A 72,089-nucleotide genomic window follows, 5' to 3' on the forward strand; every position below is an offset into this window, starting at 1 on the left:
TGTTTTCTGGAGTTATTCATCCAAGCTTTCATCCTTTTTCTCTCTTATTTGGGGCATGTAAATGAGATTTGACACACTTCCCTTTACATATTTTCTGTAAAACTACATTATACTCTGGAGAATGTCATTTTGATTAAACTTGTGCTAGATGTGGAAAAAAAAATCACTCAAAGGTTAAAATTATATGGTTGCATAATTCTTTAGTGTCCCTTGTGATGAAGTTGTTTTTTCTTCTTTCCCTTAAAACGTTCTTGTTTTTAATGATCAGCTACCTTTTGGGGGATGTTATAAGCCTTGGTTTGTTGCTGTCATTCCTGGAAGTTCTATCTTCTCAAGTTATGTAAACATTCAGCTAAATGGCTGTATAACATTTGAATATACATTGGTATACTTAATCTGTTATTAAGCAACAATTTACTAATAATTTTGCCATTCCCATTAATGTTGTAATAAACATTTTTGAGAATATATTTTTTATAGCATTCAAGATTATTTTTCAGGATTGGTTCCCCAAATTGGAAATATACACATATTTATGAAGCTTTTGTAATATATTGCAAATCAGTTTACTAGAAAGGTTATACCAACTTAGATCTCTACTGGCACTCTAAAGTTTGTCTGGCTCCCCTTGTGTATTATCACTTAATTTATCCTGTTTTGAGACAGGAAGCTTGTTTAAATGCTTTTTAGCCCTCTGCATTTTCTCTTTCAGGCTTTTATTTGAAATGAAAAAATAAAAGAGTTTATAATCTTCAGAGTATAATAGATTTTAGAAAACATATTAAATTGTTAGGGATTTCCACCATGAGTCTTTTATTTGTGTTAAGTTGCACAAATGGGAGAAAAAAAGTATCTTAATAGGGATGTCTTTCATGGTTGTCCGCAACAGTTCTAGCGTACTAATTCTATTGAGGCTAGCCAGCCGCCTGAGAGCTCTAAGCAAAGATAGACAAGACAGCTTCATTTGTAACTTCATCAACTCTGGCTGCTGCCCACACAGTTTCTTAGAAGTTCTTTAAGGGTTTATATTTCCCTGGAGGGGAGAAATTTACTTTTCATCAAAGGTTCATTTAGTAATACATATTTCCTTTATGGTCTACATGGTCAGTTATAGCTCTTACCTGGGGTATCTTTTCAAGATATAAATTTAAATAGGTGTGCATTTGTGACGAGATGTTTAAGTGACTTAGGAATATGTACAAACACATGCTCATGGTATTTAATCAAAAGTATAAATGAAGTGGAATTTAGAAACAGTGGTCTTAGGGCTAAGACTGAACATTACTTATTTTCAGTTGAGCGAAGAAAATTGAACTACTTATGGCCATGCTATTATTTGCCCTGGTGATTTAATCCTACAAATATTTTATGAAATAACATAAATAGAAGCATATGTCCAGTGTGGGCAACTGGAACCATGTCACATTCTCTAAATAACCACGAATTGATGAGTAAAAAAAAAATCTTATATGCTTTATAATCTCTAAAAATGGAATTCAAGTATAATATATATATTTTTTAAACTAAGAAACAAGTCTTTTGGCAATAATAATTTCTCTCTATTGAATCAAATGAATTCATGTGTGTAAAAGGCTATTATAAAGCCATCAATTGCTAGACAAATGCTGGTTGTCACCATTACTAATGTTTAATAAGGACTTTCCAAAGAGAGAATGGGGGTGGCTCTGTAACACAAGCCCAGGGAGGTGTGGGTACAGATGCTGAGGGACTCTTACAGGAACACTATCACCTGGCATCTTTTTAAAAAAAAATATATTTTTATTGATTTCAGAGAGGAAGGGAGAGGGAGAGAGAGATAGAAACATCAATGATGAGAGAGAATCATTGATTGGCTGCCTCCTGCACACCCCTCACTGGGAATCGAACCCTGACCGCCTGGTTCATAGGTTGACACTCAACCACTGAGCCATGCCGGCCGGGCTGCATCTTGAGAACCGTACTCAAGTGGGGGCAAAAGGAGTTTTCATGATGAATATTTACAACATCTTGTTAAAAGGTTGAGTTAATAAATGACTTTAAAAATTTCTATGCAAAAAATTTCATGCTTGTGGGTACTCTTATTTATTAAACACGTAATTATGGAGCCTTGCTGTGCTAGACAGTGTTGTAGGTGCTTGGGACATAGAGATGGATAAAATCAGAAAGATCCCTGCCCTGGTCAGTGTGTGTACCCTGAGGAGGAGAGAGAGAAGATGAACAAGAAACATGATTGATAAGCCAGTTGTAATACGTATTGGAAGGTTAAGTGCTATGGACAGAAGACAGTTTGGAGGAGGGAAAGGGAATTAGGGGCTTGTTGGGATGGTGAGTGGGAGAACTTTTAAGTAAAGACTTCAAAGAGCCCTGGCCAGTGTTGCTTAGTGGGTTGGGCTAGTCTCCTGCATTGAAAAGTTGCTGGTTTGATTCCTGGTCAGGGCATATGCTTGGGCTGTGTGTATGTTCCTCCAGTAGGGGATGTGCAGGAGGCAGCCAATCGATGTTTTCCTCTCACATTGGTGTTTCTCTCTCTCTCTTTCTCCCCTAAATAAAATTCAATAAAAAAATTATAAAAAGCTTTAAAGAGGTGAGGGGGTTGGTCAGGAGGTTATGTGAGGAAAGAGTCCTGAGAGGAGAAGAAGAGCTGGGGAAAGCCTAACTTGGGAGGGAGCATGCTGGAACCAGTGAGGCAGTCCCTGCCTGAGGGAGTGGCCAGAGGGCAGTGAAGAGGCAGGTACATTCAGGGAGCTAGTGGGGAAAGGGAGCTGGCACAGGGCCTTACTAGCTGCCAAAAGGACTTCGGGTTTTACTCAGAGTGAGATGGGCGGCAATGCAGATTCAATCAGAGGAGTGAGTTGAGGCCACTTGCATTTTAAAAGGATATTTCTAGTTTCGGCATCAGGTTAAAAATCCAGGCAGAAAACGAGTTGAATGAGGTAAGTAATGGCCAGATTACAAATATACTTTGAAGGGCGAACCAATGGGATTTGACACTTTGTAGGGTGAGATATGTGAGGAGTGGTCTCCAGATCGCTAGATCGTTCCTTGGACTCTAAGCTTTTAACTTTGTTCTTGGTGCAGAGGCCTCCTGACATCCTGTTGGGTTTGAGTCTTTGTCTGTGGTCATCCTTGGTTTCAAAGACTCATGTTTGTCTGCCTAGTATTGATGTCCCTTCCCTTGGTATCACTCACCTGGGTTCAGATGCCCCACTCCCTCCAGCCCCCCATCGTGCCCATGGTCAGCCTTTTTGTCCTCAGATCCATATCCTGGAATTTGTTGCTAGCTGCCACCTATGGTGTAAGTGCTAGCGATCATTGCAATTATTCCTAATTTATCAGTTAAGCCACAATGAAGAGCATGGGCCAAGAGTTATTCAGGACTTTTAAAAAGCAAGGGAATGTCATTTTATCAATCCCTCGCTAAACAAGACCCTTTCTTGGCAACACTTAAAGTGGAATAAATTATCTCTGGAAAATAAGCTAATTCAAGAAGGTTTTCAATACTTACGCCATCCTTTCCCTTATATGAGACTAAAGCATCTACTTGGTTATGGAAATAATGATGAGTTAAAATTCTTTAAATAAAAGGCATTTTGAAATTCAGTTGTTTTGTAATTTGGTTAGTGGATAATTGAGATATTTAAAGTTTCAAGTAAAATAAAAATAAACTATTGATGAAAAGTAGCTATTGTGTAACAATGTTTTGTAATATACAGAGGTGGGGGGGAGTTTTAGGCTTGCTCCATTCACACAATTTACTAGTACAATCTCATTTGAACTCCATTTGACCTCGTCTTACTTGAAATGGACTATATAGGAAAGCAGCAAAATACCTTCAAATAAACATCTCCTAAAATGCATTTTAACCTTGGATCTGGAAATCTACAAAAAATACTTTTTTTCCTAGTATGTTGATAACACGGAGAGAATTCCTTACAGCTGAAAATTATGGTATTTAAAGGTTTCAGTATGCCTTTCCAGGTTTTGAGTTGGCAGCAAGCCAATGACTGAATGGCTGTGTTTTAAAAGCCCATCTTGCCTCCACTTTTTTCGACTTTCTAATTTTTCACAGCCAGTGCCTCCTCCCAGAAAATACTTCATACATTCTTTAAAGTTCATTCGTTTTCCTATTACTCCAGATACAAACTCCCCCTCAGAAAAATCTTCAAAGAATAAGTAACAGACATAACAGGTCCCTGAAAATCTCAGAGAACCTGACCATCTTTAAATGTATAAGCACAGGCGTTTTGGCTTACTTCCTTATAAAACTTAAATAAATGTTTACGTAAGCATCTTAGTATTGTATCATTATTTTCAGATCAACTTCTAAACTGGTTTGTAACGAACACACCTTTTGTGTGTGTGTGCGTGTGGCTTGCTAAGCAATCTTAGTGGTTTAAGCATCTGTGTTACATGTAATTTAAATACCTTTGAATTCTCCTCCCATAAACCATTGATTGACCGCATAATGGGGGACTTCCAAGCCCCATTCCTTTGGCTAGTGCTCCGTATCTAGTGTGTGCACTGAAACATGGCATGCTCTCCCCAGCGGAGGGTTTCGCTGGAGAACCACAGGGAAGACGCAGTGGGAAAGCCCTGAGAATCTTCACACAAAAGAAAGGGAGCCATATTTGTAACACTTCCCCCAAATGCTTTTTTGTTGTTGTGTCTGAGTAGTGCCCTTCCAGAATCGATGAATTTTTACTTTACTGTCAGCTCTTGGAGAAGATAAAACACACACACCTTGATTGTTGTTTCTTAGACTGTCCAAGAATTTTTATGACTGTGAAAGAACTTGCCTCTCGTGGTCCTTTGCAAATTAAATCTATTGCAGAGGATATGGGTATAAACCTGCCTGGGGACCATTTATGTAAAAGTTAATAAAGTGTATTTACTGGCCTTGTGGCCTGCAGCAAGCAGAATCAGAGGTAACTGGAGAACATTTAAAAATGAGGAAAAACGGGACAGTAAAAAGAACAAAAATATCAGGTGCTTTAGAAATTGAGGTCACCTTAGTATAAGGCAGTGGTTCTCAACCTGTGGGTCGCGACCCCTTTGGGGGTCGAACGACCCTTTCACAGGGGTCGCCTAAGACCATCAGAAAACACATATATAATTACATATTGTTTTTGTGATGAATCACTATGCTTTAATTATGTTCAATTTGTAACAATGAAATACATCCTGCATATCAGATATTTACATTACGATTCATAACAGTAGCAAAATTACAGTTATGAAGTAGCAATGAAAATAATTTTATGGTTGGGGGTCACCACAACATGAGGAACTGTATTAAAGGGTCGCGGCATTAGGAAGGTTGAGAACCACTGAAATAAGGGAATATTTATGTCCAAAATTAGGGGAATGCACACCCAAGAAAACCCAGTGCTTGCGTTTTGTGTTAGATTTAGTTTGTATTTATAGGTAGTTACCACACTCCTGTTAGGTTACCGACCTAAGGGCTGGACTGATGTCTCTTTGTTTTCACACATCTTTCTTTGCTTAGGAAAGCATTTTCTCCTCATGTATGCCAGTTCTTGCCCTATTTTAAAATCTGGCTTAATTTTTCCTCTTAAAATATCCATAAGCGATTACCTCCCATCCAGCGCATGCTTTATTAATGGGGCTCAGCTCTCATCTCTTTTCTGGTCACTGCACATTTTGTATGATGTAGCACATAGATGCTGTTGGGGCAGAAGGTATCTCTCAATTTTCTTCTGTTATTTTTTTAAAAATAACCCAGAACAATACCCTCCCCCTAGTAGGAATATTTAACTCTGGTGTTCACTATGCTAGAGAATTCAAGCAGGCATATTATTTCTCAGTGGAGCTCTATGGGCTTTGGATAGGATATATCTTCTACCCCTGCACCCTCAAATTGCAAGATTTGTAACATCGTTGGCCTCAGTACTACATGCCAATAATCCCTCAAGACACCTGACAACCCATTTTGTCTCCTAGGAAGTTCCTATTGCCCCAGTTGAGATTCAGTTTCTTCCCTAATAGAACAATTAGGAATTATCGATTGGCTGTTTTATTGGTCCACCACCCACACTGGAGTGAAACTTCAAGAGTGTGGGTACTGCTTTCTTCTGTCATTCCTTGAATTCCCGGTGCTGAGTACAATGCCTGGCACAGAGGAAAGTCTCAATAATTTATAGAATAAATGTGAGCATAGGCCATTCTATATCTATGAGGTTTTTGTAAACTATTTTTGGCACAAGCCAATAATTGTAGCAACAACTTATCCAATGGTCTGTTGATGATCTGAGTTAAAACAGCATCCACTAGTTCCAAACAGAGATTAGTTCAGATATTGGCAGAACGTGGCTTTCATTAAATTTTACCACTTAACGTACTAGGAAACCTTGCAAGAGCTAGAGATTCTTTTTATATTTGGTTTCTCTTACTATGTAATATGATAATTAGTACCACTTGCCTTTTACCTGTGATGGTGACTGTTAGGCCAACAGTGATAATTTGTATCAAGATACTAGGAGGAGAAGCATTGTGTATGTAATGAAGAGAAACTTAAATGGTTATTCCCATTTAACAATGTCTAATATTACCATCTTTTGCTTTTGAAACAATAGAGGCATCCTGATCACGTTCACCCAATTAAGTTTCCCACTAGTTAAGGTCGGGGCTTACAGGGGAAAGGTTATAAGCAGATGTGTTACAATCACTAACCAAGTATAATACTGATGGTTATCAATTGTGCACATCTATACTAATTAAAGGGTAATATGCTAATTAGACCGGACATCTTCTGGACATCTTCCAAACGTCCTTCTGGACAAAGCCACGGTGGCAGGGGCCGAGGCAGAGGTGGTTAGGGGCTATCAGGCCAGCAGGGGGGAGCAGTTAGGGGGTGATCAGGCTGACAGGGGAGGGCAGTTAGGGGTGATCAGGCCAGCAGGGGAGGGCAGTTAGGGGTGATCAGGCTGGCAGGGGAGTAGTTAGGGGCATCAGGTCGGCAGGCAGAGGTGGTTAGAGGCTATCAGGCAGGCAGGCAGGCGAGTGGTTTGGAGTGGTCCCGGATTGCAGTCGGACATCCCTTGAGGGGTCCTGAATTGGAAAGGGTGCAGGATGGGCTGAAGGTCCCCCCCCACCACATGCACAAATTTTGTGCACCAGGCCTCTAGTATGTTATATTTGGCCATTTTTTTGATAACCAATTTCTCAAATATCTAGAATCTATGCTGAGGAGTTAAATTGACATTACCCCTTCTTTTCATCACCTGTGTCACTTTGAAGGATTCAAAAGTTTTGTCTACAATTCCTTTTCAAAGATTTATCCGAATGTAAATCTTTTGATTTTTCTGAAGCAGGACTCAAAACCTTGTCCAAGGTCAGAATTCATTTAAGATGCCTCAATCTCCTTTGGAACATTCGTTTAATTTCCACCAGTTGTGCGGCTTCGAGGAGGAGTAGCTGTTTGAGTTTGTTGGTAGCTTGGCAGCATTATTTCCAGTGTTTTATTGGGCTTACTATTTTGCTGAAGGCTTAACAGGCTCATTTTCAGATTCTTAATCAAGAACAAGTTTAATGATTGAAGGTAATTATCTCCAGATTAGAAGGGCTTTTAAAAATTTATCAGCATTCCAACATTTAACAAATAGCTCTCTGATAATCTAATTAAAATCTGACTTTTGCTGCCAGACTATTTCAAGCCAATTTCTCATTCAACCTCTTGTAGCAAACCATTATCCCTTTAAGCCGTTCCTGACAATTCGGACACAGAAGTTGGCCTGTGTTAATAACACTCATGTTGTCCCCCGGAGGGTGGCGATCCGCAATGCCCAGGCCTGCCTTCTTGTGGAGCTTGAAAGGGAGAGAATCTTAGTTTTCTCGAGTTACTAAGGGGCTGTCTCTGACCCTGAAGTAGAGTCACTGGCTCTGTACTGTCCCTATGTGTGCAGAGCAGACACTATTATTCCCAGCAGCAAATCAGAATCAGCTGCTTCACATCATAATGAAAGGTTTTTCACTTTCCATTAGGTTTGCACCTAAAATGGTAATTAAATTTGGGAACCATGTTGTAAAGGAATTTGGTCTAGTTTAGAACTATGGAATTTTGATGGATAATTAAACACATACAGAAAATCCCATACTGTTCCTGGGAGCTGTTTATATAAGCTGGGGGCAAAATCATTTTTTCATAGTTCTGAAAATAATTTGGACTTCTTCAATAAGCCGTGTTTACCCAATAATGTACCGTAACTTGTTAGTAACTAGCAGTTTTAGGAGTCACTTAAATATTGAATTCTGACAGTGGAGTTTCTCTGGCATCAAACAACCAGACAGGTTAAACGAAGGCTCCAGAAACACAATTTGTCACGCAGTCGTGTTATTTGTTTTCAGTTCTATTGCTCCCAGAAAGATTTTTTTGTTCGTCTTTCCTTCCTGCTTCCTCCTTTGTCAGGGGATTTGGTGGCAGCATTGAAAGTGGACGAGGCTGTGAGACCGGCCACAGAAGGCCAAGCAGGAGTTTTGGGCCTCGACCTCTCTATGTACAAATTTATGTGCTTCCAATTATCAACGTGTGGGAGTTTTGTCAAAAAGCTGGGCGTGCGGTCCCTTTTGTTCTTCAGTGTCTATTGTGGTTTATGTTTTAAATGGGATGCAAATGTGATTTACAGTGCATGGCATGAGGCACTTAGCGAGAACTGGGCTTTGCAAGGCCATGCAGACTAGAGCAGGGAAGGGCTGCACGTGAGCAGCATGTCCTTGTGGGGGAGGGAGGAACAATCCCCTGTGGCTTGGAGTGAGACCAGGGAGTAAACGACATGTGAAAGTTTGCTCTGCACAAGGAAGATGGCTCCCTTCCCTGTGGTCTGGGAGCACAGAGCTAACGCCATGTCTTAAACACGTTGAAGGAGCTGTCAAGTAGCATTCCCGTGCTATTGAGGGAAGAGCATAGATAATAGCAATGTTTCCCCATCAGACCTAAGAAGTTCATCGTCACCATTCCAGACAGCCACATGGTTGCTATATCCCCATTAGCACTTCTTGATGCCATGTTGTGGAGGACTTTTCGATCCAATGGCCATGATGTAGGAGCAGCAAATTGTGCAGGCTGAGCGCCCTTAATAAGCAGATTCCAGTGGAATCAATGTGCCAACTTCAAGTTCCCACAGATATTTTTGATGTGAACTCAAATTATTGAAACATAATTCATTCTGTCACTCAACAAATCTATGTTGAGTACTCTGCTGAGACAAAATAAATATGCATCCAAATGGCAAAAAATGAAAATAATTAGCATCCTTTTGATTTTAAAAGCAGCACGGGCCTGGATCAAAGAGCTGAGTCTTGTTATACTCTTGTAAGCCTTGTTTCCACAATGCAGATATATTGCGACTTCCAGTCTTTGAAAGCACATTCAACACACATTTCAAATAGCCATGTTTCTTATAACACATTGTTATATATTTAGCGCATTCATTTTTAAGTTGTAGAATGAGGAAATTGGATTAGGACTGGCTCTTGGGGAAGTAGCTGGGTTTCAGATCCCACTAGTGCCACTTAATCTTTGTGGGAGGTTTGAAAAATTATTTAGTTTCTCTAATTTTCTGTTTGTCCATCTTCAAAATAGCACCTACTCCATTGGGCTGTTGTATGCATATTAATGCATGTGAACTGCTTAGAGTAAGTGTCCTAAGCTCATCTTAGCTGAGCCTTATCCCAATGCCCCTTTTTAATGCCAACTTAGACTGGTATTGGGGCCCTAGTGACTAATTGTCATGGTTCCCTACACTCTGGATCTGAATCTGTGGGTTGGAAGACTATTCAAACTGTGCAAGGGCCATGGCCATTTGTCAGGGAAGAGAGCACTTCATGTTTGGCTCTTTACTAGTTTCGGTTCCTTTGGATTCAGCATGCAGCAAGCCAACACCTACCTGGATGCTCTGTCATCAGGAAGCAGCTGGAGCAGGCCTGGAGGAAAAGGGACTAGGAACAAGGACATGCAGCAACACTGTGGAGGAAAACAAGTTTCCAGAAAAACACCAAGTCTACCATGAACACATGGTTTTACAGGCACTGAGCACTGAAGGAAAAGGTCAAGATATCTGACTGTTGTGCATGAAGAAGTAAGACAAGAAGAGAACAAGCAATCACTCTGCCTAGTGACAGGGATGCAGATCACGGGAGTTAGGGTGGGACCAGTGAGTCACCAATGAGGCACAGGAAGGGGAAGTGCCTGGAGCAAGTTTCATTTACTTCCAAGTTTTGCCTCTGGTCCCTTCCTCCCTAGAGACTCTTCTCAGCTCTACTGTTTTTCCCTTTTCCCTGTGTGGAGATATGAGTCAGGGGAGCGATGGCCTTAGTTAGCAGATTCCACTGTGTCCCTGAAACAAAGAAGGGGACAGGCTGGTGACCCAGCTTGTTGGCTCACTGGGCACTCTGCAGGGGGATCAGCAGGCAGTGGAGCTCAAAGCAGATGCCACCTGTGTGTCTGTCTTCTACATCTGAGTCAGCTACCTCACCTTGGTGCAAAAGGCAGCCATTATATCCAGTTTTATTTTAAAAGATTCTGTCATACCAACCCTGGTTAGGTTAGGAGAATTTTACTGAAGTTTTATAGTGGGGGAGGGAGTATGGGGTCAGCGGTGAGCTGAGCAGGGTGTGTCTGTGGGGTTGCTGACAGGAAGGAATCATAGAGCAATAGACGGGATCCTGATGGATTAGCCAGGGTTCTCTAGGGGGATGGAACCAATAGGAGGGAGATTTCAGTCTGAGTCCAAAGGCCTGAGAACCAGGGGAGCCAGTGATGTAAATCCAAGTCCAAGGGAGGGGAGTGAGATGTCCCAGTTCATTCATTAGGGATGCAGGAAAAGGAAAAAAAATTATTCTTTCCTCCACCTTTTGTTTCTACTCAGGCTCTCAAGGGATTAGATGAGGCCCAACTACATTGGGGAGGTCAGTCTACCAAGTCCATTGATTCAAATGCAAATTTCCCAGAAACTCCCAGAAACAGTGTTTAATCTGGGCACTTGTGGCCCACTCAAGTTGATACATAAGGTTAACCATCACACTCACCATCTTACTTGGTTCTTTATTTCATATATTTCCCTCTCCTTTTTCTCTCTCACCTAGAATGGAAATTTATCTTCTAGGCTTAGGTACAGTTATTTACCAACTATCTTTTGATATTTTTAAATAATATCTACCAAGTAAATATTGAGTTTATTGGTGAGTCATTGTTTCTACAAAATAATCATTTAGCTCTCACAAAGGTAAAGGTTTTTTTAAGTAACTTTCTTTACATCTACTTACCCTTATAAAAAGATAGTGAGTCTTCCTTTAACACATATCACACAGGACATATTCCAGATTAGTGAATATTTGGTTGTAATCATGAGTTAAATTCAACTCTAATAAAATCTACATTAAGCACATGCTGAATGATAAAAATGACATGATTGTTGATTTCCTGATGGTGTTTTCTTGAAAATGTTCTATAATTAAATGCTAGTATGAAAGAAATGTGTTTGTTTGCTAAAGGAGAAGATAATAATAGGATAGTCATTTCCTGCCTAATGCTTATTGTAATGACTTTTAAATGGTGACTTCTAACTTGTGTGTTACTGACTATATGTTTTGGAACTGGTAATTGAAAAGCAATAGGCATTGGTCAAGGGCACTAACACCACAGAGATGAGCTATGATAAAAACCAGAGTCACTGGAATGCAACCAAGAAGAAAAGACATGAAGAGCAGTTTCATAAACAGCGTTCCCATAGAGGATACTGTTTAACTGTTTCTACAGGGAAAGCTGATAACTTAAGGAATACAACTAATTTTTCCTACTTTTTCTTCAGCTTTTTTTGTATCTATTTTTCTTCTCATTATAAAATAAGATTATCCTCTGATTATAAAAGAAGCTCACATTGATTTTACTGCATTTAGAAAACTTAGAAAGTTTTAAAGGAAAAATCAAAGTCTATAGTCATCTTTTGCTGTGTAACATACCAAATCCCAAATCTATAATGGCCCCAAACCCCGATTATGTTAGTCAGTCACTAATCTGAAGGCTGGTTGGCTTATTTCTGTTCCAGGCTGAAATGGTCAGCTGGCAGTTCATATGGTGACTGGTCGTGGGTGGCTTCAATCACATGTCTGGTGGTTGGCTGGCTGTTTGGTCTAGGGGTCCTCATCTGGGATGGATTATCTCTTGTTTACATACCTCCCACTTTCCTCCAAGCTTCTTTGCATGGTGGTCTCAGGGCTCCAGAAAGCAGCATGAGGGCAAACTCCCACATGGAGTATTTGATAAGTCTTTGCTTGCTTCAGGTTAGCTAATGCCCAATTGACCAAGCTGAGTCCGATGGGTGGATAGGACTCAAGGAGTCAATAGGAAAGACACAATTGTAGCCATTATTGCAAGCAACATGAAAAGCAATTTGGGCCATAATTTATATTCAGCTTATATCTTGCATTATTTATTTACAAAAATAACCATATGAGAATATACCTACTAAACAGTCTTTAGAAATATGATTCTTAGTGAGTAAGTAATATGAAAATACTAGAGGCCCAGTGCATGAAATTCGTGCACTTGGGGGCGGGGGTGGTCCCTCAGCCCGGCCTGTGCCCTCTCACAGTCTGGGAGCCCTCGGGGGATGTCCGACTGATGGCTCCCCTGTGGGGAGCGAGCCTAAGCCTTCAGTCAGACATCCTTAGCGCTGCTGCGGAGGCAGGAGAGGCTCCCGCCACCGCTGTTCTACTCGTCTGCTGTGAGCCCGACTTCTGGCTGAGCGGTGCTCCCCCTGTGGAAGTGCATTGACTACCAGGGGGCAGCTCCTGCATTGAGCGTCTGCCCCCTGGTGGTCAGTGCATGTCATAGCGACCAGTTGTTCTGCTGTTTGGTCGATTTGCATATGAGCCTGTTATATAGGATGTGTTTGTACAGAATTTGTTTACACATTTTCCTATAAGAAATAGTAAGCAGCTTTTAATATTTCTTTATTCTAAAAAAAACCCCCAATATACAACCTTTATGATTTTGGTGCATATTATTCAATTGATTGGTATAGTATAAGTTTTGAATCTCTTGATAAAGATTGACAAAGTGCCACTCCCAGTCCCCTGCCAAAAACCTGAAGCAGTTATATTCTCAATAGCACTGTTTGAGAATATCAAATTTACAACCATGTTGTGGACCAGCATAATATATATTTTGACAATCTTTGTCAATTTGTAGGTAAAAAGGTATATTTAAAAAATTATGATTTTTATTGTCTCAAACATTAAACACTTAAAAAGATAAGATGACATTTTCTTCTGTAAGCCATTAGTTATTTTTAAGGAAATTTTTTCCATTGGAAAAAAATAAATTTACATATTCATAAAAGATAAATTTGGGATGAAAAAGTTAGAAAAATGGGTTTATTACATAATAGGGAAGGCCACCTACTTTGCTTTCAATCTTTCATCCTATAATAGTAGGTACAACTGTCAGAACTTTGGAAATGTTTAATTAGCAGGTCAACTAATGTATATTTGAGAAAAACAGATTGAAATGAGAAGTTCTCACACTTTAGAAGCATAAAAATCTGAGTCGTTAAATATTCGCTTTGAAGATGGGGTAGAGGATAAAGGTCCTGTTAGGTGTGCAACTCAAAATACCCACTTTTAATTAAGCAAATACCGAGCAGCAACATCAGAGTGACACTAAAAAATAATAAAAAAAAAGTTTTGGCTACAGTTTTTGTGTCGGCAAAGGAGAAGTAAATGTAAGATGAATTAATATTGAGAACCCTAGAATTTTGTTTTTAATTTGAATGTTGAAGTAATATACAGACTAAACTTTAACAAAAACATCGGATGTCACAGAATGCCATAACAACTTTGCTGCCCTGGTTCACACAATATTTCCAGTCACGGTCCAGGTGATAAAAATTCAGGTTTAACCTATACGATCTGTGCAATGCGCATGAGTCAGGAGGATTGTGGAGACCGTATAGTTTGCATTTTCTGGCTTAACCAAATTGCATAGAATAGCTTTTCAAAATGTTCTTGAAGGAGAGCTTGAGAAAGTGTTTTTAGGACAGGACGTGTGACCTAAGGAGAGCACAGGGGACGTGCTGTCAGTAGCAGGCAGGACACCCACAACTGGACGTGCTTCTGGCTGGGGCTGATGACAGGGGGAACCATTGACTCTCTCAGCTTTGACCAATTTTTAGACCTAAAACGGCTGGCAAGACGCTCATCCCCCATTAGCAGTTGGCAACTTTATAACACACGACTTTAAATAGGAAAAGGAAGAAAGAGGAGGGGAGATTTTGAATTGAATGTGGGAGAGAAGGTAATTTCTTCAAGCTGTTGAAACGCATGATTGTGATTGTGGCGAGAAAGAGGATGTACACTCTTGAAAAGAAACCACTTGTGAGAGCTCAGCCAGGAAAAGAAAGTTCAATGGCAAAATACTCACCTCCTACATCAGCTATTTCTATGGTCCCGAAAAGGAAGACTAAACGCACTTTAGCCTCAGGATACGATTGGTTTTACAGTGTAAATTATGTTGTCTCATCTTCTGGTGTCTTTTACTGATTCACAATTGTTTGCAAACATTTAATTCGCGTCCTGCAATTCAAAACATATGCTACTGGAGATCACAGGCCCTCCCTTCCCGCCGCCCTTCTCTCCTATAAGTGTCACAGGTATTAACAGTTTCTGGATATCACACTGTCACATTATTTCCATTTTTACTTTGAGGACCGACCGAAGGATGTTTGAGGAGTGAATGTCATATTTGGACAATGAAGATCCAACTGGATTCTTTAGTCACAAAATACTGCTTGAAACTGTGATCACTACATTCTGGACGTGTCCTTATAAGGAAAATACTACAGCGCCCCCAGCATTACATTTTATTGAGTAAAGTAATTCCGTTAAATTTTAATTTTGTTATTTTTGAGGTCAGTTGTTCAAATATCTCCCAAACAAAACAGAAGTAGCCCCCTCCCACAACCATAACAAGACAAGAAAAATGAAATATTTTTTTTGTCTCCATGCAGAAATATTTTTTTCAACGTTTTTCTTTCCCATTTTTATCTTTTATTTCTGTAATGGTGCTGAAAAGTAGATATAATAATAATGCTCTGAAAAGTGAGAATTACCTCCTAAGGAAACTTAAGAAGATAATTCACAGTAGACCACACAAATAAGGTCTAGAAAATATTATGTTATAATAGTATGGGCTTTGTTAAACTCATACATCATGATCATTGGCATGGTGAAATCTTTGTTAATATTATTGCCACACCCCCCAAATTTACTCCCCATGATCATTTAATGAAAAGAATTTAACTTGATTGTTTCACTTAGGATTAAGTTCCACTGCATTTAGAATAACCTCAGAGTGACTTGATCAAGCTCCAGAATTAGTTCTCTCTCAGGACAAGTCTGATGAGTTTCATCAGCTCCAAGGTCTCCTCCAATGTTTCCATTCCACCTTCTTTAAAATATAGATTTCCTTCCTGAGGTTGCCTGGCTGGTTATGGTGGCTGCCGAAGTCCACCCATGCATCAGCTTCAGCAGCAGGAAGAAAGAGGGCGGGGCAAAAGTGGGCATAAGCCAGTTGTCTATTATCCTTTAAAGGAGCTTCCCTGGAAGACGAAGGTAAAACGTTTACTTATATCACATTGGCCAGAGCTTACTCACAAAGCTATCCTTCACTGCAAGTGAGGCTGGGAATATTACCTGTAAAGACTTTGTTGCTATTACTAGTGAAAAGTGAAGAATAGATATTGCAGCTGGCCGGTGTGGCTCAGTGGTTGAGCCATCCATCTATGAACCAGGAGGTCACGGTTTGATTCTAGATCAGGGCACATGCCCAGGTTGCGGGCTTGATCCCCAATGTGGGGCATGCAGGAGACAGCCAATCAATGATTCTCTCTCATCATTGATGTTTCTATCTCTCTCTCTTTCTCCCTTCCTCTCTGAAATTATATATATATATATATTAGATATTGCAGAGGATATTGTCCATTACTAGTTGATACATCTTTTCTAAACTCTTGGAGGAGAAGAATGTTTAGGTCCAAACACATGATAAATACTCTCTATATTTGTTCCCTGACAGATTTCAAGGACCATGCTAACACCATTTTGAATACCTTCTCCTTTGTCTAACTCCTTCTACCACTGAGCTCTTTGCAAAACTTTCTCTTCCTAATTGCTACCCCTGGGTGGACAGGGCTTACTTTCTCTCACTGGAGGGAGATTATTCAGAAGCTCTTGGATGTACAGAAATGAAGGAGTTTGAGAATCTTTTCAATGTAAAATGTGACTTAACTGGAGAAATGAAATGTCTATCAGAAAGAAAAACAACGTGAGTTGATCTTCCCAGGGGTGGGGAATGTTCAGCTTGTGGGCTGTATATGGACCACGAAATGATTTGGTCTGGACGTACCAAGACAATCATGGGAGCTTTTTTCATAGCAACATAAATTTATATTAAGTGAATTATAGTAAGTGACTGATCTTATAAATATCCAAATGGTCTTTGACAGGAAAAAGGTTCCCCCCACCCCCGTAGGAGAAGAGCAAAGTGGATGTTAGGGTCCTATGAGAAGGCAAGGAAGCACTTGGATGAATACCATTGAAGAACCTCGAAGATGAAAATGGAAAATTAAAAAAAAAACACACGTTTATTGATATGAAGAGAGAAGGGACTGTTGTTACTTGAATTACAGTTATAAATGCTACATTTATTTTTATTAAATCCATAACACATGGCAGTTACCCAAACCATCAGCTTTAAGTAGTACTTCCATCAAAACCAAGGTTCTCTATTACATATTGAATCTCAAGTCTATACCTAATATTTAAGTTTTTTCACCAAATATCTCCTCTCAACTATATCCCTGTTGCTTCAGAATATACTCCTGCTATAGTGAAGATAGTGTTTTCGAGCATATGTGACTTCAGTGTGCATGTTCTTTGTTTCTGAAATTCCCAAGTACATAAATGGTCTCTAATGGTAGGCCTGGAAGAGTATTTTTTGTGAAGATAAACAATCCAATCAAAAAATGGGCAAAGGATTTAAATAGACACCTTTCAAAAGAGGACATTCAGAAAGCCAAGAGACATATGAAAACATGCTCAAAGTCACTAATCATCCGAGAAATGCAAATCAAAACAACAATGAGGTACCATCTCACACCTGTCAGACTGGCTATCATCAACAAATCAACAAACAACAAGGGCTGGAGAGGATGTGGAGAAAAAGGAACACTAGTGCACAGCTGGTGGGAATGCAGACTGGTGCAGCCACTGTGGAAGACAGTATGGAGTTTCCTCAAAAAACTAAGAATGGAACTCCCATTTGACCCTGTGATCCCACTTCTAGGAATATATCCCAAGAAACCAGAAACACCAATCAGAAAGGATATATGCACCCATATGTTCATAGCAGCACAATTCACCATAGCTAAGATCTGGAAACAGCCTAAGTGCCCATCAGTAGATGAATGGATTAGAAAACTGTGGTACATCTACACGATAGAATACTATGCTGCTGTAAAAAAGAAGGAACTCTTACCATTTGCAATGGCATGGATGGAACTGGAGAGCATTATGCTAAGTGAAATAAGCCAGTCAATGAAGGAAAAATACCACATGATCTCACTAATTCATGGATAATAAAGACCATTATAAACTTATGAACAATAATAGATACAGAGGCAGAGCTGCCTCAAACAGATTGTCAAACTGCAGTGTGAAGGCCGGGGAGGGTTGGGGGGCAGGAGGGAGGGGAGTAAGAGATCAACCGAAGGACTTGTATGCATGCATATGAGCATAACCAATGGACATAAGACACTGTGGGGGGAGGGGTAGGGGAGGCCAGGGGATTATCAAGGGCGGGGAAAAAAAGGACATATATGTAATACCCTTTGTAATACTTTAAGCAATAAAAAAAAGGAAAAAAAAGAGTATTTGTTGTTGTTTTTTTGGAATAAAAATGCTTATGTGACTCTTGAATGTGTTCTCTCTGAACTCCCTGCTATACAGCAACGACACTCTTAAAGGTAATGCAAATCTGCATCCACTTTGACCCTGACCCAGTGAGAAGGTGCTCTGCAGGACTCAGGAAGGTCACCAGGTCATAGGCTTAGCATAAACCCTTTTATCTACAATTCAAGTCCCTTGTTGTCTATTATATCCTTTGGCAGATGCTAAAGTCACTCTCAAAACCATCCCCAGAACTCCCCCAAAACATGATTTACTAGATCTTGGGCTAATCACCTTCTGATTACCATTAATATATTTACATAAAAATGTTCTGAATATAATATTTGAACAAGAAATGGGTCATCTTACCTAGAAAAGGGTACATTTGTAGGATGGTCTTTACCCTAATTTGATTGTATAGATTCTCAATTGAGTTCCTGGGTGTACCCTTTATTTTGTAAAAGGATTGGCACTATCCAGTCTTCATTTTACCATATCACTTTTTCCATATTGTATGGCTGAGCTTTGTTTGTGGGCTAGGGGTGGGGAGGGGGTGTCTCTGAATGCTTTGACGTACTACAGCAATTTTCAACCAGTCTGCCACCAGAATTTTTAAAACATGCAATACCTGTCAAATAAAAAAAAAATACAACAGCTGCTCTGGCTGGTGTGGCTCAGTTGTTTGAGAATCATCCAGTGCACCATAAGGTTGATGGTTTGATTCCTGATCAAGGCACTTTTCTGGGTTGCGGGTTTGATCCCTGGTTGGGGTACTGTGTAGGAGGCAGCCCATTGATGTTTTGCTCTGTCAATGTTTCTCTCCCTCTCTTTAAAAATCAACAAAAAATTTTTTACAAAAAATAAAAATAAATAACAGCTAACACAACAATAGCCGTTCCATGTGAATGAATCAAAATTATATCTATTTTTTTTGTCAGATTGGCAAAAAATATTTATTTTTTGGTGTGCTGAAGAATTTTAGTAATTAGTTTATGTGTGCCATGAGATGAAAAAGGTTGGAACTGGATGACTTAACACATTCTTTATCTACTCATCAACTCTGATAACATTCCACCTCTGGGTAGCCTCCCAGCTAGATTTTCTTTTTAAATCTTTCCTCACAGTGAGGTATGGTTGTGTGACCAGGTTCTGGTTTTTGGAATATGATCAGGAGTGAGGTTCTGTAGAAGAAAAAGCAATGCTGGCATCTGACTTTTCCTTGATGGCTGGGAGTGGAGCAACTAGAGTCCTGAACTCAAAGTTGGAAGGTAGGTTTTGAGGCTGCAAGCCATCCTGCTAGCTCTGCTTCATACATCTCTGGATTATTACATGAGAGAATTAGAGTTGACTTTCTTTAGGCACTTGATTTGTGTGGGAGTGGCAGGGAGAAAAGGGGAGTGGGTCTCTGGCTTAGCAGCTTTGCTTTCACTGTAACACACTGGTTTAAGTTCAGTTAGATCTGGTTTATCTTGGACAAGTTAATCTCTCTGAATTTACTCAATGATGAAATAAGAATAATAACACCTATCTTTAAGAGTAGTTATGAGTATCAAATGAAATGACATGTATGAAGTTAAAGAATTTTGGAAGAAAGAATTTAAACTCATGTAGTAAGTATAGCACAAGCTGGATGCTCTTTCTTATTTCCAAAGAGCTGGAACTTTGAGTAACAAAGCACGAATACTTCAGTGTTTTCAGAATAAATATACTTGGGAGCATATGGAACTCACTATATAGTACCAGAGTAAAACATTTTTAAAAAGCATGGTTAAGCCCGGTCAGTGTAGCTCAGTGGTTGAGCATTGACCTATGAACCAGGAGATCAGTTCTGTTCCAATAAGGGCACATGCCCAGGTTGCAGGCTCGATCCCCAGTAGGGGGCATGCAGGAGGCAGCCGATCAAAGATTCTTTCTCATTAATGATGTTTCTGTCTCCCTCTCCTTCTCCCTTTTTCTCTCTGAAGAAATAAAAACATATTTTTAAAATGTTTTTAAAAGCATGGTTAGTTAATATAAAGTGCTTGAAAACATAATGGGAAAGAAGGTCTAAGTGGCCTAAATCCCAGTTGGAGAATTTCAAACATAAGGGTCTATCTTTGCATTTTAGAGACTTGATTCTGTATTTGATTAAGGGATGAATTTATTTTTTATTGTGTTGCTTCTTTCTTCTCTAAAGTGGGAAATCTCACAAGATTTCTGGCCCAATGAATAATAACTTGATGATTATGAGGAGTTTTAATTACACAAAGTCATTATCTATAATAAATCAAATTAGAACATTTATAAACCATAGTAAAGTATTTCTGCTTTTAAGATATTCATGTTATAGCCCCATTGTATAAGGAAAATTTATAGGGCTAATTATCAGTCTTTTTTATTAGTTCAAAGACCTACCATCTCATTGAATGTTGGAAGACATTTTTATTTCATGACATTTTTTTACTTGTGTGGTCTCTTTTCCTGAATGTTCTTCATTCCCATGTGCTTTATTAATACTCAAAACATGAAAGATTTTTTTCCTATTTGAGTTTGTACAACTATTTTCATTATGTCAAAACTCTGCTCATGAAACTAAACTAATTCCTTTGTTGCTATTATTTATAGGATATGATTTTAAGTTATGATTTTTGTGTATTCAGGACCTTCTGCTTGCTGTCTCTACCCCAACTATGCAATCTCAGTTCTCTATGTTTTCCAGTACTAACCACTTATTAAAATGATTTTTAAAATGTGTGTCTGAAAAACTAGTGTTACCAAGAAGCACCAAGTGTGTTAGCAAGAGATAATATTTAAGTCAATTACTAACACACACACCCCTACAATTTAGAAACATCACATAATCCTATGTCAAGTCATGTACAAAGTTTTAACATCTTGGTTAATATTAATGCATCTGTCACACTGTGTTTCCTGCAGGCCTTAGAATAAGACTTCTATTGCTTTCTCTGTGCATGTGTTTGAAGACCTTGTAAATGAGTGTCATTAATTAGGAAAATTTTAGCTTAGAGTCTTTACTTTTATTTCACACTTTTTTATTGTATGGGATTGAATTGTGTCCCCTCCCAAATTCATAGGCTGGAGCAGGGGTGGGCAAACTTTTTGACTCGAGGGCCACAATGGGTTCTTAAACTGGACCGGAGGGCCGGAACAAAAGCATGGATGGAGTGTTTGTGTGAACTAATATAAATTCAAAGTAAACATCATTACATAAAAGGGTACGGTCTTTTTTTTTTTTTTTAGTTTTATTCATTTCAAACGGGCCGGATCCGGCCTGCGGGCCGTAGTTTGCCCACGGCTGAGCTGGAGGCTTAACCTTGGTACCTCAGAATGTGACCTTATTTGGAGATGGGGTCTTTATAGTCATATTCAACTGAAAATGAGGGACTTAGGGTGGGCCCTTAGCCAATGTGACCGATGTTCTTATAGAAAGAGGAGATTTGGACACAGGCAAGCACTGGAAAGACAATGTGAAGGGGCACAAGGAGAAGATGACCACTGTCAGCCAAGGAGGAAGGCCTGGAGCGTATCCTTGCTTCACAGCCTCAGAGGAATCAACCCTGCAGACTCCTTGATTTTGCACTGCTTGCTTCAGGACTGAGAGACCATAAGCCACCCTGTCTCTGGTACTTTGTTACTATATGAATGTTCATCAAACATTGTCCTTATTTTATAAATATATATTTTTATATAAATATTTCAGTCAATGGCAACACCTTCTGTGTACTTGGCCAACAAAAACCTGGGAGCCATTCTCGATTCCTCACTTGCCCTTTCTCCTTATATCCAAATCATCACCAAATGTTTCTCAAATATTATCACTTACCTTCATGGCCACTGCTCTTAGGAAGTCTGAGCCACCACAGTTTCTTTTCTGGGAGGACCTTCTAACTGGTCTATTTGCTCCCATAGACTACTTCTCCGGTTCACCAGGCCCTGCATGGTCTATGTCCTGCGTTCCTCTTAAAACATGATTCAAGGGACTTCTGCTTCAGGCCTCATGGGGTAGCTAGTACCCAACAATGCCCTTGTCTTAAATTACTGGAAAACTAGACAAAAATCTATGTGTCTGTTTTAAGGCACAGGTCAATAGTCAGTGTCCAGTTTCTGACACAGGGGTGTCATTCACAAGTGTGCCCTTTCTCCCGTCCCTAGCTCCAGAGTTTTGGCTCAGATATTTTTGTGCAGGGGGAAGGTAAGCCACGAAACAAAGAGCTCCTAAGTTGTTCCCAAAGGAATTTACTTTATTCTCAACAGAGTGTGGCAAGTTCAAACCTGAGGGAACCCCCAAATACAGTGGAGGTTGGTGGGAAAAGCACTTAAAGGAGAGTGTTAGTTTCATTAGACATGTAAAGCTAAGCCATGAACCATAGAGTTCACCGGAGGAAACCAGGGAAATATGCAGCTAGGAAGAGTTCTCTTTGGATCAGAACAAATCTCAAATACTGCACTTAAAAAACTATTCTTGTAAATAAAGACAAAGTTAATTGCATTGAGATCCAACTATGTGCTACCTACTGGAGACATACTTTAGATTCAAAGATGCAAATAGATTGAAAGTATAAGATGGAAAAGACTTATCCTGCAAGCTGCAACCATAAGAAAGCTGGAGTGGCTACACTAATATCTGGCCAAATAGGATTGAGTGATAAAAATGTTCTAAAATCGCGGTGATTGTTGTGCAATTGCATTGTATACTATATAAATGGTTGGATTGCGTTTTTACTAGTTACAAGAGATCCCTCTACATATATTAGGGTTATACTGAAAATATTAAACCAGAACATCATAAAAATTTAAATATCAGTTTGAGGCTAAAAAGATTATAATTATCATCTATAGTTTTTAAAATTTTTATATTCATCAAAATGGCCTTATTGTTTTATTCTTTATTTTTTCAGATGAAGAAACTAAGTGATTCGCCTGAGGTCAGTTGATAGTGGGAGACTTAGGACCAGCATCTTAGATTTTGAACTCTGTTTATTCAAATATTTAACAAGTTTGAGTTGAATGCCTACCATATGTAAAGGGCACTACACTCGGATATGAGAGTTCAGTGGAAAATAAAAACAGGAATGGATCCTGTCCTTATAGTATAGTGGGGGTATAAACATTATTTTAATAGCCACAGCTGTGGTGAGTGCTACAGAGTGGACAGGCAGTGCTATGATACAGTGGAAGGAATTGGGCAGGTGAGGGAAGTGAGAGAAGGCTTTCCTGTGACATGGCTGGTGAGCTGAGAACTGAAGGAAGATCAGGCACAGGTAGGGAGGAGCAGGAGGAGCATTTCATGGCTAGCGTAACAGCAGCTCTGTGGTTGGAGGGAGGGAGCACACTTGAACTATAAAAAATACACCCACTTGGCTGGCCCGTTCAGCTACACAACTCAGATCACAAGGGTCTTTATAAAATGAAAACCTTTGGTTTTCCTGGATGTGAACTGTCTGGTTAAGACAGCATTTATTTAAAATTCTACATGTCCCATGTCTTTCCACATATTTGTTGTTGCTCTGTCAGTATCACTTTTCAGTTCAAAGCTTTTGAAATGAAATAAATAATAATTGAGAATGATATCATATCTTTCTTTAAATCCTATGGATTAAGAGTCTGGAATAGTTTTTATGAAATTCTTATACAATATTTCCATTTTGTCATGGGAGATTACTATATTCTTTAAAAAGCCTCAGTAAAAAATAGGATATCCAAATTATGAAAAAATTCTAGAGTTAGGCATTTTTGTATTGTAAAATGGAGCAGCCCAAATTTTTATTCAATCTTTGATGTTCTTACCAGCATCTTATTTTAATATACTTTTTCTTTATCGTTAGCCAGCAAATGCAGAGCAGCTAAAATACAATGTTGAGGACTCAGCGGTGCATATCTGATTGAACAACCAATAAACAAAATACAGTGTTTCATTTTCCCTGAAACTGTAGGCCTTGTTTCTGCAAATATAGATCTAGGTCATGGAGGCAAAAAATAGGTCTGATTCTGAGAATTTTATTGTTTAATTATGTTTTCCCTGGCTTTCTCTATTGCCTTGTATGTTCCTGTCATGTTCTCTTCCAAAGTCTGGGTGAGTCTAAAGAACAAATTGTGAAGGCACTCACTTATGTATTCTACAGAGTTGAAAGTGAGCTGAAATGAGGGCACATACAGAAATTTTATAAATGAACTGCCTTATGGAGTCCACAAGCAGAAGAAACTAGACCTCAATCTTTTGGCATCTAATATGTAGACCAATGTAGCAATATTCATGACAATACTGATCCATAGAGATGTATTGTTGAGCCAATACCTTTGACCAAGCTTCCCTTTATGTTAATATTATATAACATATACCATATATATGTACTGTAAGACCCTTATCAAAGATAAAAAATTAAACTTTCTATAATACTATTAACTAAACTACAGAATTTATTCACATTTTACCAGTTTTTTTCATTAATTTCTGTTTTTCTGGTCCCTCATCCCTCATGACATTTAGTTGCCATGTTTAATTACTCTTCTCTGATCTATGACAGTTTCTCAGTCTATTTCATGGACTTGACACTTTTGAAGAAAACTGGTCACTTATGTATAGAACATCTCTTAACGTGGGTTTGTTTGATGTTGAGTCAAGGTTAGAGTAAGATGATTCTTTACTGGGAATGAAATCACAGAGGTAGTGTGCTCTCTCTCACCTATGCATCATATCAGGGGACACATAATGTCAGTGTGTATTGCTAGTGATGTTAACCTTGACCACTTGGCTAAGATGGTGTCTGCCAGGATTTTCTTCTGTAGTGGAACTATTTTTTTCTTTGTCATTACTAAATATTTGGGGGGAGATACTTTGAGATTTTGCAACCACCCCTTTTCTGCTTAAAATTCTGCTCATTGATTTAAGCATCCATCAGTGGACCTTGCCCACAGCAATGCTTATCACTGTGTTCTCTGGGTGATCTTCCATTTCCCTTATCCCTCCTACACTTAGTAATCAAACTTCTTCTGTAAAGATAGTCCCTCCTCTCCATTTAGTTTTACATTCATTCCTTTATTTATATCACTATGACCTCATGTATACTTATTTTTTAGGGGGTTGTAATCCAGTATTATTGTTCTTTATTTTGTTGCTCAACTTGTTCCAACTTGGCTAGTGGGGGCCCTTTTATGTTGGCTTCTGTGCCTTTTCCGTATGTTCTCCTATTTTTGAGCACTTTACTTTCTGGTACTGCAAGATGTCCCAAGCTTACAGTACATTTCCTGTGCAGGGAATTAAGCAGAACCCAAGTTCTGTCTCCATATTATCTCTAGAGTTTGCTTGTCAAAACAGAGTTCACAGGAGAAAAGATGCTTCTGTGGTCTCTAACCACTTGTTGTGGTTCATAAACCAGGACCTGAGCACTCTTCTTTTTGACATAAATCTCTATCCCCGCTCCACGATGCAAGGTTTCTTGTCCTACCCTCAGTCTTTTAACCACTAGACAGATAACTTCAAAAGTGAGGGAAACTGATGTGTTCATGCATCCTGAGACTGGGTTCTGCATTAGCGAAGTGTGATGAGGGAGAGACTATTCTAGCACGATCTGGACTTGCAGCTTTGCTATGTATTGCCATTCATTGGGGATACCAGAACAGTAAGCAGCAAGCAATACAGAAATGCCACTACATTACAGCAGAAAGTTCTTTTGATTTAAACCTGATAAAAATCAGGAAAGGGGCTAGAAGCTGAGCATCAGTGAATATAACTAATGACTTAAAAAATTAACTGCTAGGCCCAGCCGGTGTGGCTCAGTGGTTGAGCTTCAACCTATGAACCAGGAGGTCACCATTCGATTCCTGGTCAATATTAAAAAAATAACTGTTGCCCTAACCGGTTTAGCTCAGTGGATAGAGCGTCGGCCTGCAGACTCAAGGGTCCCAGGTTTGATTCCGGTCAAGGGCATGTACCTTGGTTGTGGACACAACCCCGGTGGGGAGTATGCAGGGGGCAGCTGATTGATGTTTCTCTCTCATCGATGTTTCTAACTCTCTATCCCTCTCCCTTCCTCTCTGTAAAAAATCAATAAAATATATATTAAAAAAATAACTGTTATGTCAATATTAAAAAAATAACTGTTATGACAGTGAACAGAGAATAGAAAAAAGGGCAATTCAATAGACTATAAGATGAACAGTGGCCTTGTTATACTCTGCCTTGTTTATATGCATGAGAAAAACATTTTAATGTAAATTATATGAAAAATATTGTAAAACACAATGAATGCCATAGAATTTTTATAAGATTGGTTGAATATTATCTTTTAGAAGATAATTTGTTCAATGACTAGAATTAATCTTTAAATTAGAGACATAATGATAAAAATTTTTATCCATCAGAGCATATCAGAAAACATTAAAAAGAATTTCAATACACAAATTAGTAAGAGTATAAGGAAACTATTTTCACACATTCAGGTAGAATTTATTTGGCTCAAACTTTTTAAAAAATATTATTTTTATTGATTTCAGAGAGGAAGGGAGAGTTAGAGACAGAAACATCAATGATGAGAATCATTGATCAGTTGTCTCCTGCCCGCCCCCCCCGACCCCCACTGGGGATCGAATATGTGACCTCCTGGTTCATAGGTCAGTGCTCAACCATTGTGCTATGCCAGCTGGGCTGGCCCAATTTTTTTGAGAACATTTGAAAAGTATCAAAACTTTTAAATAGCCTAACAAGTCTACTTCTATTTTTTCCCAAGGAAACAATTGTACAAGCATACAAAGTTGTATAGACAAGTATGTTTATTACAGCACAACAAAAAAGTATATGTGTATGTGAAACCACTTAAACATGTACAGTATGAAGATTAGTAAAATAAATTATATAATATTAATAAAATGATATACCAGGTAACCATTAAACTGTTTACTGATTGATGGAAAGATATACACAACACATTAAGTGAAAGTATCAGTTTATATCACTATGTGTATATGTGTGCGTGTGTGTGTGTGTGTGTGTGTGTGTGTGTGTATTTATATACTCTTCCATAAATCTTAACATCAAAATGTTAGCAGTAGTTTTCTTTGATGGTAGCATTATGAAGAATTTTCCTTTTATTTTGTTGTTGATGTGCATTTTAAATATTTTTCACTATGGGCATACTTTTGCAATAAAGAAATAACAAAATCTAAAAGTAATTTTAGTTACTGTCAAGACATCAAAAGTTGACTAAGCCTTCGAGGTATGAGAATTTGCAAATACAGAATCTACAAATCATGACGATAAACTGTACTATGACTACTCCAGGATACATCCTGTTGTTCAGATTCGTCTGAGGCCTCACCAGCTAACACATTCCTACAGAGGCAATGTCTCCTAGTCTTGCTTGTCCTGGGGATTCTAATGGGCTGTGCTGTTTGTGGCATCCTTCTGATGCCCGGTCACCTTCCCAGAATTCATTGTCTCTATCCTCTTCCTAACCCTGGCTTTCTAAAGAATCTTACAACATCCTGGAAAGAAAATTCAAGTCTTTTGGTTAAAGGCTAGAAATGACACTCAGCTTCCTTCTACCTATGTGTACAATTGGAAGACAAGTATTGAGAAGGCTTTTTGAACCTCACTTAAATCCTGAAGAAATACAGACTTCCCACTGCCCACAGCCTTTGGAATTTGAAAAAGAACAACAATACAGTCCTTAAGGATATTTGCTTTGATAAGTTCCTGCTTGAGTGAGGTTTTTAGACATGTTTTGAATAAAGCAACATATATTTTAAAAAGAGGCTCTGAAGTTGGTGATCCCAAAAAAGTTCCAAGTAACTCATAGGAAACAAAACTGGGTGTACTTAGAAACATCTTCCTAAGGTGTGCTCAGTAATTAATTCCATTCTGTGCCATATGAAATTGGAATAGTATTTGGTGTGAATTCACTCTTCTTTAAGGTTAGTTATGAAAAGATCCACAAATATCTTTTTTTTCATTAACCATTTCCATTGTCTAGTAACTACACTTATATAAAAATTAATTTGAGGTACACCCTGCTTCAAGATCCAACAATTTACTTGGCATGTTTTGATCTAATTTTGTGTCCATCATTTCCGCACCACAAGTTTGAAATATGATCAAATGTTTGTTTTCAGTTTTTCCACTCTCTAATTCTTTCTCATACATTTGGAATCATTTTTATTAGTGGGAAGTTAGGGTATAGTCCAGAAAATGAAAGCTATTTTCACCACAAAACAAACAAATGAATAGACAAACAAGCCTTGCAGAAAATGATATATGTATTTATTTATTACATTTAGGATGCCTCCAGGATGAATGTATGTGATTAGGAGCAAAATATGAAATCCAGTTCTGTGCCCTTTATGAAATCACTTTTGGATTTGCTTTAAAAATGTTCTTTATTCTTTAGTCATGAACCCTGAATGCCTTAGGAAGGAAAAAGTCCTGTCATTCCGTGGACTAAATGGCTATAAGAATTGAATGATGAATAATGTAGCCTACCCAAAGATGCTCAATTGTTTTTGAAATGTACTAAATGATGTGTAGAGGTTTGAATAAATTAGTGTCTTTTCTACAGAATTCAGTGTACCTTTATTTTGATTTCACAGAGTTTTGGGGGTGGGCTAGTTACCCCTTTTTCAAACTGTAGAAAACATGTCTGGTAAATGAGAAGAAAAAAAATCAGCATCTTTATATAGTCACTTATGACACTTAAATCTATTACTATTATTGGAAATTAAACCTGGCCAACCTAAAAAAAAAAGGAGTTTGTCTAATGGTATTATAACTTTTTAAACCCACAGGAATGCTTTCATTTAGAACTTTGGTTGTTTGTTCCTTCTTGAGTGCTTGGTCTGATAAGTTAAAAAGGTTTTCAAAAGACTGGGAACAGATCTTACTATCAGCTTCCAAGTCTTTTCTCGAATCTCTTTAACAGGGTTGCACACAAGAATTAGGTATCCCTGGACCCCATTCATAGCTTTGCTTTACTTCACCAGCAATTGGGAGGGGATCATATGAGATGTTGTCAACACTAGCATGACCAATATATCATTGTGGGATAGGCTTATGACCTTGGTAAGCTTTTCTTGGCAGCCCCACATTGTAAAATATCTGCCAGATTTCAGGGTCTGTTGATAGTGCCAAATGTTTTCATTATGTCACCATAGAACTCTGGGTGCTGTTCTTTGTATTAAGCTGCAGAGCTCACATTTGGAGTTATATGCAGAAAGTTCGAGTTGAAAGGGGCCTAAGAAATTATGAAGTCTGGCTCTCATATTACCGGTGAGGAAGTAGAGGTCCCTCTTGGGGAAGGGACTTGCCCAAGATCACAAAACTAGTCAGTGGCAAAGCCAGGGCTTAATAATCAGTTCCCTTGAGCTTCAACTTCCTCTCACTAATGTTTTTTCCATTGTGCAAAGTCATTCAACTTTGCCGAGTCCAAGAAATGATGAGCAGGTAGAAATAGGCCAACTAATAAGACATGTCTATTCTTTATCATTCTCACTCAGAACATAGCTTTTAAAGGCATTTTTGTTATTTTAGCATTTTTTTTTACATTGCTTTACTTAATATTAATTGTTCAGGTCTTTTTTTACTAATTAAATTTTTGCTTAGGGACAATTTTCATACAGTTAATGCACAGACTTTATATAGTCTGAATTCTTTATAAATATAGGGTGTTCCAATTAAGGTATACACACACTTTGAATAATTATAAAGGCAGTGCTTATTAAAGTCCATTTCATTTTTAAAATTGAGCTATCAGCTGTTAAAGTGTGTAGACATTTTTTGGGGGAGACCTTATATACACACCCATGAATTCACCAACCAAACCAAGATATAAGACATTTCCATCACCCCAAAAAGTTTCCTTGTGCCTCTTGGCAGTCAGTCCACACTCCTCACCCCCACCGGAGGCAGCCACTGTTCTGATCTGTGTCATCATGGATTAGTTTTGCTTGTTTCAAGTTCATATAAATGAAATCATACAGTATGTTCTCTATCATGGCTGGTTTCTGCTCAACAAAATATTTTGAGATTCTTTAAGTTGCAGTTGGATTAGTAGTTTGCTCCTTTTTATTTCTGTGTAATATTTCTTTGAATGAATTACACCTTTTTATTTTTTGTTTCCCTATTCTACTGATAAACATCTGTGTTGTTTTCAGTTTGGGGTTATTATGAATAAAACTGCTGTGAACATTGTGGTTCAGGATTTTTGTTGACATGTGCATTTACTGATCTTGGGAACATACCCAGCAGTGGAATTCTTAGAGGCATAAGGTAGGCATAAGATGCTGCTTACTGTTCTTAGACACTGATAGGTAGTTTCCCAAAGTACCCTTTTATGCTACCACCAACAATATATGAATATATATTTTTAAATATGATGTTATTGACTTTTAAAGAGAGAGGAAGGGTGAGAGAGAAGGAAGAGAGAGATTAAAACATCAATGTGATGTGAGAGCAGAATATCAATCGGTTGCCTCCTGCATTCCCCCTAATGGTGATCGAGACTGCAACCCAGGCATGTGCCTTGACCTAGAATTGAATAAGTGACTTCTTGGTTCATGGATCAATGCTCAACCACTGAGCAACACCAGCCCAAAAATATGTGAATATTTTAATTGCTCCACAATTTTGTCCAAACTTGGTATTGTCACTCTTAATTTTGTGGGTTGGTTGGCATTTCCCTCATCACTACTGATGTTGAACACCTTTGTATATGTTTATTGGTCATTCATTCATTTGTTTTTCGGTGATTGTCTGTTCAACCTTTTGCCATTTTAAAATAATTGGGTTTTTCTTTATGTTATTAATTTACTAGTGGCCCAGTGCATGGATTCGTGCACATTGAAAGGAAATTAGAAGTAATATTTTAATATCGCTATTCATTCTTTCTCTATAATAGAAGTGTCAGAGATGAAAGAAAATTAGTAAAATTGTCGGGCTTATGGCTGGTCACTTAGCCTTTTACATATATAGCTGAGTTCTTTTACAAATATATCTATTACACGTATTTTCCACAGTGTCTAGCTTGCCATTCCATTTTGTTAATGATAATTTTTGGTGAGTAGTTTTAAGCTTTGGTAAAATTCAGTGGATCCTTCTGTTTTCTCTTATGTTTAGTATTATTTGTGTCCTGTCTAATATATTTTCCTGGCTCCAAGGTCCTAAAGAGTTCTCTCCTATGTTTCATTTTATAAATTTTACAATTTTAGCTTTTACATGTAATTCTTGATTATCTGAATAGAATTAGATATTTCTACTTTCTACTGAGCCCATGGCCAGTGGAGAGAACAAAATGAAAAATTTCAGATACAACCTCATAAAATATAGTACCTTGTAATATACACTGAATGGCCAGATTATTATGACCACCAGACGTTTGTAGGCAAATTAGCTATAATTTCGCGCTGAAGTTGCTAGAGGGCCAGATCATTATAAATAGGGAAGCAGGTTGTTTACCATGACAGTAGAAGTGATTTTTTTCTGAAGATATTGGTAAACAACACGATTTAACAGCCTTTGAATATATATATATATATATATATATATTGAGTGGCCAGATTATTATGACCACCCCATCAGTACTTCGTTGGGCCACCTTTGGCAATTCTTCTTGGCATTGACTCCACGAGATGTTGAAAAGTGATGCGAGGAATCTGACACCATGCCTGATGGATAGCACTGTCCAGTTCTGTGAGATTTGATGGTTGTGGAACCAGCTGCCTGATGGCTGATGGCTCTTTTAACTTCGTCCCACAAATGCTCAATTGGATTGAGATCTGGTGATTGTGGGGGCCACCTAAGCAAGGTAAAGTCTCCCTCATGTTCTTAAAACCACTCTTGCACAATACGAGCACCGTAGCAGGGCGAATTGTCTTGTTGGAAGAAGCCATCTCCATTGGGATACGCCATCAACATGATAGGATCAACCTGATCAGCAACCATACTTAGGTATGTTGTGCTATTCAGGAGTTGTTCCACACAAATTAAAGGGCCCAAATCATGCCAGGAAAACATACCCCAAACCATAACACTGCCCCCACCAGCTTGAAGGGTTGTACTCTTGCATGTGGGGTGCATGCTTTCATGCTGTTTCCGCCAAATTTTCACTCTGCCATCTGCATGATGCAACTGGAAACGTGATTCATCAGACCACATGACTTTTTTCCAGTGCTTGACTGTCCAATCCTTGTGTTCCTGTGCGAATTGGAGACGTTTTATCTTGGTAACTGCAGACAGCAAAGGTGTTCGAACAGGCCTTCGGCTTCCATATTTCATACTGTGCAGTGTACAACTAATTTGCCTACAAATTTCAGGTGGTCATAATAATCTGGCTACTCAGTGTATTTCTTCTCTGCTATGCTGTGTATGCACCTATGCAGAAAGGCCTCTTTTTTTTTTGGTATATTTCTTTCAAATAAATACTGGTGAGAAAAACCCACGATCCTCACGGCTAGATTTTTCTCCTTTATCATGGAATGAAAGTGGCAGTCCTTGTTTCCACAGACTAGAGCTCTGTGCTTTGATACTGAAGCTCAAGTGGCCTCTCCTTTGACTGATCATTTCACACTTACACTTGACTATGCTCTTCAAGCTTGTTTGTGACTTCTCATTGCTTTGTTTGGATAGCCAGATATGGTATTTTTCATTCTGGATTTGCAATTGTGAATTTAAGTTATTGTCAATTCGGCAAATTTTCCTGCTTTGTGTTCAGGAGGGCACAGCAGTAAGAATAGCCTTGTGCTACTAATTGTTTAATGTCTCCCCCATCTTCTTTCTGAGGTCATCTAACACCTTTCTATTGACTCTAGAAGGTGCAAATCGAATTGAATTATTCTCTGTGCTTGGAATTGAACAACCAAATCTATCCCACTCGGTATTCTCTCAAGTCTATGTGTGAATTCAGTATGCCCAGAATAAATTCTTTTCTGAGACCTGCCCTTTAACCACAGTAGGTATTCCATGCTGCGTTCTTCCAAACAACAAGCAAACAAGCCAATTACTCTTTGCACTCACATTCCAGAGCCTCTCAACAAGATGATGTAATTGTGGTATCCAGAACAAATCTCTCTCAGCAGACATAGCCTTTAGGCATGCCTTAGGTTTCATTGAGGTCTTTTAAAACCACATAGATGGCTTCAGTAACCTTTTCAATTTCTACTCAGTTCACTGTGTGTTGAAAGTCATTACTAGCTTCTACATACTACATGCTCAAATGTCAATGAATGAGTAGACATCTGGGACCTCTCTGTATGCAAGTAATACATTTTTTTTCATGCATATAAGATTTTATTAAAATAAGAATTTTTAAATGATGAAAATAACAAATGCTTATTATATGCAACTTGGAGTATAAAAAAATAAAAATAAACAACCTCACCCCTCATTTGGAGACCCCCATTGTGACTATTTAATTGCAATTCCTTTGAATCTGCATTCTAAGGGGATGTACATTTAACTAAGACTGGGAATTAGGTAAAATGAGGAATTCCAGGTTGAGAAAATAGGCTAAGCATATAAGAAGAAAAACTTAGTAAGTAAAAGAGGACTTTTTCAAATTTACTTGAAGATTAGAATGTGCACATGAAAGTTGTAGGTGACATTGTGCCACTTTGATTGGGGACAGAATAAGTTGGGGTTTGAACTATCAATAAGGGACTCCAGCTTTTACCTGGTAGGGTTTAGAGAACTGAGCCACTGGAAGGATCCAGCTGGGAGATGATGAGACAGACATAGAATGGGTTGAAGGCATGCAGAGAGTGGAGTCAACACAGCAAGACCCAGAACAACCATAATTTCCCGGAAGTGAGGTAATGAGGAGTGTGAAGTGGGAGAGTGATGGAGGGAAGCTACAAGAGTGATTTCAGGAGATGACTGATTAGGGGAAGGAGATGACACCTAGACTTTTGATGTGGTGGTTAAGGTAGCAGAAAAAGGAATTTAAGGAAAAAGAATGTTTAGGGAGAGAACATTTAATTTAGAAATGTCCTGGGATTGTGTTTGGGCAGGAGTCTCTGAAATTCAAGCTCCATCCCTGACCAGCCATATGACCTTCAGCACATGTGCAATGTCACCAAGTCTTTCTGAACTCATTTCCTCATATGTTAAAGTGAGTTTACCTGTCCCAAAGAATTGTTCTGAGAATTATGATTGAGAATGTGTGGAAGTACTAGTACTTTCTGGTTAGAGGTACATAGTGGCATATTACATAGTCCAGCAGACTGTTTTCAATTTATTGCTGGCATTTTACAATGGATCAGAACTGCGTTATGGGCAGTTCAATGAGCTGTTACTGTCCCACAGTTAAATTATTTAACTCTGTTGGGCACTGAATTTTCCTCAGCTTTAACTTTTGTAGTTGAAGTTAAAGTGAACATCTCTGTATACATAGCATTTTTCTTCTGTTAATTTAAGTTCTTATACCCCCCCCCCCCCCACAGTAGTTATTAGAGGGGAAAAACCCTAAATGGCAAATATCTGGTCAAATTTATGGGGTTCATTTCCTGAAAAACTAACATTGGATTTCCTTATACAGTCCAGAATTGTGTATAGGCTCCGACTTTACTAAATGAGAAACTGAAATTCTACAATGAGCATCTTCCAACGCCTTCCGGCCTGTGGCCTGTCTTTGGATCAGCAGTAATTGCCTAGACAGCTATAACAGCTTCATTAATTTTTGTTTGTGTTCTGTGTTCTTTATGCAGTGATGGAAGAAATGTATCTCCTGTGTCAAAATCTAAATATGCTTGTCCAAACTGAACAACTGCTTCTGATGTAAACACTCTTGATCTAAAATGCAAATTGCGTTAGGGATTTCCACATAATCATTGGGGCAACAAAACTGAAGTTTAGCCAAAACCATTATACCAGCTTCAAAATCAGGAGTATTTACATTTACATTTATGTTTTCAAGCTGCATCGTCAACATTTTTTTTTGTATTATCAGATGCCAAAAATTCTTATTTTTCAGTATGATATCCGCATTCACAACTTACAGCAAACCCGGGGAGCCAGCCAATTGTGCTTTATTTGCTTTCTAGTCTCAAGAGAATAGTTAATATCGTGGGGGTACTTTTTGAAGAACTTGTCCAGTCACTGTTGTATATGTATTTCAAATTGCCTCTGTTTTCAATCTTGTGTCTGATATTCTGGTCTTTAAGACAAACAATAAAATGTCTAGTTTCTGTTTCATCTTTGCAGTTGAGTCCATCAGAGTTCTGACATATATAAGATGCTTCATGAAGTTCTGGGACATCTATATGCTAGGATATCCCAGTCTCCTCTGTATTGTTCCACTGTGATAAATGGGCTGCCAGAACCAGAGCCTGCTGACTTGACTTTCAAAATACTTTGACTGCATCAGCCAAATCCACTTCTAATGTAATGTATTATGTTGTGCTCTGCATGGAGTAAGTTCTCAGTTTATTATTATTATTATTGTTGTTAATATAACATTTATTAAGAAATTAGTGTCTTATAAAGCTCTCTACTAAGTAATTTATTAATATTATGTCCATCAGAACCTTATGGTGTCAGTACTATTCTTATCTCTGTGTAGAGTTGAGAAAATTGAGACAGGGGGTTAATGTGCTTGCTCAAGGTCACCTAATTAGTGAGTGGCAAAGCTATGACTGGACCCAGACTGCCTGGTCCTAAAGCCCTCTGAATAACCATCTTACTACATTGCCTATCATATGCTATACTATATTATATTTACAGATACATAATAAATATAGTATATAGTACATATATCACGAATATAAATATAACAAATGCACACACTGTATATACATCTACATACATGATATTAACAGAAAACTAAATTGTCTCTAACCATCTGCAAAAGCTTAAAACTTCCTATAGAGTTCTATTGCCTTTCGCAAACATTTTCATGCTCAAAGGCTAAGCACCAACATAATATTGAGGGCCTTCATAATAGTCAGTCCGTTTCTCAGAGTCCACTTTAATTGCTGTATATTTGAATATTGGTTTAATTAAACCACACGTATAAGTGTACAACACACCTCACAATGTCCTTTAACCTTGGCTTAGTAATATTGAGTACTTTTTATTTTCAAATTATCTATTGTCTAGACCAGCGGTTCTCAACCTGTGGGTCGCGACCCCTTTGGGGGTCGAACGACCCTTTCACAGGGGTCCCCTGAGACCATCGGAAAACACATATATAATTACATATTGTTTTTGTGATTAATCACTATGCTTTAATTGTGTTCAATTTGTAACAATGAAAATACATCCTGCATATCAGATATTTACATCACGATTCATAACAGTAGCAAAATTACAGTTATGAAGTAGCAACGAAAATAATTTTATGGTTGGGGGTCACCACAACATGAGGAACTGTATTAAAGGGTAGCGGCATTAGGAAGGTTGAGAACCACTGGTCTAGACTTTTGTTAAAATGTATAATCGTTACCAAAATGTGATGTTATTAAAAGAATGAGTACTTAGTGATATTTTATCAATATGTTTACTTTATCAGTTGTTTACTTTCGAACCTTGTGATAAAAGTTTGTTCAAAATTTGTTTCTTGAGAACCTTCTAGCTGGCTCATTACATACTCTTTAAACTTATAGCTTTCATCTATAAGTTTGTTAATCACCTGTTAATATATTCCTTTTTCACAGCCCTAGAAATTTTAACTAGGATGTAACTGCTTTGCAGATGGCCCATCATTACAGTGTTCTCTGTGTAGACTACAGTAATTTATGATCTGCCAGAGATACTGAGCGAGCCCCTCCAGTTGGAGTATGTATAACCTACCAGGTTAACTATGTCCCATTTCTTAGACACCAAAGAAAATTAAAGAAATTTATTTTGTTGTAATCTATGATAGATTGCAGATGTGCTCTGTAATATTTCTTTCCTGAATTAAAAGGCATTTTACTGAGTTATTCTTAAGGATCAGCTTTAAGATTAGCAATTAGATATCAAAATTATTCTACAAGTATACTTGTATCATCTGTACACTATATAACATTTTAAAGTCAGCAAACAATGCCCCAATAGACTAACCCAATTTAGACCAATTTGGTTAAAATTGATGTTTTTACATTTGGCAAATTTCTCTAAAATTATCTCACTGCATAATTCATATGTCTAGATGGTTTTCAACAGGCTTTTATTTAAAACATTTAATATTCTCTAAACTCAAAGAGAGAAAACCCCAACCAATGCCATTAATGTTTTTCAATGCAATTATTGGGTTTCATTCAAACTCTTATATCCAGGGTTTCTTCCTTCTCCAGTCATCCTGGACTTATAGTAGTAGATGCCAGCAGACTTATATTACAAACTGCTCATCTTTCCAATCCTCCTTAGTTTTGTGGGGGGTATAAAATGGTAGTCTGAAGAATTCAAAGTGAGGAAATGTTAGCTATTTCCCCACCACTACCTCCAGATTTAATGCAAGCAAGTTTTAGACAAAAATCTTCAACATTTACAGACATTTATTAAACCAACAATTATTAGTAAGCAAGCAAAAAATAGTGTATGCCACCTATTCTATAAACTTGATGAACTTCTGGCTTTCTATCCTTTTAGAGCTCCAGCTACTATTTTGCATAAAAGATCACCGTAGGAGACACAACAACTCAGTCATTGACTGAGAACGGCTGTGAGAGTGCATAACCAGGGGTAGAGACTGAGGGGAAGGCTGCCGAAGCCAAGCTGGCGGCTACCAGCTGACCGCACTCCTTGTTGCGGTGCAGCGTCCTTTCTTTAAAAAGGTTCTGAGGGGTGCATCTCTGTCCACTGTGCATGCTTCGTGCCGCTCTGGTCCTCTTTTCTTACGTGGGCTCTTGCGTGCTGAGAGTAGACTTAGAAGACAGAGGCTAGTGCTGTCTTTGCATGGTATAGCGATCAGGCAAAAAAGGCAATTCTATATTGGTATTAGGTATTTACCCCCGTGAACATGAACCACTGGCTCTTTTAGAAAAGAAAGGACCAAATGTAATTAATTTGCCACCCAGTGGTAGGTGGGACTTCTCTAGGAAGAGCACCATCATTCTGAGGTGACAGAAGCTACGTTAACCTTGATAATGGAGTTATAGTCTTTGGGCACATTCACAGCCTTCCTCTCTGCCATTGTGGCCAGCTGGCTCCTGTGCTTATGGTGTCACTGCTGGGTGGTTGCAGACAAAGGCTGGCTAACATCAAACGATCAAGGCCTTTGTCTACATAAGTGTTTAGTGACTCTTTGATGGTGGGTAGTTTCTGGTTGGCATTAATACAAAGATCTTTTCCCTTTGTGCCCATTTTCCATATGCTTACTCACATGCCTTTACTCCAGACCTTCCTGCTTCTAACTTTCCAGTCTTTTTCCTTCCAGTTCCTAGACCAGCTGTCTCTGTATATTGTAACCCTACACTGTCTGATAATGTCACCACTATTCACATAGCCCTGTTGTGATCTTGAAATGTGACTGTTCAAATTACGATATATTGTAAATACAAACCAGATATAGAAAATATGAATAAAGTATCTCATTATTTTTAATGTTGATTACATGCTAAATGATAACATTTTTAGATGTATTGGGTTAGAGAAATATGTTTCAAATGTGGCTACTAGAAAATTTAAAAGTATTTATGTGGCTTCCATTTGTGGCTCATAATATATTTTCATTGGACAACACTATTCTATCCATATAAACCAGGTTCACCACCTTAAGCTCTAGCCATTATGAATAATTTTTCTTTGCTTTTCTTTCAATACCACTCCTAAGTGGGGCCATGATGTAGCTTCTGAGGACTTTTTATTTTAACCTACTTACCGGGCATATCCATCCATAGAATAAGCTTAGTCTTCATGTTCTTTAAGGTGAGGAGACAGTAGTCCCTGCTGGTCCATCACTGTGAACTGAGATAAAGGCATTGATGCAACTGCGGTGGGTGCCATGGCAGTCTGGACGACTGCTCCTGTGGCTTACTTGTGTCCTCATGGCCTGCTCATGCTTGGTCCTGGAGGTACCATTTTCATATTATGATGGATCATGCTAGGCCTGCCTTTTGAGTTGGTGGGTCCAACAGGACAGCTCCAGATGCATCGTCACTTGGTGTCCATATGTTCTAGCATTTCATCATCAATAGAGCCCAGTAGCATGCCAGAGGTTGTTTTTCTAATAGTGTGTAACTCTCCACTGCAGATGTCATGGCCTTGCTCCAAACCCCAGAGCTTTGTGATTCTCTCACTGGGGCTTGCCATAAAATCCACGCTAAAACTCTTTTCCACCCCGATGCCTCCAGCACTATAGGGTCTTCTGGATCATATTAGTCCAAGTGGCTGGGCTGCAGAGCTCTTTCTTGCTACCACCCACTCAAAGCCAGTAGCCTTCTATGACACTCATAGATGGACTGGACCAGTATTTCTCAGTGTCGGAATGTGTTGACTCCAGAACCCTAAAAGGGAATGAAATGAAGCAATTTTGTCTTCTACTTTGGAGGAGGGTATCATGGCACTGCTAACTAGTAGAACCCTAATAAAATTATCAAAATGACAAAGGCCTATTTCTCCACCAACTTTGTCCCTATGGTCTGGAACACATGTTTCTCACCAAGGCCTCCAGTGTTCTCCACCTCTTGCTTGTATTGGTTGATCAGTGTGATGTCATTGATGTAATGGGTTAATATGATGTTCTGTGGTACGTCTACAGGATCCATATCTCTTGGGATAAAATTATGACAGAGGACAATATTGGCAAAACTAAATATAGATTCTTGTTCATTACCTGTGTGTGCAGACTTTCTAACCCTCCTTCCTGATTTGGATAGAACTGTGTCCATTATATCAGTGGCCACATACCATGTAGCAGAGGTCATGTGAGTCTGCTCCAGCAATGATACCATGTCTGCTTGGCAGCTGTGATCACGTTTTACTTGCAATGATACACAGTCGTTCTTCAGGAATTATCTATTTTCTCAGGGTCCAGACTGATAAATTAAATGGGAATAGTAAGTGAAAATATGACTTTTACCCTGCATCCTTTAGATCTTGAAAAGAGGCATTAATCTCCACCATCTTCTCAGGATGTGATATTGCTTTTGATTTACTCTTTAGGTTCAATGTGCACATGGGCACTTTCAAAAGCCTTTAGTTGGCCTTATATTAAGGAACCAATGTGTCCTTTTATGTCAATTCCAATAATGTTATTTGGGGGTAGGAGAAATAACCCCTGGCTGGGTTTGTGGACCCGGAGGACCCACTCACTATATGTCAGACTTTGGTCAGGATCCCATTTATTAAATAGCTCCCCAAAGCCCCCATTCTACCAGAGGCACAGTAGTGACACTTTGGGTCTTCAGGTATCAATGTCACCTTGGACCTCGAGCCAAATGTCTTCTGAATGTTAGGGTATTCCCCTTTTCTCAGTTTACCATCACACAAATAAATGGCTGCAGGTTCCTTTAAGGAAGAACTGGGAAAGCCATTGTAGTCTTTCATTGCCTTGGTGTTACAGGGCCTTTCCCCGGAGGATCTGGGAATTGGATCTGTAGTCAACAGATCCTAGCTTTGAAAACTAGCTCAGGTCCAGAAATGGAGTAAGGAGTTTTGAATGTTTATCAGGGCAACAGCTCATCCCTTCTTGGTTTCTTTGGATTATGTATATTTAGTTCCTTTGTTGCCAAGTCATCACATTTCCTCCAGGATGCTGTGTTCTGTTAACCATCTCTATTATTCTCTACAGGTGAGGACCTCTAGGCTGCCACTCAGATTTGTTGGTCCTTAGCATAATTATAACCCACTGGCACCTGACTGCTGTTGCTTTGGGTATTATCAGCCCTGTGGCTCTCAGTGAGCCAAGGTCTTTCCTACCATTAGCCCAGAAGAGAACCACCACCGAGCTTCTTGATGATGTTGGTGCCCCTCTCACCAGCGCATTCTCCGTGGCCTTGGTGAATGATGCGTCCTATGAATTATGGTCTCTCCTGTGGAGCGTCATTTTCTGGTAGGTCTTTGGTCTTAAGAAATATGTCTAGCGGGTCTTTTCAGGTCAGTGTGGCTGGCATATTTTTTTGGGAGAGCAGGCCTGAGCAGCAGTCAACACAGTAACAATGTACATCTCCAGGGCCCTTAGGGGTGGCCATGCCAGGGTGGGCTGGGGCATGCATGGTCCCTCGTAAAAACAAACCAAAACAGAAATATGTTCACTCCAGCATGCTCACTTCCCTGATTTTTTTTAATCCCTTCTATTGTCTGCCACTTCAACTCTATTGTCTGGCATTTCAACTTTCCCTGCAATGGGCCATTGGTTTTTCCAGACTAGGAGACACCCTAGCAGAGAGCGTGCACCATCCCCTCAGGTACTTACCAGATGTTAAAGCCTCTAATTGAAGAGACTACCACCAAATCAATAAATTGTCCCTTAAACCTTCTAATGCAGTGGTTCTCAACCTTGGCCCAGAAATCAGGATTTTAAAAAGATTCCCAGGTGATTCTAATGTGCAGCCAAGCTTGAGAACCACTGGACTAATGTTTTGGCGTTTTAAAAATTCATTTGGCATTTTAAAAATTCAGTCCATGAGACGTACTTTCTAGGATTTGCAGCTGCTCTGAGACATAGACTTTTCCTTTCTCACTGATCCAACACTGCTCTGGCAGGGTTGTACACTTACTTAACTCTGGTTATGGGCCTGGCAGCCCCGAGAAGTAGCAGGAGGAATACCTTGCCTTGTGAGGGAAAGTATTCTGAATTGACCTTTCACACTGAGCATGAGGTAGCTCTTGATGGACAGTAGTCACCCAATTATGCAGGTTCTGAAGGTGCAGAGACATCTGGGAATCAAATCTTTGGAGCACTTACCCAAACGTTTCCATTCCATGTTGTGCGTCCCAGGTTTTCCAGATCTGTCTTGAGTAAGCATTCAATCTCCTTAAAGGTTGGCCACTGTGATTCTCAGATCCTGGACTTAATTTTCGTTGTTTTTTTTTTCTTTTTCTGCTTCCCCACAGCATGACATGTGGGGCTTTTGTTGCAAGCCATCAAAAATGTATCTGGCTTTCACGGTTAATTCTCAATTGTCTGTTTATTGCTCTGTTTTTAAATATCAAGTCTTTAATTTAGTAACAATCACCCAGTCCTTGGACTTATCATTTCTTTCCTATATTTCTAATGCCTTCATTAAGTGTATTGCCATTGAATTCCCCTCCATAGGCAGGCCAGCTCAGGTCACCATTGATGAAAATTTTAACCATCCAAGGGCCGCTTAGTACAAGGAGCCAAGTGAGCACGACTTGCCATTGGAGACGGGGTGCTCATTATTAAACTAGATACTGAGTGATCTAGTCCACAGATTCCACTCACCACCTGTTGGTCTGGATGACCTCTGGTGCCAACTGTCTCAGTTTGGGTTCTCGTAGAACCAGACTCTGAGATGGAGTTAGAAATGGAAAAAGAAAATGCTGTTCCTCACCTGTGAAAGGAAAAGGAAGAAAGCAGTTGTACGTTAGACAACTTCCATTACAAAGCTACTTTAAATGATATTTTGTTGTTTTCCTGGGGAGAGGGTCTGCAGAACTCCTCACACTACTGTAATAGAAGTGGGTTTCCCCTGTAATTTATTTACTGCAATCCCTTTGTAAGTACAGCTTATATTTTCCATCTTCACAATCCATGTTATGGGCTATAGTTTAAAAAATAAGAAGAAAAATATCCTTTAATTCAAAAGTTAATATTTTCTGTTGACTGAATATTATGACTTAGTATTTTCCCTATAGTACAATGAATTTATCATTTTCAAAATGTGAAAATGTTATGGTATTGTCTCTCCTGGCCAATAACTTTTCCTGTCCTTAGTGAACATGGTTTTGGTCTTGAGAGGTATCAGAAATAGAAAAATTTTCCACATATTTTCCAAGTTGTATAAGACTAGATTTGTTATATATTTCAAAAAAACCTTTAACTATTCTTTTGCTTTTGATAAAATCCAAGTTACCACCTTATTTTCTGAAGAATTAGTCCACGAATTATTAATTGCAGTTAGTAGGAAATGTGATAAAGCTTTCAGATGCCCAAGAAAATGTTGTTATTTAGTATTTTTCTTGCATCACTCAAATGTAGTTTTCACAAGAAACACAAAATTGTGGAAAACAGCAGCACAGAAAGGACCACTGTGACTCTCCAATCCTGGACTTAGTTTTCTTGAAAGCCACCCTGGCCCTACACATGTACATCCATAAAAGTACCATGGTTTATGAAAATAGAAAATTCAGTCAATTTGTTTCTGTTGGATCTCATCAAAACGCTGTCTCCCCATTGAAGCATTTGAAAGTAGGAGATACTAATTTTCATTGAAAAGATATTTGAATATACTTGGACTATAACTCCCTGGAAAGCCCAAATTTAAACCATATGTTAATGAATAGGAATGTAGGCCACAGGGAGGATATTGCTCATAAACCAAAATTTGGTGGCCATTCTTTTTCTTTTTTTAGGAAAATTAAATTTTTTTATTAAAGTATAGTTGACATGCAATATTATGAGTTTCAGGTGCACAACATACCTATTCAACATTTATATAACTTATGAAGTGATCACCACAATAAATCGAGTAACCACCTGTCACTATACAAAGTTATTATACTATTGACTATATTCCCTATGTTGTATATTACATTCTCTGACTTATTTATTTTATAACTGGAAATTTGTACCTCTTATTCCCTTTCACTTTTCAACCTATCCCCCATTCCCCTCTGGCAAACAGTTTGTTTTCTATGTCTAGGAGTCTATTTGTATTTTGTTTTATTTGTTTTTAGATTCCTCATGTAAGTGAAATCATATGGTATTTGTCCTCTGACTTATTTCACTTAGTATAAGACCCTGAAGGTCTATCCCTGTTCTTGCAAATGACAAGATTTTATATACCATTGTGTGTATGTGTATATATATATATATATATATATATATATATATATATATATATTTCATTCATTTGTCTGTGGAAGACACTTAGATTTCTTCCATATCTTGGCTATTGTGAATAATACAATGAACATAGGGGTGCATATACATTTTGTAATTAAATTTTTTATAGATACCCAAACGTGGAATTGCTGGTTCATATGATAGTTCTATTTGTACTTTTGAGGAGTTTCCACAGTGGCTGTACCAGTTTGCAACCTCACCTGTAGTGTGTGAGGATTCCCATTTCTCCAGGTCCTCACCAAAACTTGTTCTGCATTGTCTTTTTGATAATAGACATTCTGACAGGTATGCCAACATCTCATCATGGTTTTGATTTACATTTCCCTGATGATTACTGATGTTGAGCATCTTTGCATATGTCTGTTGGTCACTGCATGTCCTCTTAGGGAAAATGTCTATTCAGACCCTCTGCCTGTTTTTAAATTGGATTGTTTGGGATTTTTTGGTGTTGAGTTGTATGAGTTCTTCATATATTGTGTATTTTAACCCCTTATTGGATATATCATACGTGAATGTCTTCTCCTGTTTGTTGGGTTGCCTTTTGTTTTGTTGATGGTTTCCTTCCCTGTGCAAAACCTTTTTAATTTGATGTAATTCCATTTGTTTATTTTTTACTTTTGTTGTCCTGGCTGGGGAGATATATCCAAAAATATTATTGAATATAATATAATAGGCAGGTATCAAAAAGTTTACTGCTTATGTTTTTTTCTCAGAGTTTTATGGTTTTGCCTTTAAGTCTTTCATACATTTTGAGTTTATTTTTGTGTATGATGTAAGAGAGTGGTCCATTTTTTTTTGTATGTAGCTGTCCAATTTTCCCCAAACCATTTATTGAAGAGACTGTCTTTCTGTCATTATATATTCTTGCCTAATGTGTCTTATATTATGATCCTATAAGTGTGAGTTGATTTCTGGACTCTCTATTCTGTTCCATTGGTCTATGTGTCTGTTTTTTTGGGGGGCCAGTTTGATGGTCATTCTTACTCCTTTCTGTTTCTAAATAGGTCTTATGACTCCAAATATATTGTAATTGCTTAATATATTTTGTTAGATGAAATGATCCAACAGTAAAAAGTATATATGACATTTAAATTTAAGAAAAAATGTTTTCATCGATTTCAGAAAGAGGAAGGGAGAGGTAGAGAAACATCAATGATGAGAGAGAATCATTGATTGGCTGCCTCCTGCACGCCCCCTACTGGGGATCAAACTGGCAACCTGGGCAGGTCTCCTGTCTAGGAATGGAATTGTGCCCTCCTGGTTCATAGATTGCTGAGCCACACCGGCTGGGCAATTACATTTTAAGAACTGAGTGATAGATAGTGTTGGACTTGTAAACCTCATTGTTTCAGAATTCCTTTCATTGTATCTTGTGGGGAAATCCTAACATTGTTTTTCAGATTAAGGACTTTAGAATGACATAATTTTAAATAGCAATTTGAACTGTTTAGTGATTGGGCCTGCAACTTTGAACAAGATACCTAACTTTCCGATCCTCAGTTTCCTCACCCATAAAATAGTGAAAATCCTACCTACTTGGCATAATTAAATGTAATATGTGAAACCTGGCACAGTGCCTGGCACTGTGTGTGAATTCAATAAAGTGCATCTCTTCGTTCCTCCATATAAGCAAAATAAAGCGATTGGCAAAAGAAATCTTGTTTAAAATCATTGAGTTTTTTTTCAGATTAAAACGTTCACATTTTAGCAATTACATAATAATTTTGATAGTTGCAATTATTATGGTGTGTAATTTCTGATTTAATGGTAGTACAGTGTGTTGTATTCTAGAGGGTTAGGGCAGGTAACTACATAAGAAAATCGTATGAAAGTATACATTCTTGAAATAATCATAGAAGAGTTTCAAAAGTGTTTTGAGCAATGGAAGTTTCAGTGAAATCTGTGCCAACATGGAGCCTTCCCTTCATTCTTCATTTCTTCATCGAATATTAACTGAATGCCTAGTGTGGACTAAGTCCTACTGTGGTGAAGGAATCAAACATGGTCTTGCTCTAATGGAATTCTAATATTGAGAGAGAGATTAACCAGACAACCATAATGTTTAATATAAAATTGCAGCTGTGAAGAGCACCATTAATTAAAGTTGTGGTGCTTTGAATGCTTAAAATACATTTTCATGTTAAGTATTTAATATCATTAATATGTGTTATTGATATATGTTTAATGTAATATTTAATGATATTTTATAATACTCATACATATCCCACATAAATATGTTAAGTATATATTAATCAAGTGTAGATTAAATTTATATAGATGGCATTACACACATTTCTGTAGCAGTAGAAAAATGGGCTTTTGCAGTTAAACTCAGGATTCATTGATTCCTTTGGCATGATAAAAGATTTTACTCTTCTTATCCCCATTTCAAATAAAATCATGTCAAGTTTGGAGATATACATTGAAGAAGTTGGAGAGTAGAGGCTAGTAAAGAGGAGAAGATAATGAGAATTAGGATTATAAATTCTGGTGAAAACGATTTATTTTTAGTTCAGTGACTTTTTAACGTCACGGTTCGTTCGATGTAGGAAACAGCTCCACTTGTGGCAAATTTCCTTTATATGGCACATGGGGGATTAAAGGTATCATGGATAATTCCATCTAATACAAACCAAATATCTCACTGTTCAGACACAGGATTAGTAGGGCTGACTGATCACATGACATAGATTGTGTAGGGATCTTATAAGTGAACTTAAAATACTTGTCTCTGGGGTTTCAATGGTCGCTCTTCTAGAATGAAGTTCAAAATAGCTTATAAACTTTTCACATATTCTTACATTGTGTTTCCCTTGTACTGGCACTGCATCCCACATTCAATTACTCTAAAAGAGTGAATAGTTTCCTCTTATTAAAATACTATTGAGAAATATTATTTCTCTCTTTAAAGAAATTTGATTTTTTTCACAGGAAATTTTATGTTCAGAAAATAGATAAACTATAATAAAACATACTTTAAACTCATTGTTGAAGGCAAAACTTTGCAGAAGTTGTTATCTGTATATAAATATTTGAATCTTTAAAAAATATTGTATAATATGTATATTTATCCTATTTATTTAATTAATATGTGTTGAACATTTACTCCATTACTTTTTAAGATTAAATATATTAACTTCCTTTAACAATAGCATGAACTTTTCTAAATTCACAATTTTTTCCAAAGTTTCAGAAAGAAATTAACCTTTAAAATGTACAAAATTTTGCCGAAACCGGTTTGGCTCAGTGGATAGAGCATCGGCCTGCAGACTGAAGGGTCCCAGGTTCGATTCCGGTCAAGGGCATGTACCCGGGTTGCGGGCGCATCCCCAGTGGGAGGTGTGCAGGAGGCAGCTGATCGATGTTTCTCTCTCATCGATGTTTCTAGCTCTCTATCTCTCTCCCTTCCTCTCTGTAAAAAATCAATAAAGTATATTTAAAAAAATGTACAAAATTTTAGTTTATTTTTATTTTAAAAAATATATTTTATTGATTTTGAGAGAGAGAGAGGAAGGGATGGGCTGCCTCCTGTACGTCCCCCTATTGGGTATCAAGCCTGCAACCCAGGCATGTGCCCTGACTAGGAATCGAACCGGTGACCTCTTGGTTTCTGGATTGATGTTCAACTGCTGAGCCACACCAGCTGGGCTAAAATTTGCAAAATTTTAAAATGTGTTGTATCCATACACAACTAAGAAGTTGTCAAACCAATATGGATATCTTTAACCGCGTGGTAAAAATGTATTACCTTTGGCTGAAATAATTTTTGCCAATTTTGAGTCCATAGAGTAAAATTTATCCTTACTAACTGGTCAATTTCAATCAAAATTGGGGATTGTGTGTCCAGGCGACTTTCTAGTTCTAATTCTAGAAATAAATCTCTCAGGGTCAACACATGCTTAGCCTCTGCTCCCTCCAATCAACTTGAAGATATGCCTCATCTGTTACCTTTCAGAAGGCTTTCCCTGACCTTCTCACGGCACCGCCCCCCAGTGGCTTCTTTGGGATCCCAGAATATGGTGTACATACTTCCTGTACTGAATATATTCTAATAATTTATATCTTTTTTCCCAAAATAATGATAATTTCAGGTTTTCTTTGTAGTTCTAGCATGCAATCTATTCTCTGGCATATAATAGGTGATGAATGAGTACTGGTTTAATAATAAATGAATAACTAAATGAATTCTTGCCTATCCTTCCCAGAGAAGTCAGGAAAGCACATCACTTACAGGTTAAATGACTTAAAAATAATACCTGTATTTTAAATTGACGGATTGCCTTAACTTCCTTTCAGAATGAATAGCATGAGTTCATTTTGTTCAGGTAAAAAGTGAGAAGTAGAAAAATACAGCCACAAGGCTTTCCTTTCCTTTCTAACGGGACATGCACATGGGCATTATGTAACATGTTCCTGCTACATCTTGTGAACACGGAGAATTGTGAGCAGCACTTGAGTAAGAGCAAAACTTTGGATAAGTGAATTATATAATTAAATTCTGCATCCTAACACTCCATAAATTTATATGGCCTATTGTGTAATTAGTTTACAAAAGAAAGAGCATTGGAATTATTTATGACAGATGTTCACCTAACTTAAAACAGGAAGAGTATATTTACTTCTATGTAGTTATTACAATGTAATTAAAACCATAAAACCACCTTATCTGAATTTCAAAGCCAGGGCATGTTTTTTCTTTCCTTGGCCTTCTTGCCTGCATTACTCCTCCCTGATCATACAAGGATCACAGGCGAGGGCCACGGATGGCCCAGCAGGCTTGCCAGATAGTTTTGTGAGGTCTTACTTATTTTTTTGCTCCACTTCCTAGTGGAGTGATGAAAAGTTGTGTGCTTGCTGGCAGGAACAAATCTAGTATATGGCTGATGACAAAAAACACTTTTGTTCCCATATTCTGGGAGTGGTTGGGAAGGAAAAGAGGGGATCCAATCAGCAGATACTTAAAAAAGATCTGTTTATTTATGTGTAGTGTGTAAACCACTGTTGTCATATTCCAGACAGTTAATAAGCAGGAATATGAGCATCCTCCAATCTTCAGGTTGTCTTCGTATAGGACTCTACTTACACCTTTAAATGCGGCTGTGGATTATCTGTGATACGAAGTTGATGTGCACCATCCCTGATGGAAATGGTCTGCGGCTGCTCACCCCCCACTGTAAATCTACTGGAGGGAAAGTTCTTGTAGGAAATTGTAGTTGGATTTACAGAAAATATGAACTGTCTCTTTATTCAAGGCCTGAGGACATATGCCCAGATGTCAGATGTCCACTCCAATCACTCTAGTTCATTCCGCCCATAATCATTTGCTGCTTATAGGAGATTTCTGACTCCTTCATAATGGCTCACTTGGATCAGCGCAGTATTATTCAGGGATTTGACAACATGTGCAAACTCTTTCTGAATTAATTTTCAAAGTCTTTGGTGACTGGTGTCAATTTGGCAACAGGGTTCTTTTATATTTGTGGGCTCAAGGTCTAGGGTTTGGGGTTGTTAATTTTAAGACTTTCCAACAACTCCATTCCACCTTGCCAAAGACGGGAATACAGTGTGCATCAGATTATTAGAGTTAAAATAGGGAGGGAGCCAAAGGGTTTGGTGTTATAAGGGGTACTCTTGACTTTTGAAAAGAATGTTGAATAGCTACATAACTTTAGAGTAAGGCTGAAGCTTAGCATCTGCCTCATTCAAGATCTTCAATGGTTCATAAGAAAATAAGAAACTTTTCATATGGGCCTGTGGCACATGTGCTATATGTCATTGTGTAGTATCATGGCTACCCAAAAATCATTACATAGCTGCATTACATAAAACGGTGATTTAGTAAAAATGATGACAGTATTGGCTAATATTGTCAAATTCCTTTAAAAATTATATATAAAAATTGCCTTGGCCAGTTTGGCTCAGTGGCTAGAGCGTCAGCCTGTGGACTGAGGAGTCCCAGGGTTCGATTGCAGGTCAAGGGCACATGCCCGGGTTGCAGGCTCGATCCCAAGTGTGGGGCATACAGGAGGCAGTCAATCAATGATTCTCTCTCATCATTGATGTTTTTCTCTCTCTCTCCTCCCTTCCTCTTGAAATCAATAAAATATATTTTAAAAAATGATATATAAAAATCAAACTACAGAAGGCAGAAATTATTTCACAGCTTAATTTTGCTCACTGTTGTCCTGAAAACTTTAGGAAGCATTCTCATGTCTTCTACACTGCGTTGGGCACAGTATAAAGAAAGTTAAAAAAAAAAACAAAAACCACGCAGTCCTTTCTTACCAAAGACGTTGGGGTTGTAGCTGGTGGCCTTGTGAAGTTCTGTGACCCAGTGGCCCAGGGAGTATTTTTCTCTGTTTTTATTAGAGCCTGTAACTAACATTAAAACTTGGCAGAATAGAGGGAATGGCCAGCAAGCCGGTGCTTCAGGCAGCGTGGTGTCTTCTCTACATTGGCAACTTACTTTATTTCCAGATTTCATTTAGGTACTTTCACAGAGAGCACTTATTTTAGGTGGGGATCCAGAAATAGCTCTTTTAAAATCCTCTCCTTTTGTAAAAAATAAAAATCAAAAAAAATCAAAATCAAGATTAAGGATAAAAAGAGGCACTGATTTTATTATATAACTAGAGGCCCGGTGTACAGATTTGTGCACCAGTGGGTTCCCTCAGCCGGGCCTGCACCCTCTCGCAATCTGGGACCCCCTCAGGGGATGTCAGACTGCCAGTTTCAGCCCGAGGGATGTAGTAGTGCACGCAGTGGCAGGCAGAGGGGGAGGAGCCAGAACCCAGGCCAGGCACCGCACTGCTCCCTCTCTTCCCGCCCAGCTGTGCCTGCAACCTTGGTGACACTGCCATGGAGGCGGGAGAGGCTCGTGCCACCGCAGCTGCGCTCCCCAGCTGTGAGCCCGGTGTCTGGCGCCCTTCCATCAGCTGAGCAGAGCTCCCAATGTGGGATCACACTGACCACCAGGGGGCTGCTCCTGCTTTGAGCGTCTGCCCCCTGGTGGTCAGTGCGTGTTATAGAGACCAGTAGATGAGTGGTTCGGCTGTTTGGTTGCTTAGGCTTTTAAATATGTACTAGAGGCCCGGTGCACGAAATTCGTGCATAGGGGAGGGGGGTGTCCCCTCAGCTCAGCCTGCACCCTCTTCAATCCGGGACCCCTCAAAGGATGTCCGACTGATCCCAGGGATCATGCCTAAACCGGCAGTCGGACATCACTCTCACAATCCAGGACTGCTGGCTTCTAACTGCTCACCTGCCTGCCTGATCACCCCTAACTGCCTCAGCCTGCCAGCCAGATTGCCCCTAACTGCTCCCCCTGCTGGCCTGGTTGCCCCCAACTGCCCCCCATGGACTGGTCACCCCTCACTGCCCCCCTCTGCCAGCCTGGTCACCCCTCACTGCCCCCCTTGCCAGCCTGGTTGCCACCAACTGTGCCCCCTGCCAGCCTGGTCACCCCACGCAGCCTGCTGTTCGGTCATTTGGTCGCCCCTCACTGCCCCTCCTGCTGGCCTGGTTTCCCCATGCAGCCTGCTGTTCAGTCATTTGGTTGTCTCTCACTAACTCCCCTGCTGGCCTGGTTGCCCCACGCAGCCTGCTGTCTGCTGTTCAGTTGTTTGGTTGTCCCTCACTAACCTCCCCGCTGGCCTGGTTGCCCCTTACTGCTCTCCCCCTGTCAACCTGGTTGACCCAACTGCCCCCCTCTGCCAGCCTAGTTGCTCCTAACTCCACCCCCCCTGCTGGCCTGGTTGCCCCTCACTACCCCCCCGCCAGCATGGTCGCCCCCAACTGCCCCTCCTGGCAGCCTGGTCACCCCCAACTGCCCTCCCTGCCGGCCTGGTCGCCCCACGCAGCCTGCTGTTCAGTTGTTTGGTCTTCCCTCACTAACCCCACTGCTGGCCTGGTCGCCCCACACAGCCGGCTGTTCAGTTGTCTGTCCGATTGTTTCAGTTCTGATGGCCCCTGGCTTTTTATATATTAGGATAGATTATATCATTGCATTATCCAGATATATTTGCAGGAATCTATGATCCAAGTTTGGGCTCTAAAATTCAATTTCTTTTCTGAATGCATCTTTAACAAATGAATTCATTTAGTATAATTTGTAAGTTCCTGTGCTAACAATAATTATTAAATCACCACCAGTTTTACATCTGAAGGAAATTATTTCTTAGGTTTCTGTTATCAAAGGAAAAGGTAACCACAATCAATGGCAGTCTTATTTGCAACATTTTTATAAATTCCCCTACTGTTCTTACTCAGGGTTTTGTAACACATTGTGGCTAACAGCTTTGACTGGTTACATGAAGGCCAATGAGAATTTGGTCTGAAGAACTTCCATTAGCATAAGAGAATTTTTTTTTTTAATTTAAAAGAGAGACTTTAAAATAATATTAATTGGGGTTGGTAGCCATAGGGATACAATTTTGCTATTATTTTGGTGTTGCCTAACCAAACATACACAATTGTTTCTTGCCAAAATGTTTGTCTATAATCTTGTAGCTTTTATTGCAATATCTTATTAAGTTTCTCATTTTCTTTGACGTAGTAAGATTCAAGGCCAAACATACCTCTATAAAATTAGGTTTTATTATCTTCATGTTTGTTAAGTCAAAATTCCTTCCCTTAATATTGCTTAAATACAATTAGGTTTTTGAGGTTTAAATTCCTTTCTTTAGTAGGAATGGTTATGGGGTTTATGTTTTTCCAAATAAATGATATAGTGGTGGTGATGATCCACATTTAAAGCATCCAAATTAATTATATATTTTGCTAATAACTCCTAATATCTATAACAGTAAACTTCTATTTCAATGAAGTTTACAGGTAAAATATTTGTCATTTGAGAACAGCTCTGGTGTCTAGATATGTTCATATCTAGTTACAGACGAAAAGCCTAGTTTCTATCTCTGATCTTCTTTTATTGTTTTGGTTTCCCTAATTTCTCACTATCAGTTTATTTTTAGCAGATATTTAATCTATCTGTTCAAGATAGATTTTTGAGTTCTTGACTTCTAGGAGATGTTTGAATATATTAAAAGTGTGCTCACATGCAAGAGTTACACATGTTTTAATATCTAAAAAAGTTTTTAAATAAAAATTTTTATGCTCTTATAATGGGTTAGGCCAGTGATGGCGAACCTATGACATGCGAACTCATTTTTTTGGTTGATTTTTCTTTGTTAAATGGCATTTAAATATATAAAATAAATATCAAAAATATAAATCTTTGTTTTACTATGGTTGCAAATATCAAAAAATTTCTATATGTGACACGGCACCAGAGTTAAAGTTAGGGTTTTTCAAAATGCTGACACGCCGAGCTCAAAAGGTTCGCCATCACTGGGTTAGGCACTACCTAGGTCTTAGAGATACATGGATAAATAAAAAAAGCTTTCTGATTTTAAGGAAGTCACTTTCTGAGAAAGACATACAAAATAATAATTGCAATAGCCAAGCATGAAGGGGTATAATAGTTACATACATTTATCTTTTCTGTGGTCAAAATGATTGAATCTTGATAATTTTGTATGAGCCATACAAATATGAGATAATAGAAGAACACAGAAGAACACAAATTTGCTTATGGTAGTTGAAATTTTTACAGAGAATATGTTATATAAGCTATGATCTGTGTGGTGCTTTCCCCCACTGTTCTCAACTAAGGTCAGTCTATTCTTACAGCAGTGCCACTTTATTTATCTATTTTTAAATTTAAGTCTAGTTGATAATATAACATTAATTTACTAGTAGTTTCCGGTGTACAATATAGTGATTTGACATTTTTATACCTTACAATGATTACTAGTTCTAGTAATCACCTGTCACTGTGTACAAGTTACCACAATATTATTGACTATATTCCCCTTCACTTTTTAAACCCACTCAACCATCTCCCTCTGACAACCATCAGTATGTTCTTTGTACTTATGAGTTTGTTTCTGCTTTGTTCATTCATTTTTTTTTTAGGTTCCACATATAAGTAAACTCATATGGTATTTGTCTTTCTCTGTCTGACATATTTCACTTAGCATGATACCCTCAAGTTCCAACCATGTTCTATGGCTGAGTAATATTGCATTGTATATATGCACCACAACTTTTTTATTCACTCCCCTTTCGATGGATACCTCGGTTGCTTCCATATTTTGGCTACTGTGTATAATGCTGCAGTAAACATAGGGGTGCATATAGGTATATATTTTGAATTATTATTTTCATTTTCTTCAGATAAGACATACCCAGAAGTGGAACTGTTGGATCATACAGTAGTTCTATTTTTAATTTTTGCGGAATCTCCATACTGGTTTTTATAATGGCTATACTAGTTTGCATTCCCACCAGCAGGTAAGAGGGTTCCCTTGTCTTCATATCCTTGCCAACACTTATTCTTTATTTTCTTCTTGATGATAGCCATTCTGACAGGTGTGAGGTGATATCTCATTGTGGTTTTGATTTGCATTTCCCTGACAGTCAGAGATGTTGAGCATCTTTTCATGTGTTAATTGGCCATCTGTATGTCTTAGAGAAATGTCTATTAAGGTCCTTTGCCATTTTTAAATCGTATTATTATTATTTTTTTAGGTTGAGTTGTATGAGTTCTTTTTATATTGTGGTTATTAACCCCTTATTGGATTTATCATTAGCAAATATCTTTTCGCATTTAGTAGGCTGCCTTTTGGTTTTGTTGATGGTTTCTTCACTGTACAAAAGTTACTTAGTTTGATGTAGTCCCATTCTTTTATTTTTTCTTTTGTTGCTTTTGCCTGAGGAAACAACCCAAAAATCTAATGGTAAGACTGATGTAAAGAAGTTCACTGCTTGATTTCTTCTAGGAGTTTTATGGTTTCAGGTCTTAAATTTAATTCTTTAATTCATTCTACTTTTACTCTTGATACAATGAAAGGGCACTGGAGGGATTTTAGCAGAAGAGAGGTTCATACACGTGACCTAGGTTTAAACAGGCTCACTCTTACTGGAATCTACAGGAGCATGCAGGTCATTTCTCACTGCCCTTCCAGATCTGTTATCTGCCTTTCCCTGCCCTAGGTCCCTAAGGCTGCCTTGGCCTCCACTTCCAAATGGGTGTATGGAAAAGGAGGTGCGAGAGAATGACAGAGAGGTTTGGGTATTTATCTCTCCCGCTGTCCTCCCTGCCAGGCCATGCTTTTGGTAGTGTCTATCTTAGCCATAACTTACGTCACTTAAAATGTTCAGTAACTAGAATAGGTTTCTAAAGATTGAATGATGTTTAATTATAGTTAGGTCCATTCCTCTTGGTATTATTTGTACCCAAAATTTTAAATGCACTTTTAAAAAGCTACCCCTCAACGTATATTTCTTATACAGAGCTGCATGCTGATGGCCATGCGACAGGTCCTAGCTCTGCTGGAGTTCGTCTGGAGAAGGACCTTGTGGTCCCTTCCTGGATGGCAGCAGAGGAAAGCCAGCACTCTGCCCTTGCCATTTTGGGAGGTCTGCACAGCGGTACCCATGGCACTCCGCCCACATTTTTACCCGTAAGAAAAATATATGCGAATAATAGGAAACAGCTGCCTCTTTCCTCCACTGCCCTAGTGTGGTATTTAGCCTCTAACTCCTGCTCATGGACCTTATGTTCCACTAACACTGGGAAAAGACTGTGTTGATGGGTCCAATTGAGTAAGTTCACTTCCCTTTTTACTATAGGGGGAACAACACAGTATTTTCCCTGTTTGGGTTAAATTTACTGGTGGCCTTTAAATAAGACCAGTTCCAGAGTTAACCTTTCTTCTCCCCATCTGGGCTCAGTTATCATTCAGGTTCATTTTTTTTTTTTTCCAAATTGGTTTTCTCATTCTTGGTCTGCGGCTGGCTGACTTCCCTCTGGGAGGGTGGCAGTCCCGCCCAGTAACTGGAGTGAGTGCCTGATTACAGATTATAGCTAATGACGCTGGGGATGGACACAACCTTCTTATGCTTTCATGTCTCCCTTTTTTTCTTCTAATAGTTTCTTATTAGTTCAAACCTTAAGTAATGCATGTGAGTTTCTTGGAAACGTTAAAACATTTCTTTTTATCTGCTATACTTTATGCCAAATTGTGTGTAGGCTCGTGACCCAGGAAAGCCATTTACTGATAGATGGTGTATAATTTAGCCAAACTGGTTTGATTACATTACTGGGTATGATTTAGGCCCATAGAAGAGTCAACCAGCAATTTGATTGAAGCCACACACTGCCTTGTCATCCCAAGAGCAGAACAGAAGCCTTAATTAGCTGGTTGATGAAGCAAAAACCCAGTTCTAGTCACTTACCTGGAAGACTATATTATAGGACTCAATATGGACTTTTTTTTTTTTTTAAAGAGAATAACAATCTCAGGAAACACAGCAACATCTCCTCGCCTGTTTTTTCAATTAGCTTTGTGATGATACAGCATCCATTTTTTATCTAACATTGGAGACTGCTACCGAATCATTTTTAGGGTCAAAATGAATCTAACTTCATTCAAGCCATGTTCCATTCACCTCTAGGTGGCGGGACCCCATTCTGGGAATGGATTGCACTTTTTCAGCCTTGGTGCTTGGGGGCACTGGCGAAACATTAGCATTGAAAGGCAGCTCTCAGGAGTTAAAAAGAGGACTAAATTAGAGTTTATTTTAGTGATATATTTGGGAAAGTAATCTTTTCTGGTAACATTTATTTGCCAGAGTTAAAATGGCAGTCTAGATTATGAAAATGTCTTACTGAAATAAAATAATTTGAGAAATCCCTATTTCTTTTATAATTAATTGGAAAATATGAAATAGAGACCCTGATAAAGTAATTACCATCCTGTATACCACTTCCTCCACTATCTTTATTGGTTTGGCTTTTTATCTCCTTGGGCTCTTTAAGAGTAACCTTTACCCACTTGATCCTGACAACTGTTTTTGGATTTCCCTGAGCAGATTTGCACTGGAGCCACTGTGGAAGTGTGACCTTTCTGTGGGCTCCTTGTGAAGGAAATAACCCAATGACTTTTCATTTGATGTGCTGATGTGCAACAGGAGAATTTGTACCAACTGTTATCTTTGAATCAGTCCTTTATCCTGAAGGCTTAACTCTAACTAAAATTGTTATTTTTGATAAAAAAGGGCTTTTCTTACTTGTAGGAACTTTGTGAGCTGCTTTACTTGAGCTTTTATGTTTGTTTGTTTAATTGGAAGAAAGACAGAAAGTGGAAAAATTTTAATTTAATGATCTTTGTGTTAGCTTTTTCCCCAACAATGTTCATGTTTTGGTAGATAAGCCCCAGCATAATCTAGAAAATAGACTGTTGGATTGGCTCTCTCACAGAGAGGAAAAGGGAAATGTCAGATGTAGTACAAGATATACAGTGGGGCCTTGACTTACGAGTGTCCCGACTAACGAGTTTTTTGAGATACCAGCTGTCTCTCGGCCAATTTTTTGCATTGAGTTGATAGAGTAATTTGAGTTAACGAGCTCCTTAATGAGCTAGGTCTCAGAACGAATTAAACTCGTAAGTCAAGGCCCCACTGTAGTCCAGAAACATTTCTGGATATAATATTTCATGCTAAATTGTGAAATTAATGGGATGTATTAGGATATAGTGTAAACAGCCCTGGTTTTGGAATCAGAAGATCTAGTTTGTGGCCCTAGTTTTGATATTCATAATCGAGGCTAATCCCTTTGCTTCTTTGTCAATAAAATGACAGCAGAAAAGATGAGTTACTCTTTCAGACAGATCACTAAATTTACCCTAGTTTATTCTAGGCTTGAATTTGATTAAATTTAGCACCTCCCACCTTACCTAATCACCGAACCACACCACATACCATTCTATAGAATAAAAGATGTGCAAAAAACTCTTTAGAAACTACTAGATTGGATGGTTACTCTATTTAGCTTTTACACTTATAATTCCATGTTTTCCTATAGTAGCTAAAGTCAGAAAAGATTTCATATTGTTTCAGTTCAGGCACCATTACTATTTATAGGACTTCTCTAAATAGATGTAGCAAAGGGAGTTCAGGAATGGGCCTTTGGATATCAAAGATGGGAAGAGTTGATATCTTTCCATTTATTGAGCTCTGTTTCCTAAATCTTAAAGATGTTAAATAATGTTATTTCCAATTACAGAATTCCTTTCAAATAAAAAAGGAATGAAAGCTTAACATTGTCTGGTTTGACCAACCACCGGTGTGTCTCCTTATGAAAGAAAAGAACAAAGAATTTTAACTTATCTTAGAATATTACTTTAGAGCACTTTTACATATTTAACTAAACCCCAAACTACCAAAATTTTCAGAGATCCCTGGGTTTCCTCTTAACGTTTGCTTACTTTGGGAACATAGATATATATGATTTAAAAACAACAACAACATGTTAAAGCAATCATGTAAAATGGGCCATCATCAAAACTGGTTCTTAACAGCAGAAGATGTGACTAGTCTCCTAAAGGTGAGTGGGTGGAGGAAGGAGCTAAGTAAGACTGACCATAATTCAGTTAGGTTTGTAATCAAGACTAAATGGAGATCAAAAAGGAGGAAATGGGCATTTAGTTTTCATACAAAGAAAATGTTTCAAAAACAACAGACAACTGGATGAAATTGAATAGACTATAGAGAAGGGGCAAGGAAATGGTAGGAGTGGAACAGATGGAACAGAGGGGAATTCTAAGAAATAAATTACTGGCTTTTTGTTTGAAGGATATATTTGCTCTCTAGTTCTAAGTGGAAATTTAGAAAACTCAAGTATTAATAAATTTAAAAGAACCCAAGAAGTTTAGGAACTTGGGAATGTTATTTTTCCTGTAATTTTACTCTTCACAATCCCCAAATAGCAATTCTAAGTTCAGTTTTGGAGAGGAGAGAGGAGAGAACAAGGGGACTGCATTGCAAATGGAAGGGTTTTTTTTTTTTCTGAGAAAACTGTCCAGAGGAGTCAGGAAGAAAAGAGAGAACAAAGGTGCAAGTGTAAGAGTTGCCACTGGAGAGACATTTGTTCCCTGACAGAAAGATGGAGGAAAAGACAGTAAGTGAAGACAAAATAATAAAAGGTGTTTATGAAGAGGAAAAGATTTGAAGACATTCTTGTAGACAACTTATCAGAAAGTGGGAAGCAAGGCCACACAGGGGGCAAAACTATGTAGTTAGAACTAGACTTGGGGAGATAGATATTTGAAATGAATTTTCTGGTAAATGTGTTTGGGAGGTTTATTAGTTTTCTGTTGCTGGGTAACAATTACCCAAGCCAGGAAGAGGGCTCTCAGCAGGAACCCAGCTGGACTGCACCTTGACCTCAGATTTCCATCTTTAGAACTGCGAGGAAAGACACTTCTGCTGTTTAAGTCACCCACTCTATGCTATGGTAGCTTCAGCAGACTAATACTATACGGTCCTATTTCTCACTATGGGAGAAAGGGGTTACAACATGGAAGGGGGAAAAATCTGCAATTAATACTATAGTGTTGGATGGGAATTAGAGGTATTGGTATGAATATATTTATATATATAATAACATAGATAAGTAGATAGATAGAAATGTGTATGGATAGTGTATGGATATATATTTACATATTCATTGGTTATGTCCACTGAGAGGCCTGAGTAATGAAATCCCAATAGGAATGTGCATACTTAATACACAGATCTTAGTTTCTAAACACAATTTTTAACTAATAGGAAGTATGAAACTTTGGAAAAAATGCCTGCCTCAAGGCGGGGGCAAGCAAAGTACAAGATGAGCATGGAAAATCTTATTATGCCAGAAAGTGAGGAAGTGCTCAGAAAACGATGCAGACAGAAGCAGCTTGAAGAGGCCCCCATTAGGCAAATATTGACATGCTTTGAACATCAAAATAATGAGACTAATGGACTATAACCCATTGAATAAAATAGGAAGCCTTTTGTCCATGTAGATGTAATTGAATATATTCATAAAGAAATGCGAGAAGAAAAAGCTCTTTGTTCCAATAAAATGTCAACTAAGAAATGCAGATTGAGTGATAGAATTAAGAATCATCATTTGGCAATCATTATACCCACAATTCAGTCACAAAACACCGAGGGACGCTCAAACTAGTGGGTAAAAAGTTGATGAGGAATGTAATATTATCTTAGTAACAAAGATTTGTTAATTAAAAAGGAAAATGTAACTTTAGAATGGAGAAACTTGAAGAAACCACCTTTATCAAGGTTAACACTACCAGTAACAGGACAAATAGAAATTGTGTCCCATCTGGAAGAATATAATATGGGTGAAAAAGATGATGTGATTGAGAAGTACAAATGGGTAGTTACATAATAGACACAGATGTACAGTACAGCACAGGGGATAGAGTCGATGGTATTGTGGTGACTTTGTATGGTGCCAAAAGAGCACTTTGTAGAGCATTTGATTGTCTGATCATTAAGCTTTACACCTGAAACTGGTACAAAGTCATATTGAATGTAAACTGTAAATTGAAAAAAAAATACAGTATCACTTCTGTGATATTTCTTCCAAATATGTATAGCCTAATCTAATTAATTGGCAACATCAGACAAATTTAAATGTAGGGACATTCTACAAAATAATTGGTTTTAAATTTGAAAGCGTCAAGGTCATGAATATCAAGGAGAGTCTGAGGAACTATTTCAGATTAAACAAGAAAAAAAAAGACACTGCTAAATCATATGTGTAGCCTTGGAATGGATAATTAAAAAATATATATTTTTATTAAACTCAGAGAAGAAGAGAGAGGGAGAGAGAGATAGAAATATCAATGATGAGAATCATTGATCGGCTGCCTCCTGCACTCCCCCTACTGGGGATGGAGCCTGCAATCTAGGAATGTGTCCTGACCAGAAATTGATCCATGACAAATATAAGTTAGCAATTTTCCTATAAACCCATTATTCAAATTATTAATTTTAAAATTTGTCCTAAAAAAGAATCATACTCAGGCCCTGGCCGGTGACTCAGTTGGTCAGAGTGTTGTCCCACACACCAAAACGTTGCAGGTTCTATTTCCAGTCAAGGCTCCTGGTTTAATGCTCCACTACTGAGCCACACCGACCAAGCTGGATTGGATAATTTTGCTGTAAAGAACACTATTGAGCAACCACTGAAATCTTGATAGGGTCTATGGATTAAATCACAGTATTGGATCAATGTTGACCTCCTGATTTGAATGGTTTTATTGTCTTTATGTAGGCAAATGCTCTGTATGAATTACACACTGAAGTATTCTGGGGTTATAGGGCATGATGTCTCCAACTATCAAATCATTAAGAAAAAAGAAAATCTTGGATTGTAGTTCCAAATTTTCTGTTAAAATTTTTAAATATTTTTTAAAAAACAGAAAAACTCAGCCATATGCTGTTTATAAGAGATATGCTTTAAAATAGTGAAAAAAAAATACATGTATAGTAAAATAGAAAAAACTTATTGGGACAATAATAACCAAAATAAATCTGCTGTAGCAATATTTCTGTTACATAAAATCGATTTTATAGGGAAAAACCTTACTAGGAAAATTGCAGACCATAATATAATGATAAAAGGCAGTATTCATAAGGAATACGTGTAATTCTAAAGGTATATGTGCCTAATAACATAACATCGAGTACAAGTTAATAGTATACAATGAGGAATTTATAGTTCTCCAGCTATGGTGGATTTTTAAATACACACCTCTCAGTGTTTGATACATAAAAAGACAAAGAATTAGTAAATATATATAACTGAACTACACAATTAGCTAATTCTAAATCATGGATAATTATAGAAGTCTGAATTTGCAAACTGGAGAATTTACATTATTTTAAACACCTATGGAAACTTTGCAAAAGTTGACTCTTTGTAAACTACAAAATGAGCTCAATAAACAAATATAAAATAAGCCATGTTTCTTATTAGTGCTATATAAAATGGGATCAATAACCAAACCAATAATCTATATGTTTCCAATAAACATAGTTGTAAATAATTTATCTTTCAATGAATATTTAGAAGTGAACAACATCAAAACTTATAGAATGTAACAAGAGTGCTTGCAAAATAATTATAGCCTCAGAAAGAGTATGTTAAGACAAAACATTTCAAAAATGAAATACTGTTCTAGAATTTAAGAAATAAGAAAAAAATCTAATAGCATAAACCCAATATATCAAAATAATGAAAATTATAGACATATTTTAGTGATATATAAAAGGCACCAAACTAATAAAGATAATTAAGAGTTAGTGCTTTAAATATGTTGATAACTTATATTTGCTAAATAAATAAATAAATAAATAAATAAGCAAGCATTATTAGGAATGAAAAAGGGAAAATTCCACATACACAGAGTGACTAAATGATAAATTTTGTGGAAAGCCTTAGTGGAAATTTTACTAAAATGGACAATTTACTAGACAAATATAAGTTAGCAATTTTCCTATAAACCCATTAATCAAATCAGTAGTTTTAAAATTTGTCATAAAAAAGAATCATACTCAGGCCCTGGCCGGGTGACTCAGTTGGTCAGAGTGTTGTCCCACACACCACAACGTTGCAGGTTCTATTTCCAGTCAGGGCACATACCTAGATTGTGGGTTCAATCCCAGGTTGGGGTATGTAAGGGAGAAAGCCGATTGGTGTTTCTGTCTCATATGGATCTTTCTCTCTCAAAATATACTGGGGTGAGGATTTTTAAAGAAGTATCATAGTCAGGACGTTTTAGACATATATTGGTCAGATAGTTCCTAGACTCTGTTCCAGACACTGGAAAACCCGGGAAACTCCCTAGTTAATTTTAGGTGGCTGTACTAGGAGCTTGTTCAAAAGACCCCTCCCTGCATCTCTTTCCTCCCTCCCCTTCTCTCCTCCTCCTCCTCCTTCACCTCCCCTTCTTTCTTCAATCCTTTCCTCCCCCACTCTCTGTGTTAATTTCCAATCCATCTCATATGACCAGGAATTCTGATATTAAATATTTCTGGAAATTTACCTTTCAATTAAGCAATATTTGTTGAGTAGTTTACGACATCTCAGGCCCTGTGGCAGTTCTGGAATAACAGCCACCTCCACAAAGCAGATTGGCCGCTAGCTAGCTGCAGTGAAGGCCTCAGTCTTGGGTGCAGACAGTTGGCAATTTACCATCCCCTCTAAATCACCAACTCATCTGTATGTTCCTCCTTCTTGCCTTTCTTCAAATATTTTGCACTCTTTTGTAGACATAGTTTTAAACACAAAACAAATGACAAAGGCTCATGAGATAAACAGTGGCAAACTAATTGCAGCTGTGTGGCGGGAGGCAGCACAATTCAGAGGAAAATCATCATTGAAATTTAAGTGTAAATAACCAGGTTTATGCAAGTGGCCTTGCTACTGAGTTACCTGAGGCAAATCACTGGGCCTCTCTGTGCTCTAATGTGAACTGAGCAGCTACTACCTGGCATGTTGGTTTTGCAATATTGCTGAGAAGTAAATGAAATCAAATGAAATAATTGATTTGATATCCTCTTGAGGAGTATAATATAAAATGATAGATGATTATTGCATCTTTAGGACCTTCCTCATTAATGTGTAGTGTATAATATTGTATTTGAGCAATGGAAATTTCTATTTTAAAAACTCGAGACAGATTTTGAAAGCAAGATGGACATAACTTTTTGCAAGGATTTTTCAAGGAAGTATATCTTTTCCAGGTTGTTTATTTCTTAGTATATAATTTGTAATGCTATGGTCTTTGGACATTTAACTTCAATGAACATATATGACCCAGTAAACACACATGCACAGACACATGAATATATGTACATCACAATATATATCATATGATGTGTATATACATATATCTACGATATAAAAATAAAAGGTCTTACAAAACAGTATTTATCTTTTCTAATATAGGTATAGTCTGATATTTTCTACTGTGCTGTATTACTTTTAATTCTATTTTATTTTTAAAAGCTACATTTATTTCACAACCTTCGTTTGAAAATCAGTCTTTAAATGTATCGTTCTCATATCCATATTTTTTTGAAGGCAACTGCAATGAAAACAATCTATTAGTGCTAATGGGATGGGGCCAAGCAAAAGTCAAATGTTTCTCCTGTTGAATTCCAGACCAAGAAGTACTAAAAATTTATGTTCTGCAGTTGAGGAGTTCTGATTGTGCTGCATCCAGACTTCTTAAGTTGTAGCACAAATGTTGGTAAAAAAAATCCACAAAACACCAGACTTTCCAGTTTCCTTCCAATGACCTTTAATAGAAAGAATGACTGAAAGGAATTCTTAGGGATGAGCTCACAAGTAAGACGGGAGGGGGCTCTTCCACCTTGTTATATTTTGGAGCGTGAGCTTATTAAATCCAGCTGAAAGTCTTGGGCTATAATCTCTGTCTTTTTTAAGAAGGGAAATTACCAACAAAAAATTAATATAGACAATTAAAAGCTGGGATAACCTCCACATTTTTCTCCACAGTTACCTTAACCTTTAGTAAATACAAGCAATGAAAATTATAATATTCATAACACCACAAGATATTATCTTTTAAAACCCCTTTGAGAGGGTTTCATTTGCTTAGATATAATTAAATGTTTTTCATTTGTATATTAAATTTCAAAAGTAATTTTAATATACAGTGACAGAAAGCAGTGTCATCTGCTTTTTAAAAACCTTGATGTATAAATATACACAGTATAAATATACAAAATTATCAAATAATTGAATGAAGAGGTACTTTACTCTTCCCTTATTTAAAAAATTTTTTATAAAATTCATTAAAGAGAAAATTTGCTTTCAGCATTTTTGAAAGTAATGATGATGTACCATTATTATGTTCCTTTTCCATGATAACACCATGCTTATTACTTTCCACATCATGTGAGATAGACAGTAACAGATGGGGAGGTTGAAGCTTTGACAGTTAGGTAGTTAGAGGTAAATTCATGATGTAAGCTTGGTCTGCCTGTCCCTAAAACCTGAGCCCTTAAATTCAAAGTACATGCAGTTTTTAGAAACCCAAGTATTAGAATGGTAAACAACTCCCTCCTGCCAATGGTTCAGTGTCGATAGACCTATGAGCTAGGAGGTCACGGCTCGTCTCCTGGTAGGAGTGCATGCTGGGTTGCAGGCTTGATTCCCAATGTGGGAAGTGCAGGAGGCAGCCGATCAATGGTTCTCTCTCATCATTGATGTTTCTCTTTCTCCCCCTCTCTCCCCCCCTCTCTCCCTCTCTCTCTGAAATTAATAAAAATATATATATTTTAAAACCGTCCCAAATATTACTATCACAGACATTTTTCTGAGTTGTAGACACACAGGAGATGCACAGGCACCTCTCACTCAGTGTGTGTCCACCTTCTCCAAAGCCCCACCCAGCCTGACCTCTTGGCAATCTCCCTTTTCCTCTTTGTAACAAACAGCCTCCCTCAGTTCCGGAAGCTGCAGCACTCTTCCTCCATCACATTTTCACTCACTCACACCCTGTTGTCCACTGAATCATGGCCTCCTTGATCACTCTTGAATCCTCCCGCTTTTCTCAAGACTAGCTGTCATCACCTGCTCAAACCAGCTTATTCTTCTCGCAAGTGTGTTCCTGCCTATTGTCATGTTCCCCTCACTTATGTCTAATCCCAGTTTTCCTTCGCTCCTGTCTATGCTCTGCACAGCAGCTAGAGTGATCTGCATATCCTTCATACCATAGCTCTGATCACATCTTTCATGCGTCAAATCCGATGGCTCCTCGTTTTCAGAATAAGGCCATGATCCTCAGTCTGACAGGCAAAGCCTCTCGTGTAAGCTCATCTCTCTCCAGTCCTTCAATGCCTTCCCTGTGTAGCATTTGTAAATGACTGCCAATTTTCTCGAGCATCCACACCCTCAGCTCCAAGCCTTTCCATCTGCTTCTAACTCAGCTTAACATGCTCCCCTCCAACCTTTTACATTGGTAACCCTTTGTAAGTTTTCTTTTAAGGTCTAGGGCATACATGTATTATAGCAATTCTTATATGCATGATAATCAACCATCTTGCTACCTGCATCGGGCTAGGTAGAGAAGACCCTGTGTCTTATTTATTTTTGCAACTCTAGGGCTCAGCATAATACCTGGCACATAAAAGAGACAAGCCAATATATTCGGTGAAGGCACTATAATGCAGAATATTTTTCATGAGCGAGCTTCTTTGGAATGTTGTGCACCGGGCCTCTAGACATTGTAGAAAGACTCGGCATACTTTCAGTATTTGGTGTCATTGCTGATGCTTTGACTTTAAAAAACAACAACAACAACTACCAATATTTCAGAGAACTTAACAAGAGGAAGGAAAATAATTAAAGGCTGATAAAGTTCACGAAAGGACCAAAAAGCTATTTCAAATGATTAATTATCTTTTCAACCTTCAGAACCTGCTTATTTATTTTAACTTTGACCAGCACTTCATTCCTCCTAAAAACGACACAGAGCATACTTCTTTTCTTTTTTAAAAAAATATATTTTTATTGATTTCAGAGAGGAAGAGAGAGAGAGAGAGAGAGAGAGAGAGAGAGAACATCAATGATGAGAGAGAATTTTGACCAGTTGCCTCCTGCACGCCTATGCTAAGTCTAGTTGAGTTAGAGCATGTGCACTGACTGGGAATCTAACTGTGACCTCCTGGTTCATAGGTCGATGCTCAACCAATGAGCCACACCAGCCGGGCCAGATTATACTTTTTTTAAAAAATTAAGCTTTTTATTCAGTGGACGTTTCTGTTGACAGGAAAGTTGCAAATATAGTACAGTGGGTTTTCATACAGCCTTCACCCTAGATTATGCTTTCCTAATGTTCGCATCTTACATAACTCACTTATTTTTATTTAAAATGAAGAAGGTAATTTTGAGCAACTGGAGGAGTGTCTGAAGAATTATGTGATACTCATTGGAGGTCATAAAAGAAAACATTTTGGTGACAGTGCCAGCATTAGACATCACCGAGTCTATCATAGATAATTATAGTTATGCAGAAACATCTGAACGTAGAACTTGGGCTCTGCAGAAAAGGAGTCTGGAAGTAACCTCTGTGGATATGTTGTGTGATTTGAAACTATTCTTATATTAATGGACACAAAAGATATTATTCTCTGGAGAAGACTAAGAAAAAAAAAGAATCTGAATAATTCTATTCATTAAACACTAGAAAAACAATGAGCCAATTCTATATTCATATAATTAACTCAAGAAAAGTCATGATTAAAATGAAAAATGTTGAAATATACAAGCTTATGGATATGAAACTATTAAGTTCACATAGTGGCGAATTATGATTATTCATTTCATTTCAGTTGAGTATCCATAGAGTTATACTTGAATTATGGCACAGCTTATTTCCTTTGCTATAATTGTTTAAATTTATTGTAAACTTAAGTATTATTTAAGGTTATTTGCAATGAGTAATGTAAAAGTAATAAATTATGCAAGGAAGAACTTGTACTTATAGTCTTTCATAGTACAGAAAGATAGTAAAATGTGTTTCATATGAAATACATAGGGCTGTGTAAACAGGTTTTTTTTAGATTTTTTTTAAACTTTTAATATACTTCACATTTATTCTTTTTTTCTTTACTACATTCTTGCTGCATTATACAAGGAATATAATATTACCTGTGGATCTAATAATAAAATATTTTAGGTTAGGCTGGTTCTGGAGTCAAGACATGTAATTTAATAAAGAAGACCTGGTGAACAATTTAAATTCCCTTTCTCCTGATACGGTTAAAAATATAAAGACATCAAGTGATTCACTCAGCAAACTGAGGTTTATAAGTAGACATAAGTATGCGTCACAGCCCTGAAGACAGCATCAGTGGAGTTTTGTACCAAGATACTCATCGTCTATACGAGGGAGAGCGTTGCTTGCCCTGGATTCACTGTATGATCTTGAGCGAGTCACCTCACATTCTTGAACCTCAGTCAACCCATTTGGAGAATTAGGTGAAAGCTAAGCCTTAGTGAGAAACAGATGCTACATCTGAGATGAGTTTTCTTGTATAAACAAGTAATTCCAAAGTTTAATTCCAAAGAAAGTCGCTGTGTGGATGGATGGCCATGATACATCTGAAGTAGATAGTTAGGTTAAGGCTTTGGAATAAATTTTTTTGAATAGAAATTATAGCATCATAATGTTACTTCTGGTTTCTTAAAAACAGTTTTTGTCTAATTTTTATTCCCTTCTACAGTTAGATATATAGTGTGACTTTTATATAAAATTATGTAATGCTTCTGAAGCATTTTATTTAGTAAATTATACTTCTAACAGGTCAATTAAGTTGTCAAGGTAGGGGGAAATACAACTCAAAATAGTCCAGTGATTGCCTAGTGGAAGTCAATGAAAGTTAAGACCTCTTCTTTTTGGGGTAAAAGTTAACAATCAAGGGATTTAAAGACATGTGGTTTTAAAGACAACAGCTAAGTTTGCATTTTGGTTTAATTTCCAGTAGATTACTTGTCACTTTGGTAAATTCTTACATTATAAAACACTTTGTGGGGAAAAGAGATAGATAATTTAATAAATTGAAAAGAATTTCTCAAAGGAAAGAAAAACCTTCTTGAGAAATGCTAGTCTAAGTTGTCTGATTGCTTTCTCGCCTCTACAACTGCTCCTGTTGCTGACTGATATAGCCATGAACATCAAAATAAGATCTGTGGTTCCAGAAACTCTCCCAGCTTGCCATAGCTCTAAACTTATATTTCCTGTGTTGACTCCATGTGTTGCTCTCATCGGCACACATTTCAAAGCTTCGGGTTAAATGGGCGGTGGTTTCCCATTGCATAACTTTTGTATTTTAAAGTGGGAATAAGTAAGCTAAGGATACTATTGAGAATTTTGTGTCGGCTAGTTTATGATTCTCTGGTTTGGTTTTTGGCAGCGATGGTGTTCTTGCCTTTGACATTAGTTTAGGGAGCAGTAGTTTGGCCTTTAAGAGGAACACAGTCCAGGAATTTCAGAGGAGAGGAACTAAGCAACAAGAAGCCCGAAGCTATTGTCTTCTGAAGAGAGATGAAAGGCACTTCTGTCCCTGTGCTTTTCTCGGTTGCCTGCATGGAACTCTTGACTTCGGTGTGAGAACATACCAGGATCTGGGGTAGAATTTGGCCCTGAGTTTCCGTAGTGACTATGTAAAGCCTAGTTGAGTGAGATGCAAAATAACTGTTGGTTAGAGCATGATCACCCATGGAAGCCCAAGAATATAGTGGACATAAATCTATAAACTTTTGAGGGAAAATGGGGAGTACCTATATTCAAAATTAATACCTAGAGAAAATATCTAGTGGAAATTTCCAATTCATTAAATATCTTGGGAAGCAGGCTAAATAAAAGTGGTAAAATATCCATTATTTTGACATTTAAACTAGTTTGAATGAGTTCTCATTATGAATAATATTATCCCAGTCTTCTTTGGAGAAGTTGAATTACAAATATTTTCTACTCTAACTTTTTATGCAGGTGATATGAGCTATAGATACAAAAAACTGTATCTATCTATCTATCATCTATCTATCTATCTATCTATCTATCTATTTATCTATAAAATTATTCATATACATAATGTGTGTACATTCTTAATATATAGTATGTATATATTCATATATATATATATAATTTTTCACATGTGTGTATAATATCCTCAAATGCATGTGAAATACTTTTCCAGGCTCTTGCCAAAGAATATTATGTTGAGAAGTACAAAAGAGAAGTAGCTTTTGTTTCATAAAAACTAATTTCTCTTTTAGGAATTGGAAATCTCACCTCCTTGCATCCTGGAGCTGGAGGAGATATTGATGAACATAAGGTAGGACACATGTATCAGAGCTCTTATGAATTGGAGCTATGTGGAAATAATTAGTACTCTTTTCATCTGGCATAGAATGCAGATTCTACCATTATTTTGTGTTGTGAGCATGTCTGAAGAATAAGGGAGTTACAACAGTACGAAAAGTTAGGGAGAATGACTTGAAGTGCTAACCTTGGCCCTGAGAGGTTATAAGAGGTGAATAAATAGTATCAAATGTTCATTATTCAACTTCAGTGAATAAAATTGTGCTTCTGAGGACACCTTTACTAGGATTGGTTTTTATTCTTGATCATTGGTTTATATTCTATGATTCACAAAGGTTGTTCATGAATAAAGTTTTACAGAAAGTAAATCTTCAGAAAACATCTATTCAGTTGTCTTCTTTTTGAGGATAGACTCCAATAACAAAAATAGAACAAAAATCTAGGTTTCTACTGGAATCCTTAGCAGAAGCTTAAGTTGGTTTCATATGAGAGTTTGAAACATGCCTCCTTATTTATATATCTATTTTTGAGAAAAATTTTCTGCCTACACATGGCTCTGAAGTCAACATTTGGTATGTATATTATTTATGTTCTGATGTTCAGAGTGTATACAAAACTGAGTGTGTAAACTGGAATACATTTTAATTTGATAAAATGCCAATCACAAAGGGGTTGTTGATTTTAAAGAAATCAATGAGTTTAATCTGTTAAATGTGACTGAAAAATTCTTTTCTTTTTGTTGTGGTCTACAATATCCAAATAGCTTTGCATTTCCAAGTTTTAATATTGATTTTTTATATAGCGAGACTTTTAAGAACTCAAAGCTCTTTGATTAGCATCTTATCCAACACTTTAAAAGGCAGGGGACTTCAAGAGAAACATATGAATGGATAAGCAAATAGATTTCTCTTTTAAGAAAAATGAAACATTTTAAAATCAACACCTTACTTTCTATTTTCTTCTTCCTCAATATTAATAGTGATCACTTCTATGCTTTTTGGAATTAAGAAAGAGTAGAAAAGTGTTTCATTCAATGAGTAATGTCTGTCTCTGCACTAAGTCAAGATTGTTTCTTTTTTAAAGGCCTTAATTTAAAAAAAATATTTTAATTGATTTCAGAGAGGAAGGGAGAGGGAGAGGTAGAAACATCAATGATGAGAGAGAACACTGATTGGCTGCCTCCTGCATGCCTCACACTGGGGATTGAGCCCACAACCCAGGCATGTGCTCTGATTGGGAATTGAACCGTGACTTCCAGGTTCATAGGTTGTCATTCTACCACTGGTCAGAGTGCTTCCTGTGCCTTTGAGGGGAACTAGGAGCATGAGGCGTAGCTAGTATGGATAGTTTCATACACCGTCTGTTTCCCTTCTCCTCTTTGCACCTAACTTCTTTCAGGAATGTCAAATAATTATGGAATAGAGGATTAAGATTGTCCTATAATACTGCAGCTCTGAACCAATCCTGAGCACACACAGCTCTTGTCTTCTTTCTTTTCTTTGTGAAGGACAGTAGTTGTACTTGCTTGTACAACATTTAGCCACTTTTCTTTTGGCAACTACTCTCTGATTTTCATTTGAGAAATCATCGTTCTCTCAGCTCATTCCATGACTGTAGGTGGAATTACTTTCTCCACTTGGAGCCATGGTGGCTACACGACCCAGATGTGCCCATCAAAACATGCTATTCCTCTGACCACAGAATTGATTACCAAACCAGGTTAATGGTAATCAATTCTGGGACTTCTGTTGGAAGCATTGATTTTTTTTTACGGTGTTGCTAAGGTGTGGGAAGGTGTTCTTGCAAGGGGAAAAACTACCTGACAGTGAGGGTAATACTATCCAGAGGAAAGTAGAGCTATATGTAGAAGAACACTTGCTGATAATAGTGTTTGAGTACCTGCATCCAACTATGCCTGAAGATAACTATCCTGTTCTTTTTAGTCACAAATACTTTTATTTATTTATTTATTTATTTATTTATTAATTACTTTACCTTGAATTGAATTTCTGTCATTAAGATAGAAATAATTCTTCTCTGCATTATATTAAAAAAGCACTAGTGTATAGTATCATATAAATAATATGCCAGTATAATATTCATGATGCTTATTTGTGAACTAGTGAAAAACTTTATGCAGTCTGTAATGTGTGGATGCTGTGACACTTTATAAAGTATGTGATTATCTAATTGCTATGCTGTGTACCTGAAACCAATACCAAATAATATTGAATATTAACTATAATTGAAAAAAATAAAAAACATATTGTCAAAAATGTGGTGACAATTCTAGTTCTTATGACACTGAGATTGATTGGATGACAGGATATAATTGGTGTGAAGAGTTAAGCCTAGTGGAAAGCAAGCTGTGTTCAGTAATTGGCGGTAAGCGGGTTTACTGACTGCCTGAGCCTTCCTGGATAGT

This window comes from Myotis lucifugus, unplaced genomic scaffold (genome assembly GCF_000147115.1).
Source record: "Myotis lucifugus unplaced genomic scaffold, Myoluc2.0 scaffold_153, whole genome shotgun sequence".
Lineage (NCBI taxonomy): Eukaryota > Metazoa > Chordata > Mammalia > Chiroptera > Vespertilionidae > Myotis > Myotis lucifugus.